The sequence below is a fragment of the Sprattus sprattus genome, assembly GCF_963457725.1.
Source record: "Sprattus sprattus genome assembly, chromosome: 1".
Taxonomy (NCBI): Eukaryota; Metazoa; Chordata; class Actinopteri; order Clupeiformes; family Clupeidae; genus Sprattus; species Sprattus sprattus.
In genome coordinates, this window is record NC_137920.1 from 2,797,733 (window position 1) to 2,862,732 (window position 65,000).

The 65,000-nt window shown below is 43.5% G+C and overlaps 2 protein-coding genes across 2 annotated transcripts; one reads left to right on the forward strand and one right to left on the reverse strand.

The window, feature by feature from the left end:
* Positions 1-1,998: 1,998 nt before the first annotated feature.
* Positions 1,999-16,542, forward strand: LOC308363071 (uncharacterized protein). The gene is made up of 15 exons (XM_080835845.1): positions 1,999-2,233; positions 2,984-3,088; positions 3,595-3,774; positions 3,959-4,020; positions 5,112-5,166; positions 6,179-6,353; positions 7,000-7,070; positions 8,026-8,257; positions 9,951-9,977; positions 10,103-10,141; positions 10,586-10,814; positions 11,698-11,888; positions 12,554-12,677; positions 13,221-13,350; positions 16,258-16,542. The coding sequence occupies exons 1-15, from the start codon at positions 2,123-2,125 to the stop codon at positions 16,495-16,497; spliced, it is 1,971 nt and encodes a 656-aa protein (XP_080691971.1). The 5' UTR covers positions 1,999-2,122; the 3' UTR covers positions 16,498-16,542.
* A 14,106-nt stretch (positions 16,543-30,648) lies between these two features.
* LOC308369788 (stonustoxin subunit beta-like) lies at positions 30,649-59,116 on the reverse strand (the record flags this gene model as incomplete). Its single annotated transcript, XM_080844323.1, has 4 exons — positions 30,649-31,187; positions 33,647-35,068; positions 35,390-35,482; positions 58,939-59,116. The coding sequence occupies 4 exons, from the start codon at positions 59,114-59,116 to the stop codon at positions 30,649-30,651; spliced, it is 2,232 nt and encodes a 743-aa protein (XP_080700449.1).
* Positions 59,117-65,000: the final 5,884 nt, after the last annotated feature.

A 65,000-nucleotide genomic window follows, 5' to 3' on the forward strand; every position in this document is an offset into this window, starting at 1 on the left:
ACACACACACACACACACACACACACACATGGTTGACTTGTGACAGTGAGTTGTCATTTTCCTTAGTCACACAGTCACAGACACAGATACACACACACACACAGGGTTGACTTGTGTCAGTGAGTTGTCATTTTCACACAGGCACACACACACACACACGAGCAGACACACACACACACACACACACACCTGGGTGGCTTGTGACAGTGAGTTGTCTTTTTCCTCCAGGTGTTTATGTAGTTCATCGTTCTTCAACTTCAGCTGTTGGTTTGACTCCGCCTGCTCTGTCAGACTCCGCCCAGTCTCCGCCTCCCTCTCTTCTAGGCGACGAATCAACACGCAGAGCTCCTGGTTCCTACCTACTTCATGCTAATAAATACACACATAAATCAGTCACACACACATACACACACACACAGCTCTGACCGTCTGTGTGTGTGTGTACCTGCATATTACAGATAATACTCTGACTAACTGTGTGTGTGTGAGTGTGTGTGTACCTGCATATTACCTGTAATACTTGTGTGATGAATTGAGTGGCCTTCTCCAGGTCGAGGCAGGCTTGCTTGTGACCCATCAAGTCAATATGCTGAGTAATTTCATCCATCTACACACACATATAAAAACACACATCAACACACACACACACACACACATCAACACACACACACACACAATGACTGCACTGTTCTGTCAGGCTACCATAGAGTTACATAGATACATAATCAACTTGCTTTAATTCCCGTCTTGCTTGTTGTCTTCGCTCATTCACTCATTATCCAACTGCAAACTCTGCATTAGTTTGCTCAAGTAATATTCATGCATGGATAACGGTGTATGGGATTTGGATTATTACAACAGCGGTTCTTTATGCAATAATCTTTTCCAGGTGTAATACAAAGCGACGGGCTAACCACAAACAAACGCTGTTATAAAGCAGTCGTTTAGCTAACCACAAACAAAAAGATGTTATAACGACGTCGTTTCACATCACAATCACCTACACACATGTTCGCCAACATCACCTCCAGATGTATCGCTAGCGACTAAACCTCTGTCGAATATGAGTGTGATCAAAAACTAGTCGATGACTTTGCTAAAAGTCAATCATCACGCAAGCGCTACAACACAAGACATAGCAAGCCAGCTAATTAAAACATATTTACTAGTCCAACAGCAACAAGGCCAGCTCGGCATGAGTCTTTTACCTTTCGAGTAAAAGCCGGTCCGAGATTAACACTTGTTGTGCGGTCACTTGCTCAATCACTTTATTTTTACTTCTGCCCTACTCGTTTGCTCAGTATCGGAGCTTTGGCTCAGTCAGTGTCCGGGTGAGAAAGTGTTAACTCCCCCTGATTAGTATGCAAAAGGTCGCAATGTGATTCGTTGTACAGGCACTAGTTTCGTGTTTCCGTTTCCCTTGGGCTATTTAAAAATCGCGGGAAAAAGAAAGAACAGATGTAACTTTATCAGTTCACTTTTTGCGATGTTATGAAGCCGTGGTTATAAAACAATATATTGTTCATTTTGGACAGGAAAGAATACCTCAATCTGTTTTCCAATGTCCCTAAAACAATACAAAATAATTGGATTTGGCAAAAAAAAATGGTTGGAAGAATAATTGTATCAACAACACATCTGATGCAGTAAACAATAACACATCTGATGTAAGTGAACAGAAAGATTTTAAAATGACTGAGTCTTGGACTCTTGACATATCATTGAGTTCATTTCATATACCGTTGCAACTACAGAAGAGTAATTTTGACGTCTCATCCTGTACGCCAGAGGGCGGTAGGATTGTAGGCTCGACTAAATCTTCCGAAAGCATCAGACAGTGAGGAAGACTCCACTTTTCGACTGAAGAACAGCAAAACAAACCACATTCGTGATACTCTGTCTTACAACTACAAAGCGAAATTAAAACGTACCAAACCAGCTTGCTATAGTTGATGGTAGTTGACGCTGAGATATTTAGAAAGGAATGTTTAGGTAGATACAAAGGTTTATTTGTGTTATACTCGACGAGGTTGACGCGACTCGGTAACATTATGCGGCGCACTTGTGGTGGCGTGTTTCATTTTTGAAGGTAGTATTTGAAATCCATAGGCATTGGAACACAATGCAGAAACGGACAGACTACATGTTAAAGAGCTTTACCTCGCGCCTTGAACGCTTCCCGCCGCAACACACCAGCTGCCAGAGGCTACAGAGGGGAGTCGACACGGAGAAGGTAGGTCGGTGCCCGTATTTCCCGGAGTGTCAATTGTTTGAATGAGAGACGTACATTATCTGCTTGGTCCTTTCAATGAGTTGGTCAATTGAAAACGATCAAACTGAGGTGAAATCAGTGAACATTCTTCTACCACGAGACAGAAAGACCTTTCTTTTGGCATCGTAGTGCATTTTGAGCTTCCAGGGCCGTTTCTACGGTGGAGGCAGTCGCTTGACGGAGCATACCTCCCCATTCCCAAATCCCCCAGACACCTACAACATGCATTGTAGATATCAGTGAGTAGTGACTGACTTAACTGCCACGAACCTTAACACAGACGAGACGAATGAAAAGTGTATCGTTCATGTTGTGATGTATCGAAATCACGTGGGTGCATGGGATGTGCTCAGAGTGAGGAAGTCAGATGAGCGGCAAGGAAAGGGAAAAGGGAGTGAGAAGATGTGCACTTAGGAAGGAGGAAATGGGAAAGGAGTCGAGATGATGTGCACTTAGGAAGGAGGAAATGGGAAAGGGAATGAGATGATGTGCACTAAAGGAGCTTACATTTGGGAGAGGAAAGAGCATTTTTACTGTTTTATTATTATTTGTGTGATTTAATGATGATGCATCACTGTCCTGAGTCCCCTTATAAGACTGTCTGTGTGAGTCTAACCTCACAACACTGTCTGCCCTTTGAAATGCTTTGAGTTTCGTGTGTGTGTGTGTGTGTGTGTGTGTGTGTGTGTGTGTGTGTGTGTGTGTCTGTAGATGGACCTGGACTTGGACGAGTTTGCTCAACATATGGATGTGAGTCACAGGCAAGCCTGCATCGACCTGGAGAAGGCCACTCAATTCATCACACAAGTGTTACAGGTAAGACAAACACACACTGTAGTGAAGGGAGAGCATGGTCATCCCACGCGGACTCAAAACCCGTGTCTACAGGGTGCCAAACATGCACGCTGACGGCAACGCCAAAGAGCCAGGCTCGATGGCATGGCATTCAGAGCACAAACTCATATTTATATTTAGTCAGTTAGCAGACGCTTTTGTCCAAAGCGACGTACAAGGGAGAGAACAGTCAAGCTACGAGCAATAGTAAATACTACCTTACATTAGACCTATAAAAAATAAATAAAAAAAAAGAAATGCGGGAATTTCGCAAGTTAAGCACTAGTCGAAGTGCCAGTTAGGACGGGAGGTGCTCTCTGAAGACTTGGGTCTTCCAAAGCTTCTTTAAGGTAGAGAGGGACGCCCCTGCTCTAGTAGTGCTAGGCAATTCGTTCCACCAACGTGGAACTACAAATGAGAATGTTCATACGTTTGGTGTGTTTTGTCTATGGCAACATGTGTTGTGTGTGTGTGTGTGTGTTTGTCAGCAAGAAGTAGGTAGGAACCGTGAGCTCTGTGTGTTGATTCGCCGCCTAGAAGATAGGGTGGTGGAGACTGGGCGGAGTCTGTCAGAGCAGGCGGAGTCAAACAGACAGCTGAAGCTGAAGAACGATGAACTACAGAAACACCTGGAGGAAAAAGACAACTCGCTGTCAAAAGCCACCCAGGTGAGTGTGTGTGTGTGTGTGTGTGTGTGTGTGTGTGTGTGTGTGTGTGTGTGTGTGTGTGTGCATGTGTGTGTGTTGATGTATTACTTTGTAATGGCCACTGGAGTTTACTGGCATATTAGTGTTTGTCTGTTGTCTGAGTGCAGCTCTGTGTGTGTGTGTATTTGTGTGTGTGTTTTTCCAGACTATGGCTCTCCTAAGGAATGAACTGAGGGACTTGCGTCAGCAGTGCCAGAGTAAAAATAGGTATGTGTGCACACACACTCACACACTCACACTCTCACACAAACTCGCATGCACACATACACACACACTTTCAGTATGCTTGCACACACACACACTCAATATGCGCACACACACACACTCACACTCAATATGTTTTGTGTAAGGCTGGGTGAGATATCGCTATATAAGGTAATCTATTACATTATTATAAATATATATATTTTTCAGAGAAGACATAGGAAGAGATAATACTGTTTGTGTGTTACGTAACCCGTTTCACACACACACACACACACACACACACACACACACACACACACACACACACACACACACACACACACACACACACCCACACCCACACCCACACCTTACCCCTACTGACTCAGCTTCACACACACGCACACAGCTTGCCATTGCTGTTCTGACACTGCGCTTCTTTGTGTACATGGCTTTGAGGGACTGCCGTTTAGGGACGAGGGCTGACTGGAGTTGGTGTTGAAAAATCATTAATGTATTCATAAGCCCGCCACCAAGATCACCAATGCAACCAAAACCACAATATTGACACCCCTATTACACCCACTAAACACATATTGGTAACATAGATACATAACACACTTCACCTCAACCACCCTCAATGTCAACCCTACATTAGGAAAGCAATATGGCACTGGTGGGAGAGCTCTGATTTCACACACACACACACACACACACACACACACACACACACACACACACACACACACACACACACACACACACACACACACACACACACAGACCTCTGATGCCAACCCTACATTAGGAAAGCAATATGGCACAGGTGAAAGACATCTGATGTCACACACACACACACACACACACACACACAAACACACACACACAGACCTCTGATGCCAACCCTACATTAGGAAAGCAGTATGGCACAGGTGGAAGACCTCTGATGAGACACACACACACACACACACACACACACACACACACACACACACACACACACACACACAGACCTCTGATGTCAATCCTACATTAGGAAAGCAATATGGCACAGGTGTAAGACTTCTTCTTTGCCCATTTGAACTTGACTTTGCAACTTCTGACCCCTATAGGACGTTTCAGGAAGTGAATGAGTGGCAGGGTGGAGAGAACCAGCTCAAGGTTGAGGTACACACACACACACACAAACACACACACACACACAAACACAAACACACAAACACACACACATCTGCACACACACACACACATCTGCACACACACACACACACACACACACACACACACACACACACACACACATACATATCTGCACACACACACACACACACACACACACACACACATATCTGCACACACACACACACACACACACACACACACACATATACATATCTGCACACACACACACACACACACACACACACACACATATCTGCACACACACACACACACATACACACACACACACATAAATCTGCTCACACACACACATGTGCTTACACACACACACATCTGCACACACACACACACACACACACACACATCTGCTCATACACACAAACACATCTGTTCACACACATACACACACACACACACACATTTGCTCACATACACACACATCTGCTCTGTTACGGTAGACCCTGAGAACAAAAGGTCCCGTAACATAAAAGGCCAGACTCTGGTTTGCGGATCAACAGTTTAGTTTTGTTACAATAAACACAGTGGTGGTTGCAGTAAAAGAGGAAGAGAGGGAAAACAAAATGCCAACAAAAAGCCTTCGTAAACTAAATGGTTGCAGCAGCTTACCTAGCTCCCTTCAAAATGAAAAAGGAGGTGAGTCTTCCGCAGACTTCCTTACCTGCACTAGCTACCTCTAAACTAAAAGGTGCAGACAAAACACAAACAACCACCAAAAACAACCAAGAGCGGCACATCTACTCACACACACTCAAACAGATAAACACACACATACATACGTACACACATACATAATTATATACATACACATATACTCTACATCCACACACACACACACACACACACACACACACACACACACATCTCCACACACACACACATATACTGTACATACACACTCACACACTCACACACTCACACACACACACACAAATGTACTCACACACATGTTTAATGGAGTTTGATGGTCTTGTTTCAGCCGGTCTCGTTTGCTGCCCAGAGTTCGTCCACCTCATCTCACACGAAGGTCTCATCTCACACGAAGGTCTCGTCTCACACATCAGATGATCAGAAGCTGCTGGAGGCTCCCCTCTCTTGGATTAAAGAAGAAGAAGAAGATGATGATGATGGATATGGAGAGTACAGTCAGCCTGGTAAGGAGTGCTGGGTTGAAAAGAGCTACACACACTCACACACCCACCAAGTTTGATATCTAAGAACACACACACACACCCTCACATAATCACCCTCACACACACACACACTGAGACACTGAGTATGATATCCAAGAAGCACACAATGATAAATCTATATTGGGGTTATTTTTATATTTTTTTTATATATTTGTATAACAGTGGAGGATGACGAGACTCAAAACAAACATGCACTGTCACTTGTACTTAGTTAGTGACTACAGTCCAAAGTACTCTGACTCATCCCAGTACTGTGATGGAAGCCCCCTGGTGGTTCCTTCTGGTACTACTGTAGTGAGATGGATTCGTCGATTCATGTCTCACGTCACAGTACTCATTAAACCCACCTGATCCACAAGTTCTTAATGAGTGGGAACTGCTTGGGTGTGGGTGCTATAAAGGCCTGCAAGGTGGTCGCCTGTTTACAGCAGTAAGCAGAACTGAAATACAGCTGGAAGCACCTTCAGATATAAGCACTGACCAGAGGGTGTCTGCTGAAAGAGTGAATGTATCTGAAAGAGTGAGTGTAACTATGAGAGTGAGTCTATCTGTAGCACTGACCAGTCGAAAGAGTGAGTGTAACTGTAAGTGTCTTTTAATCCCCCAGAAGAGAGAGCTGACCCCGGAACAGCCCAGACCCTCTCTTCAGCCGCAGACATCAAAACTGAACGGATCCAGGTACAGTGTTTGAAGGCTATGCAAAATATAGCAATACAACTGCTTAAAGGTGTTTTCACATAGGCTAATGCTAATATAACTGCAATTCCATATCAGACTAGCAAATGCTAGAATACCTGTAAAACCACATCATCAGACAAGCCCATGCTAATGCTAATGCTAATAAAACTCTAAAACTACATCAGATAAGCTAATGCTAAGAACAAGGCCAACCCATTTCATCAGACAAGCTAACGCTAATGCTTATACAACTATACAACCACATCAAGACAAGCTAATGCTAATGCTAATAAAACTATAAAACTAAATCAAACAAGCTAATGCTAATAAAACTACACCAGACAAGCTAATGATAATGCTAATAAAACTCTAAAAACCACCCTAACCCTGATGCTAATAAAGGTGTAAAACCACATCATCAGACAAGCCCATGCTAATGCTAATACAACTCTAAAACTACATCAGACAAGCTAATGCAAAGAACAAGGCAAACCATTTTCATCAGACAAGCTAATGCTAATGCTAATACAACTATAAAACTAAATCAAACAAGCTAATGCTAATAAAACTACATCAGACAAGCTAATGATAATGCTAGCATTGGAAATTAGCCTATGGCTACAAATGCTATGATGCCTTTCTGTTAGGCTGCTTACCCTATCAAATAATAAACCTCTAAAACTACATCAGACAAGCTAATGATAATGCTAATACAACTCTAAAAACTACATCAGACAAGCTAATGCGAATAAAGGTGTAAAACTACATCAGACAAGCTAAAGCTAAAACAAGGCACACCCTTTTCATCAGACAAGCTAGTGCTAATGCTAACCAAATTGGAGCCCACATTATCAGACACAACAGTTAGGCACTGCGTGCCAGAGAACACGTTCCCATGACAACATTTTGCTCATTGCCAGTGTTTGCATCCCTCCCTTTTGTATGTGTGTTTCAGGAAGAGGAGGACCGGTCCAACATAGGTCCAGTCCTGGGCTCCAAGATGGACCCCCTGGTTCTGGAAGAGGAGGACCGGTCCAACATGGATCCAGTCCTGGGCTCCAAGATGGACCCCCTGGTTCTGGCCGAGCTCCTGGGCGTGACCGTGGAGTTGGTGGACTGCTGCAGAACACACGGACAGCTAGGGACGGATGAAGAGAACAACACAGATGGAGTTCAGCCCGAGACCCGTAAGGAATCACCCACTGACTCACACGCACACACACACTCACACACTCACACACTCACACACTCACACTCTCACACACACTCACACTCACACACTCACACACACACACACACACACTCACACACACTCACACACACTCACACACACTCACACACACTCACACACTCACACACAAACACACATTGTTAGAGCTATTGGTATTCAGCAAAAATGCACCACACACATCCCACCAGAGGCATAACCTCACACACACACACACAAACACTCACACAAACACACACACACACACACACACACACTTGAGGTTGGATACCTGACCCAGGCCCTTCGGAATCCGACAGAACCCAACGGGGCCGAGCTTGGCTAAATATTTAGAAATTATACTCTGGCTCGGGTCAAGCTGGGACACATCAGCGTTTAATGGTGTTTTGAGTCCAAAAACGGCTGCCTGGAAGGTGGCTGGAAGGTGGTCCCGCCCCCAAAATCTGATCCAATCAATGCGCTACCCACTTGGAGCGCATATGCAAACTTTCTGTTTAGCGCTCTCATTCCACCTCTCAACCAACTGTGAAAGCTCCAAATTTTCAAAGGTACGTAGCTAATATATTTATATTTTAAACACAAAATAGCTAATAGTGTTTGCTTTAGGGCTGTACATGTAAGATGGGCTGGCTAATGTTATCTTTACCATGCAATATGTTAACCATATTTAAAGATAGATTATGCTAATTTTAGCTGTGGTAATGTTATTTAAACCTGCTAGCTAAATCTGGTTAAAACATTAGGAAAAGTAAGCCTACAAAGTAAGATTAATTACTGTAGATTAATCACTGTATTTTAGTGATTGTGAATGGTTAGTGGTTATCTTTCAAATGACGTTAAGACTGGTTGACTTCCAGGCTGCTTTGGAATAAGGACAACTCTGAGGCAGCCACCTTCCTTTGGATAACTCTGAGGCATTTTGAGTAGTGTTGACTGCCAGGCTGCCTAGTCGTTGGCATACAGGTTAACACACAGGCATCCAGTTGGTTTTAGATACCTGTAAGGCATCTAGACAGACATTAAGAGGGGCTGACTCCCAGGCTGCTTACTAACACTGGTTAACTCTCAGGCAGCCAATTGGCTTTGGATGCCTTTGAGGCATCTAAATTTACAGATTAATAGATTGAAAGGCCAGGGCTATCTCTGAGACAGCCACCTGAAAGCTGTAAAGGGCATGTCCGGGAATATTGTCTTCCAGGCTGCTTACATACATCTAGCAGGTTTTATATAGCCTACCTGCCTAGTCATTGATCGAATCTAAATCCCCTCTCAGCTGATGCTCAGAGAAAGGCCTACCGTACTGTAGACTATGTTGCCATTTATATATTTCAGTCAGGTAGAATACAATAGGGGAGGGGATGACCACACCCTATAAGTGAGAGGAAGGTGGAGACAGTGCGTTGGGGGCAGGGGTTTGATAGCAGGAAGGAGGCTATCTGAGGGGGGGGGGGGGGGGGGTTACGTAACTCTGTGAATGCTATATAGTGATGGCCAATATTGTTCATGATATCCCTTAGTGATAGTTAAATTGTTGTCATGCCTCCTCATACAGATAGGCCTACTGAGTAAATCTGCCAGATTATTTGTTACATTGCATATGCCTAACATTATGCGATAATACTAATCACACTCATATTGCCTTTCTCTTTCAGTTTATGAAGAAATGGCGCCCATGAAGGGTAAGGTTCAACCTAGACCTACTTTAATGACTGAAAAAAGCTCTCTCTCACACACTGACATTTAACAATGACTACAATAATTCCCCAAAAAATACTTATTAGTACCTTGCAATGTCTTTATACAGTAGGACGGAAGCGTAAGGCCCTGCAGGTGGCAAAAGGTGGTAAGTTATTCTTTATCTTGCCATGTACTGGCGTAACAGCAATCCATGCCCTCTTTTGGGGAAGTCATGTATCAACCCACTTCCTTTGTCCATCTATTAATTTGCAAAAACTATTAATTTATTCACTGACTTAAGGCAAAGTCTTTGTATAACACCATGGGATGTCATTTTCAAATAATGCCCATCAACATATCCTATGTTTTTTTTTATGATTTAAATAGATTTTTAATGATGGATAATTGGATATATTTGTTAACTTGAATATAAATCAAATTTGTTGGTCTCGAGGACTCAAGTCAAGACCAAGTCTTTGAAGGTTCCAGTCAGAGACGATTCAGAGAAAGCAGAAAATGGTCTCTAGACTGGACTCGAGTACTACAACACTAGTTCATCTACGTCCATCTACTCATATAGCAAATTTGGTTACTTCCTGTGACTTTATAGGGCCATCTGCAAAGTTATCAACTTTCCACCAGTCACCACTGGCTGGTGGAGCCACTGACCCAGCCCCAACCCCATCTAGCCCTGCTGCCCCATCCAGCCCTGCTGCTCCACCCAGCCCTGCTGCCCCATCAACCCCTCCTGCCCCACCAAGCCCTCCTGCCCCATCCAAGCCGGCATTTCAGTATGTCAACAGCCTGTTGAGGACATGCTCGGGGCATCGAAGCAAAAGGTGAAGTGCACAGCTAGGCATAGGTTTCTTCAAGACAGGTATACATTTTTAGTGGTAGTGTGGTAGTAACAATGCTGAGACCATTTGTGATGGGATCTGGGGAAACCAGTCACATGGTGAAACTTGACCTTTTGGAAGCTGATTTCAAGCTTGTTTCAAATATTTTTTCATTATTTGTCTGTTTCAAATGTTATGATTGTTGTAATTTAAGTCAGATTTTGACAAAAACAACTTCAAAGAGAGGGGTTCTAAATAGACACATTCAATTAAAGAATAACAAGTAGATATGTTTAGGGATGATAGACAACATGTTGAAGAATAATAATTGAATGAAAACTCGAATTTCACCAAAATACTGAGTTTCGACCTACAGTATTTTCACTTTAATCCCAAAAATGTCCCTTTTCACCATGTGACTGGTGTCCCCAGAGCCCATCACAGTTTTGGGTTATAGGAACATCTGTTGGGATGGCAGCAAAGACAGAAGGGCTATGTACAGACATTACATGTGTACAATACCGTTCTGTCAACACGTTCTCATTCCCAACTCGTCAGAATTTGCAGCTTGGTCAGAGAACTAGAGAACTTGACAGCTTCGGTGTAATAGGAATCAATGAAACACCCTTGCAAGTCGAAAAATGACACCTGATAGGACGAAATGAAATAACATAGCACGTCGAAAATCGACGCTAGAAGGCAGATATTGCGTCGGTTTATGACGCTTTTCCGACTGACAAAGCTGCAAATTCTGACGAGTTGGGAATGAGAACGTGTTGGTTCTGTATGTAAAGAAAATGAAATCCTAATATTATTGTTACGAATAATAATGTTGAAACATTGAAACCTTCTTTGAGTGTGACTCTCAGAAATTGTATTTACAAAGATACCAGATAACGGTGGAGGAGATCAGGAGGAGGACTGCTCCTCCGGAGGGCATGTCCATAAACACCCTCACTGCTCTCCTGAGAACCAACAAAAATTTGAAGAGGGACCTCAGGCAGCAGCTGCAGGAGGTCGGGGTGACTCCGGGCACAGTGACCAAAGTCACCTCACTTTGCTCCAAGCTGTCAGAGGGTACAGTTCAATTCTACACACACTATTCTTGTAACGGCACTTTTTACATGAATTGATATCAAGAAAGAACTTCAGAAAGCCAGCTCCAAACTATTACACCCCAGTATCAATAAGTGTTTCATTGTCACATATGTGCATCAAATCTGAATTTAATACTGTGTTCGTGTCATGATATGTTGTGGTCAAAATTACTTACAGACAACTGGAGTGGTACTGCAGATTTATTCACGATTCACGACGGGAGCATTGTTACAAGCATTACACATTCATGAAATGTTCAACAACAATGCCCGCACATCTCTGGGCAAACTCATCTCTTATACCTAAAACCCCTCCCTCGGACAATTACATTGTGGTCACCTTGCCTCCCCAGAGATAAGAATATTTACATGGATCCCCTTACCCCCAAAGCCCTGGGTGACACTCTGAGTCATATAGACCTTACACAACAGGTCAAACAGAATACATGGCCACACTTAGTTACCAATTCAATTCATGTTATACTCTGGAATACTATACTAACCTAATTAATTAAATGAGAAACATATACATTTTATCCTACTTTCCCATTTTTGTTAAGGCAAAGTTGTCACATTCGTATGTGCATCAAATCTGAATTTAATACTGTGTTCGTGTCATGATATGTCTTTCCCATTTGTGTTAAGGCGAAGCCAAGGACCTGTGCTCCTCGGTCGGTGGCCTTGCTGCCAGGACCATTGAATTTAATGCAGTGACCATGCTGCCGGCATCAGACCGCACTCTGGCTTCAGCGAGAGCCACGGAATTTAAGTAAGCTGCGATATCCCACGTCCTATATCTGGGCTCCGACAGGTATAATAGACATTATAAAACAATTGGGTTCTATTGCGTTATTTAGCTGTTTCTGATTGGACGAGAGACGTTCCATGAATTGGATTATCCCAGAACAACCCAACTCAGACTTTTCACAGCTAATAATAAATCACTTTGCGATGAAACACCTATAGCGTGTTGATGATAACCGTTAATTCAAAGTTCTTATAATTCCAAACCAAGATGTTGACAATGGAACTTTTTTTTGTTGCGGAGAAACAATGGCGAAATAAAACATTTTTAAACAATAACTTCGTGTTGAAATGTTAATTGGTTGACTTTAGAATTGTTAATGGGAGTGGGGTAGGTAAGGGATATTCCCACAGGTGTTGTTGCCTATGCCACTCGGCCTCCGGCCTCGGTGGCTACGGCCGAACACCAGCCATGGGAATATCCCTTACCTACCCCACTCGCACGAGTACTATATTGCTTAATTAACTAATATTTATCCTGAATTTCTGTTTTTATCGTTTCCTCCAGACAACAGCTCCAGCACCTCTTCAACCAAGTGAGGTCAAATGAGCAATTTGGTCTCCTAACTCACACCTTGGGGCCAGGGATGGTAGAAGTGGTGGTGGAGGTTTTAAAGAAGTGTGTTGACACACACATTGTAAATATTAACAATTAACTTTTTTTTTCTCTGTTGTTTGTTGTGTTAATTCATTAAATAACTTGATGTTCTTCATCACAGTGTATGTGTATTGAATTGGAAGTTTTTGAACTTGGCATCTTGATTTAACTATGAGGAGAGAAAAAGAGGCACAGTACCACACACACACACACACACACACACACACACACACACACACACACACACACACACACACGGCTGGCACAAGGGCTGAAAAGAAGATCTAGAATACTCAATTGATTAACAATGTAGAAAAACAAAGAAGTTATCCCTAAGCCGTCTGGAGCACAACGTTAATCCACCATGCCTAGATTCCTCTCCACTAGCGGTCACAAAGTCACCTGTAGTCTATTATAAAACCTATAAGCCTGTTAGGAATGAAGTTATTTTCAACAAAAGTTCTTATCCTCACCATCTACATCTAAGATAGATACTGGACAATAATGTTAACACAACCGGCTGTCTGTGTTAACCAGTGTTAGAAAGCAGCCTGACAGTGAGATACCTTACAGGCATCCAAAGCCAACTGGCTGCCTAAGATTTAAACCATTTTAGGGAGCAGCCTTACAGTCAACCGCTCTTAATCTGTCCGTCTAGATGCCAGGTATCTTAAACCAACTGGATGCCTGTGAGTTAACTTGTATACCAACGACTAGGCAGCCTGGCAGTCAACACTACTCAAGATGCCTCAGAGCTATCCAAAGACAGGTGGCTGCCTCAGAGCTATCCAAAGACAGGTGGCTGCCTCAGAGCTATCCAAAGACTAGTGGCTGCCTTAATGTACTTGGCAGCCTGGCAGTTAACCTCCCTTACTCTGCACATTAAGATGCTTTACAGGTAGCTGTAAGCCATTAGATGCCTGAGAAATAATTAATATTTATTAATATTCATCTTTATCTTTTTCAACAGATTTGTAAAGAGGTTCGCGATCAACATTTTGCAGTACAATAGGCTACCTTGGTTAAAAATCTAATTACCGGTAGATTCATGGTAGCATGCGCTTAATAATAATACACCTAACATTAATTAGTGGTGTTTACATAAAGTCAGTTATTGTATATGGCAATATACTGGTGGCTGCCTCAGAGTTAAACTTATTCCAAAACAGCAATGGCTGGGATAATGGCTAGGTGCTTTATAGTGAACTAAAGACAACTGGATGCCTGTGAGGTAACTTGAGTCACTATGCAGCCTGGCAATCAATCTCTCTTAGTCTACATCTAGATGCCTTACAGGTAGCCTTCCTAAAATACTAAATGCCTGTGAGTAAGTCAGTCTGCCAATGACATATATATACACATATATAGTAATTTAGCAGACGCTTTATCCAAAGCGACTTACAAGGAATTTTTGCATTTTATACATCAGGAGCAGTTAGGGGTTCGGTAGCTTGCTCGAGGACACTTAGACATTTGATAAGGAGGAGTGGGGAATCGAACTAGCAACCTTCCAACCTCCAGATTACTAAACAACTCCTCTACCTCCTGTACCACTGTCTCCCTAAGCGACTAAGCAACATGGTAGTTAACGACACCCAAAATGCCTCAGAGTTAATCAAAGACAAAGACTGTCTGCCCCAGAGTTATGTTTATTAAAAAACAGCTCAAATCAACTGAAAGCCTGAGGAATAAATAACAACAGAAATGAAGCAGCTTAAGCTAGGGTGACCAGATTTGAGTATATTGGGGCAACAGTGGTACAGGAGGTAGAGGAGTCGTTTAGTAATCTGGAGGTTGGAAGGTTGCAAGGGGGTAGTGTATACTGGATACTGGATCTGGCCCGCGGGGCATGCTGATGACCCCGTTCCCTCCCCCTTGACGAAGTCTTGACATGCAGATGTCATGTGCTCTTGAGAATGCAACTACTGGAAGCGTGTCTCTGTGTTGCCAGATTGGAAATGGCGTATCCTACCAAATTGTCAAAATAATCGTATTTGGAGGATAATTATCATTCATCTGGCAGCACTGAGAGGGCGGTCGACCAATGACAGTTCTCTCTACAGTCAGAGCTCGCGCAAGAAGGTGGAGTGTGAGTGTGTTGTGAGTGTGTTGTGAGTGTGTTGTGAGTGTGTTGTGAGTGTGTTGTGAGTGTGTGAGTGTGTGAGTGTGTGTGTGTGTGTGTGATTGAGTGAGTGAGTGAGTGAGTGAGAGGAAAGTGGCGTGTAACTCATCCTCAGCTGCCTCCTTATGTATGAACCTATTTCATAGCGAAGACCATTAGCAGCTTAGCAGTTTAGCTTATGTGTGAAATTATTTCATAGCCAATACCATTAGCAGTTTAGCTCATGTGTGAACCTATTTCATAGCCAATACCATTAGCAGTTAAGCTCATGTGTGATCTTATTTCATAGCCAAGACCATTAGCAGCTTAGCAGCTTAGCAGTTCAGCTTATGTGTGATTCTATTTCATAGCCAAATCCATTATCAGTTTAGCTTATGTGTGATCTTATTTCATAGCCAAGACCATTAGCAGTTTAGCTTATGTGTGAACCTATTTCATAGCAAAGACCATTAGCAGTTTAGCTTACGGATGAACCTATTTCATAGCCAAGACCATTAGCAGTTTAGCTTACGGATGAACCTATTTCATAGGTAAGACCATAAGCAGTTTAGTTTACGGATGAACCTATTTCATATCAAAGACCATAAGCAGTTTAGTTTACGGATGAACCTATTTCATATCAAAGACCATTAGCGGTTTAGCTTATGTGTGAACTATTTTCATAGCCAAGACCTTTCATGGTAAGCTTGTAGCGAATGTGTGCAACATAAATTTAGCCTTTATTCCCTGTAACCAAATGCCCATTGAATTACACTGAATGAAGGTTACACCAATGGCACTAACATTCATACATGTGTGTGTGTGTGTGTGTGTGTGTGTTCCCAGTGGAATGGAAGGAGCCTTGTACCTCATCCTCAGCTGCCTCCTCTGGGACCCCCACATCCAGCTGCACCCAGCAGACTGCTGACTCCTCTGGGACCCCCACATCCAGCTGCACCCAGCAGACTGTTGACTCCTCTGGGACTCCCGCATCCAGCTGCACCCAGCAGACTGCTGCCTCCTCTGGGGCCCCCACATCCAGCTGGACGTACAAATGCACTCAGTGCGGCAAGAGTTTTACTCTAGAGGTGGATCTCAAGAAACACCAGCGCACTCACAAAAGAGAGAGGCCGTACCCATGCACTCAGTGTGGCAATAGCTTTGATTATGTGGGAAATCTCATAAAACACCAGCTCATTCACACAGGAGAGAGGCCGTACCAGTGCACTCATTGTGGCAAGAGTTTTAATCGAGAGGATAGTCTGAAACGACACATGCGTTTCCACACCGGGGAGAGGCCGTATCAGTGCTCTCAGTGTGACAAGAGGTACACTCAGCTGAGCAGCCTGCGGACTCACCAGACCATTCACACAGGAGAACGGCACCACCATTACGTTCAGTGTGGCAAGAGCTTCACTCGCTTAGGAAGTTTACAACTACACGAACGAGACCGTCTCATTCACACTGGAGAGAGGCCGTACCACTGTACTCAGTGTGACAAGACATTTACTCAAAAGGGAAATCTAAAACAACACCAGCGCATTCACACAGGAGAGAGGCCGTACCACTGCACTCAGTGTGGCAAGAGGTTTACTCAAGAGGGAAGTCTCAAACTACACCATCTCATTCACACAGGAGAGAGGCCGTACCAGTGCACTCAGTGTGGCAAAAGCTTCACTCATGAGCGAAATCTGAAAGCACATTACCTCATTCACACAGGAGAGAAGCCGTTTCACTGTACCATGTGTGGCAAGAGCTTCTCTTCAAAGGCGTATTTGAAAAAACATCAACTTAAGCACAGTGGGGACGATCTGTAGACACACACACACACACATACACACACACACACACACACACACACACAAACTATCTGTAGTCACACACACACCCACACCCATACCCACATACACAGGCACGCAGACACACACACACACAAACAAAATCTGTAGACCGGTCCTGCGTGGTATTCATTTAATTCATTTCAAGAGTGTAAATCATTCCAGTGGGTTGTCAGACTATCAATGTAGTTATACAGATTATTGATTTTTCATTCACATGTTTCCCACCACACCATTTACCATTATTGTTCTATTTATTGTTGATTTTCTTCACACACAGATTATTGAGTTTTCATGTTTACCAAACACTGTCCTGACTGTCAAAGGTCAGAGGTCATTGAGATATTATGAGTTCTGTATCTGTGTGGACCTCTTGCGTTCATACCAAAAGTCAGAGGTCATTGTAATATTATCACCCCTTGAGTTCATACCAATGTCTGCACACAATTTCATGTGAATAGCTGCATTGGAACTACATTGTTGACGTACTTACTTTCTCCACGCGTTTTGCTGGTCAAAGGCAAAATATGGGAGACTCTTCATCAGCTAAAGACTAAAGCGTCCAGCTTAAGTAATGCCTGAACAGGCCCCTACTATTGGCAAAAGACAAATGCTATGAAATTGTGATGTATGATTTATAATAAACGAATCACTTGAGACAAGACATTGTAACGTGGTTATTTTAACAGAAAAAATGGGTGATGGTTGTGGTGGGAGTGAGGGGAGGAGTGGGTGTAAGATAGACTAGCATGACACAAAAACAAAAAAAAAGGTCCATATTTACATATCATTTTGCAGATGCTTTTATTCAAAGCCACTTACAAGGATGTTTACACATTTTACATGTTTTACACTGATGGCACAATGCACATCAGGAGCAATTAGCGGTTCAGTGTCAGACTGATAAAGATAAATAGATGGATATTTTATTATTAGCGGTTCAGTGTCTTGCTCAAGGACGCTTTCACAGGGAATCTAGCTAGCAACCTTCTGATTACTAAATTACTTCTCTACCTCCTGTACCACTGTCACCCCATATTTCAATCAAAATGACAGGGGTCATAATTCAATCAAATATTACAATAATTTTTGACACAGAGTACATTTTATTTACCACTAACACAATAGGAGATTAAAGACTTAATGAACACAATTGGAGAATAAAGACTTAATGAACACAATTGGAGAATAAAGACTTAATGAACACAATAGGAGAATAAAGACTTAATAAACACAATATGAGAGACTAGACCTTATAAACACAATATGAGAGACTAGACCTTATAAACACAATATGAGAGACTAGACCTTATAAACACAATATGAGAGACTAGACCTTATAAACACAATATGAGAGACTAGACCTTATAAACACAATAGGAGAGACTAGACTTAATAAACACAATATGAGAGTAAAGGTCATCAGTTGACCAACAGTTTACTTACTCCTGGTTCTGTGTACGTACTGTGCTAATGGAAATATTCCTACACCTGAGCACGTTCCCAGTATCTGGTTCTGTGTACGTACTGTGCTAACGGAGACATTCCTTATCTCTGGGCACATTCCCAGTATCTTAGCCAGCATATTCAATGACAAGCAGATGAGGGACAATCTATTCTTTTGTGATATTCCAGTCAACATTCCAGAACAGTCGAATTCTACTAAAATTATCTTTCTCATACAAAGAAACATTTTCAATTAACTTTTATTTTACGTAACAGGTTTGCAAATAACTGTTTATGTATATCCAGACATAGTTAGATTCAATGTAGGCAATTTTATTCAAGCAAGGTCAACTCAAGCAAACTGAACTCGAATAAATGTTTGGAGCTATTTGACCACTTAAAACTAGACTTATTCATGTTGTTTCTATTTAAATGTATTTTCTTGAAAACAAAGTGATTACATATACGTATACATTTTAAAACTCAAAGAGTTAAGGATAAAAGTGGCAAGATGATATATTAAGGTGACATTATGTAGTAATTGTACTTCGTCTGCCGAACTTGTAAGTAGCTTATTTGCCGTCTTGGTTTGTCTTGTGTTGCACTTGCTTGATGTTTGACTGCGTTAGGACAGTTGTTGATTAACTAGTTTGTCATAGTGTCAAAGTAAGCAAGAGGTTTCGCTAGTTTAAGCTGCTAGCATCTCGTTAGCGATTAGCAATTGCTCTGTTATGCTGCTTTATTTTCAAATGCATTCACACAAAATTGTACAAAAATATACCAGAACAAAAAAAGCAAGTCTCTGCACCTACTGCCTGGTATCAGTCCTGACTCAAACCAGGTTTATCAAGTCTAAGTGTGTGTGTGTGTGTGTGTGTTTGTGTGTGTGTGTGTGTATGTGTGTGTGTGTGTGTGTGTATGTGTGTGTGTGTGTGTGTGTGTGTCAGTCTTGACTCAGCTCAGGCTTATCAAGTCCAAGTGTGTGTGTGTGTGTGTGTGTGTGTGTGTGTGTGTGTGTGATTTTGTGTGTGTTTGTGTATCAGTGCTGACTCAGCCCAGGCTTATCAAGTCCAAGTGTGTGTGTGTGTGTGTGTGTGTGATCAGTCCTGACTCAGCCCAGGCTTATCAAGCCCATAGAGGTCGAATAGAGAGGAAGATAAGAAGAGAGGTAGATAAAGAGAGAGAAAGAGGTAGAGGGAGAGATAGAGTGAGGTAAAACTATACACACGCTTGTCCCCAGACAAGGTTATGAGGGGATAAACAGACATTGTGCAAGAGCAAATACCTGTATTAAGACTGGCTGTGTGTGTGTGTGTGTGTGTGTGTGTGAGTGTGGAGTATTTAAGCTGCCACTCTCTGCTGCTCTCCTCACTTTCCTCTGAGCTGAGAGAGACCACTGCTCGTCATCATGAAGCTGATTGGTCTGCTGGTGCTGCTGGGTCTCATCTCATTGGTGGAGGGGGAGGTCGTTAACTCCTTTGCTTCCTCTTGCCCTCAATTCTTCATTAACAATAATCCCACTGTACTGAACGACCAGAACAGGTACAAGCAGATCTGCCAGAGGTACAAGAACAAGTACAGGTACGCCACTCTCTATGACACTCTCAACAAGATCTCTATGTACTCTGCCTACCTGTACACTAGAGTGTGTGTGTGTTTGTGTACAGGTACGCCACTCTCTATGACACTCTCAACAGGATCCCTATGTACTCTGCCTACCTGTACACTAGAGTGTGTGTGTGTTTGTGTGTGTGTGTGTGTGTACAGGTACGCCACTCTCTATGACGCTCTCAACAGGATCCCTATGTACTCTGCCTACCTGTACACTAGAGTGTGTGTGTGTTTGTGTGTGTGTGTGTGTGTGTGTGTGTGTACAGGTACGCCTCTCTCTATGACACTCTCAACAGGATCCCTATGTACTCTGCCTACCTGTACACTAGAGTGTGTGTGTGTTTGTGTGTGTGTGTGTGTGTGTGTGTGTACAGGTACGCCACTCTCTATGACACTCTCAACAGGATCCCTATGTACTCTGCCTACCTGTACACTAGAGTGTGTGTGTGTTTGTGTGTGTGTGTGTGTGTGTGTACAGGTACGCCACTCTCTACGACACTCTCAACAGGATCCCTGTGTACTCTGCCTACGAGTTCTCTGGATACTCACCGTTGGATAGAAAAACCAGCTGGATGATTGAGCCTGAGGTGGGTTAACTTTGCATTCAGTCACTTATTTAGGATATAAATGTGTGTGTGTGTGTGTTCTGTTGATTATTTAGAATATGAATGTGTGTGTGTGTGTGTGTGTGTGTGTTTTGTCAATTATTTAGAATATGAATGTGTGTTTGTGAGTTTGTGTCTGTGCGTGCGTTTTCTGTCAGTTATTTAGAATATAATGCACGAGTGTGTTTATATTACAGTCAACAGTGTAATGGGGTCTTGGTGGTTGTATATTTAATGTATATATTAGTGCTGTCAAACGATTACAATATTTAATCACCATTAATCGCATTTATGTTGTAGTGAACTCACAATTAACCGCGATTTATCGCAAACTTTATCTTTTCAAAAAAAAAAACACTTTATAAATTATAAAGTGCACATTTCAGTTAAATAAGGTCTCAGCCTATAGTGCAGTTAAACCATGGCTTAATATTTTTTTCAAGTTTGCTCGGAACATAGCAGTTAGGCCTCTTATTTCAGAAACAATGAACAGTAACATTTATTTAAGGTTACCAATAAAAGGTAAACCTACTACTTCCTTGCTTTCAACTAGCTGCCTGCTGACATTTTAAAGAGTTAAATATCCATTCAAGCTTTTTAATACTTTGTATCATCCATTTCGCCGTATCACGCTCACCATTCACTCAAAGCGTAACATTAGCCTACTACACAGTTTGCGAACATTGTGGATTTGTTTTTTGAATGAAAAATATATGAATTGCGAAAAAAAAATGTACAGCATTAAAATGGGTTTGCGTTAACGCCGTTAATAACGCGTTTAACTGACAACACTAGTATATATATATTTCAGTCGACTGTGTCAAAGGGTTTGTGTGGTGACCAGTGTTGGGCAAGTTACTTCAAAACTGGAATGCATTATTTATTACTTGTTACTGTCATTTTAAAGTAATTCGTTACATTACAATAAGGTAAGGCATTACACTACTATTGTAAGTAAGTAAGGCATTACACTACTATTGTATTACTTGTAAGTTACTCGCACCAAAATCACTGGAAGTATGGATTTGGCAATCTTACTGTAATGAAGCTCAAGACGCTCAATTAGTGAATCACACATCCAGTGGAAGGTGATGTGGTATCTGTACTTATGGTAAACAGTAGAACATAATAGCCACAGTGATGGCTCATGGCACAATACAAAGAACAATCATCGCAAGAACAGACAAAAGTGATAGAAATACTGTAACTTTAGGCCTATTCATATTAACAATAATTGGACTGTATTGTAATGTCTAAAAATATGACAGGATACAAAATTAGCATTTCTATGCCTTTATTATTTCCAACTTCACAGCATTAAGCATAGTTTATGCGTCATAAAAAAATAAAATTTGTTTGCAACTGGATGAGTGGGGCTGTACACCTATGGTGGGGAGGCAGTACACATAGCACCTGGGCATCCAAGTCCTTTGTGAAGGTTTTTCAGCTTTGAAGTACATGCTGAAAATATAAGAAAATAGCCAGATTTAAAATTCAAGAGTCTAAGATATAAACACTACATATTAGCTAAGGGGCCTTACAATGTACAACCCAAATGAAACCAACTATTTTTGTAAGGTATGGCTGTGCTGAACATGAAGATTGAAATATTTGGGTGCATTAGGCTACCTGCCCCATGAGAACATTTACATTGAAAAATGAGTGTGTTTCAAAATATTGTTTTATATGGGACAGGTAGCACAGGCTAGTGCACCCCAATGTTTCAATGTTCATGTTCAGCTCGCCCTTACAAAAATGCTCCACATTATATTTCAAATGTATAAAACGCGTATGTATAGGCCCTAGGCTAGATCTAAAAAATAAAATAAAAATCCATATGGGACAGAAACAGGCAGTCACACATTTTCAATATTAACCTTCAAATTCAAGTTCATCTTATGGTTTATTGTATTAAACATACTTCTTGTAGACTACGTTTCATCTTAATACATTGACGTGGTTCACAATGACGTTATGTATCTGTTCTGATCTAGAACTATGTAGGTTAAACCAGATACATAGAAGGATTCTAGAAAGATAGAAAGATTCTATGGCTCTGGGCTAAACTAGTGTTTAATGATTTGTAGGTAAAGTGCACTTTAACAGAAAGACGCTTTATCCTACATGTACACTGTATGGTAAAAGAGCTACGTTAGTTACGTTACCTAGTATTTTCAGCTAACAAGCTACGGGTTATTCAGTGAAGAGGTGGGCTTTTAGGCGTATTTTTGATATGAAACAAAATCCCTGTGTTCAGTTAGATGTGTAGCGGAACTAGAGACTGTCAATACATTTGTTTGCTTTGATAAGAGTCTTAAGTCAAACGATACAGCCACAGTTGCGGGTGAAATAACATCACATAGCCTAGCCTAGGAGGGAGAACCTTGGTGCTAAATTAGGCTAACGTTAATTCTCTGAACTTGTCTGATCATGTTGATGGCCACATATTTAATCGTTTGTGATTCCTTTTTTAAGCTATATTCTGAGAATGGAAAAGTACATTTTCATTCATGTCTGTTAGAACCAATGAATTTGTGGCTCCAAACCACATTTAATTGAATTGTGACATGGCTTCAGAAGGAAAGTTACCTTAGTCCAGTAAGAAAAAAAACATGTTGACGCAATGGTAGTGTGGGTATCATATCTGATACCATATCTGAACGTTTTAGCCTTACCTTGTCATCATTGCTGTGCAGGGATCTTGCTGCCAATTTTTCGGAAAGCTGGCGATTCCACCGTTGAAAGCGGCATCGATTAGCCTAAAGGAAAAGGAAGTGAAACATTTTGCGCTGACGTTTCACCTCTGCTGATCTCGCGGTGATTTTGGCGAATTTGGATGAAGGAAAATAAAACACTTCATTCCAGGTTAAAAATGCATTGTAACGCGCGTTACTGACATTTGTACCGAGGTAAATATTACCAAATTTTTTTCTGTAATGCCTTACATTACCGCGTTACCGCAAAAAGCAATGCATTACAGTAATTCGTTACTTTTGTAACGCATTACTCCCAACACTGGTGGTGACATTGGAGTATGTGTGCAAAGCCGGCTGTTTGCTTCAGCGTTGGGTTTAATTGTTGCGCAAAATTTACTCAGTGCAGTTCATGCTCCCAAAGGTTGCGCGTGTTGTCATGAGCCTGCCATTTGCTTGGCAGATAGAAAGCTGTTTCCCTAACAGAAAGTCTGAAGCTTGAAGTTCTTTTCAAACCTTTGCTTGGGTAGCACTGTTAAACTGAGCAGACATGCAGACTACATTTTAGTAATATCATCACGTAACATTCGTTTTCTAAAAACAATCACATAGTATTGCATGTTTTACTGTGGTAGAAAATACGTTAGCTTAATGCTAACATATATGGGGAATCCTATAGAGACCGCGCTAGGTATTAGCATCAATTAATTCACGTTAATGTTTTTGTATGAGCCTGACATTTGCTCTGCAGATAGATAACAGGTTCCCTAACAGAAAGTCTGAAGCTTGAAGTTCTTTTCAAACCTTTACTTGAGAAGCACTGTAAAACTAAGTAGACATGCAGAATATTTTAGTAACCTCATCTCGTAACATTCGTTGATAGAATGCAAGCTGTGAGGCTTGCATAAGACCTTACGTAAAAAATGGGGCTTGCGCGGCCTATTGCGCTTGCACTTACGCTTACGTCTCTGAGCATAAATCAGCCTTTAGAAAGAGTGATACACATGAAATGTCTGACTCTCTGCTGCCCTCTTGTGTCCTCAATCTGAATTGCAGCTTGATGGCCTCAATGAGAAAGATATGACCACGGCAAAGGCAGGTTGGCAAGTGGGCAAACATCAGGCTGTGAATGAGGACTACTCTTACTCAGGCTACCAGAAGGGACACCTGTACCCCCACTGCCACAACTGTGATAAGGACCAATCGGACTCCACCTTCACCCTAACCAACGCCGCTCCACAGAAAGGACTTGATAACACACAGTGGTTCCATCAGGTGGAGAATGTAGTTAATAAGGACATTAGTGAAAAGTGTAGCCCGAACTCAGCCCATGTAGTGACTGGGGTCATTCAAGGGAAGACCTATATGAAAAGGAGAATAAATAACGTTGATGTGGATAGAGTAAACATCCCCAGTTACTTCTGGTCAGCGTTCTGCTGTAGATACAAGAAGAACCAGAATAGTTTGATATCAGAGGGCTTTGTGTTGAGGATGACGGGGAAAGGGGATCAAAAGGCCAGCAGGATGAGCCTAGCTCTGCTTAACAAGGGGATTGAATCCTTTTATAAAACAGCATTTCAGGTGTTTGGCAACGTTGCAGGCTGCTCTTAAAAAAACAAACAACTATGAGGTGTTTGATGGAGATCATTTCGAAACACTGTTAATGACTTCAGAATATATTAATCAAGTGCCTTGTATTAATAATCACCTTGTATGAATCATGTGCTTAAGTGAGGAGGAACATGGCTTTTCTGTGTCTCTCTGTGTGCGTAATTTAGATTATTAGGTGCCACTTTGTCTGCAAACTGTATTTGGAAGGAGCATGTTTGTGTAACCGAGGTGATCTTGCCCTCGCGGTTTCACTCTTGTTGTGTAGTTTGAAAGGAAGACACAGCCACTGGCCTGGTATTCACACGTTTATTGCTCTGATACATGCAAATGACGAAAATAAAATCAGTTGTACAGAAGTTAGCTAGACACTCAGCTCCTCTGTCTCAGACATCCAAGGAAATAGCTAACATTCGCACGTTTATTGCTCTGATACATGCTGTGGGACAATGCAAATGACGAAAATAAAATCAGTTGTAAAGAAGTTAGCAAGACGCTCAGCTCTTGTCAACACAAATCAGACAAGCCCATTTAAACAATATGCACAAAACAAGCACCACCATATCATCACATGTAGGCTAGCTAACTCCCTAGGGTGTGTCTGCAGGATGTGTATCTACCTTTGTCTCAGACATCCAAGGAAAGAGACAGAGGAAAGGGAGAACACAGAGACAACCTCTCAATCACACCCACTTCAAAACATTGTATCCAAATAATACTGGGGAAACCAATAATCTGCACCTTGACCGTGCTAGAGAATTAACCCATGAAGGGAGGGAAATTCAGGGAAGCATAATAAACCCTATTACACTTGGACCAGAGGTGATAAGAAGGGTTGAACCGTGTTTCTTTCGACCTGGTGTAAAACTGACCTCCTTGCAAGACAGGTAGCATAGTAAGATGAACTTGGACATCAGAGACCAACCACGTAGTTATCCCTGCTGACAAATTGTTTTAGGCTGAATCCTATTTCACCCCTTAGCCCTTCGCCTTTCCCCTTCCCCTCCGTTTTGCGCGTTCACGTGGAGGGGTAGGGCTGTCCCAATTCACAATAAGACAGAAAGGAAGGGGAAGGGGAAGGGCTTTCCACCCCTCCAAGGGCACACTTCAAACGAAGGGGTGAGACCGATTTCCCCCAATGCATTGCGAACCCGTGATCATTAAAGAAGGAACATCGCGCGAGTCCCTTTAAAAATGTCGGAAACAGCAGGAAAAGCATCACACAAATGAAAGTATTTTCTTTGTAATTCATGGTTTTAAAACTTGTTTGATTAAATGTTGCATTGTGTTAATAACAGCTGCAGGCGCCATGTTTGTTTATGTCTGGTGAGTGACAGCTGTCGCTCTCCGGTAACGTAACAGCTGACGCAGCGTACTGATGACGTACGTAAGTGTTGAAGAGCTATCCCAATTCGTAGGGCTAGAGTTTAAACCCCTTCGACTACCCCTACGTTATGGCTCCGTTTGAAAAGACGAGGGCCAAGGGGTAGGGGTAAGGGTAGGGGTGGAGATTAGAAATGGGATTGGGCCTTGGTGTCAGAGAACGCTTACATCTTATATCTATATAAACCTTGTGTGATGTGTTTAATTTGGCTTCTCTCTCGTCTGCTACAGTCTGAGAGTGAGCCTGGACACAGGTTCGATTCCTGAGTGCTGCAACTTTGCTTTGGATAAAAGCCCCTGTTAAGTATCTTTACTGTCGTCTGTATAATATTGGAACAGAGGCTGGTTAAAAGTGCTTTAGGATAACTGGTCAGTACTTTTGTAAATAATCTAAATCTCCAACAACTGCTTACTCTCCAAACACTTACAACAAACCCACAAGTACGACATGGGAATTGGGACATCTTATATTCAAAGCGTACCACCAAAAATTAACGAACTAGCCACTTTTCGAAGCACTTGTCTCAAACATAATTTCGCTGGAAAAATACAAGCCTTGATACGAAGCTCTATCTGGAAGTGTTTCACGTTTTCGATACAAGCTAAAATCACAAGTTTGTCAAGACCCGGCCCCATATGTTGACGAAGTGATTATGACCCCCATACCCAAAGATCTCTCTGCCAAGTTTGAGATACCCGACCAACAGGAAGTTATAGCCATCTATGTACCGAGGTTCAATCAAGGGCAGGTCTGAACCCCTTATACCTCCCTTGAGCATCAGGGAACTTTCTGCATATCTGGAAAACCACGCAGGAGGGCAGGACCACCCTGAGTATCCGGCCCAGAAAGCCCAACACAGAAAGCTTCTGAACGCCAAATACCTGTAACGGCTGACCAAAGTTGACATTGTTTTTAGAGAATAAATGGTGACACACATCTATAGGGTGTTCCTTTGTTTCCAGTATGGCTACTTTTGGTACAGAGTGTAATTTTGTAATGGATGTTTTTTTAATCTATTACCCATGTACCAGCCAGTACATTTAATAACTATGTTAAAAAAGCTCTGTGATATTATGTGAACGCTTACTTCTATCTGTATAAACCTTGTTGGATGTGTTTGTGTGCTTCTCTCTCATCTGCTGCAGTCTGGGAGTGGGCCTAGGCACAGGTTCGATTCCCGAGCGCTGCAACTTTGCTTTGGATAAAAGCCCCTGTTAATTATCTTTATGGTCGTCTGTATAATATTGGAACAGAGGATAGTTAAAAGGGCTTTAGGGTTAGGGTTAGGGTTAGGGTAACCTCTGTGGCTACGGCCAAACACCACCCGTGGGATTATCCCTTACCTACCCCACTCCCACTCGTGCTATATTGCTTAATCAACTTAAATGCTTCATTTGGACTATACAAAGGATCACAAAGTCATATGTAGTCAGGGGCGGCCTATCCTACAGGTGGTTTAGGCGGCCGCCTAGAGCGCCATCTAGAGGGGGAGCGCCAAATACTGCGCCCGGAAAAAAAAAAAACACAATTATAATTTTTTTTTCCCGGGCGCATATTTTGGCACCCCTTCTATATCTCCAACTAATATTTTGACATTAAAAAATAAATCTAACATTAGGGTAAAATGAGCCAAAAATCGAAAACGGAAGGGGTACTACCTCCTTGGTTTCGTCGGAACATGCTAGTACAGTAAGGCGTTTGGTTAGAGTGTGTGTGTGTTCAAGAATCAATAATCAAGAACGTAATAATGAAGAGGCAAAAGCCATCTGGGGCGCAATTTAAGACGAAAAGAAAGGAAGAAGAAGAGAAACGTGCCAATGAGAAAGGTAAATCCTTATATCCTGTTCTTAGCCTAGAATGAAATCCAGATGAGAAAACGTCCATGAATGAGTGAATTGTCCCAGGTACTTTAGTGGAGTTTAGAAGAAAAGATGTAGCCTACATTATCATTGAAAGTTTTCCTACTCCCTGTCACATAGTTCTTTAAGGTCCATGTATTCTACATTATACAAAATAGAAATTATTAAAATAGGGGCGGACATATAAAGCCAATAGCCAGTGCAACAACACTACAAATATCTTACTCGTTGCATAGCACACCCATTAAGGAAGACAAACACGGCAACTTGTCAACAAGTGAGGAATACTGGTCAAAATCCAAGTTTTGTAAGGCTAGCCAGCCAGTGACTTGTGATGTTACTTGTTATTGCCATTCAGTCTAAACATCAGTTCAAGGTCAGCTGTAGGCTACCGCAATTTGTGTCATTTTCGATGTGTCATGAAATACAACTTTAAGTAATAATAACAACGTTAGTTTCGGTGGAGCGAGCTAGCCAGTTTATTAGACATGATTGAACTAATCAAGAGCTATGCATGTTGGGATAGAAAAAGTATGTCAGGCTGTCCAAATACACCAAAATGCTTAATAACTACATAACAGCTACATAAATAATTGTAATACATACCGTAACGTGACGACATAGTCGCCCAATAATGCCGTGCGGCGCCCAGATACTTTTCAATGTGTGATACACTAACGATGTTCCCGTGTTCCTTACTGTTCTTATTGCATGTCGTTGTTCTGTGTTGGGACTGAGTTTAAACGGCTGTGCAACGGTAACACAGTCTATTTGCTGCGATCGTTGTTGTGTTTATGTTAAAGAAATGCAGTCTTACAAGGCAAAATAGCGTTTGAAAGTTGAATATTATTATTTGGGGGGGGCGCCAGGACTGAAGCTCGCCTAGAGCGCCAAATGTGCTAGGGCCGCCCCTGTATGTAGTCACTTAAAATGTTTTCATTTGGACTATAAAAAGGATCACAAACTCATACATAGTCACTTTAAATGCTTTATTTTTCACACAGACCACAGCACATAACCATTACATGACTAAAGTATTGTTGAGTCAGGACACATGAATGAGTGACAAGACTAAAATATTGTTGAGTCAGGACACACGAATGAGTGACAAGACTAAGATTGTGTTGTCATGACACATGAATGATTGACAGGACTAAGATTGTGTAGAGTCATGACACATGAATGATTGACAGATCTAAGATATATTCAGTAATTGATTATAACCAACTGCACCTCTAATCCCAAAGTCAAACCCTACGTCCTCGCCGTGGGAGGTGGTAACGGGTCGTGGGGTCGTGGGAGGTGGTAACGGGTCATGGGGTCGTGGGAGGTGGTAATGGGTCATGGGGTCTTAGGAGGTGGTTACGGGTCATGGGGTCGTGGGAGATGGTAACGGGTCATGAGGTCATGGGAGGTGGTAACGGGTCATGGGGTCATGGGGTCGTGGGGTCATGGGAGGTGGTAACGGGTCATGGAGTCATGGGGTCATGAGGTCGTGGGAGGTGGTAACGGGTCATGGGGTCATGGGGTCGTGGGAGGTGGTAACGGGTCATGGGGTCATGGGGTCGTGGGAGGTGGGAACGGGTCATGGGGTCATGGGGTCGTGGGAGGTAGTAACGGGTCATGAGGTCGTGGGAGGTGGTAACGGGTCATGCCGGCGAGAGAACTATGGTAATGTGCGTGGGAAACCCCTAGAACCCTAGAAACCCAGAAACCAACACAAAGACAACCATACGGTGGAAGTCCATAGTGTGTGTGTGTGTGTGTGTGTGTGTGTGTGTGTGTGTGTGTGTGTGTGTGTGTGTGTGTGTGTGTGTGTGTGTTTGTGTGTGTGATGGATGATGATAATGTACCTTTAATAAATGGAAGCCACAAATATGGAATAAATGAAGGAAACAAAACTAAATTATCAATTAGACTGATCAGCATGGTGTTGATTCTGGTAAATGTGTGTGTGTGTGTGTGTGTGTGTGTGTGTGTGTGAAAGAGGGTGAGTATATGTGTGAAAGAAGATAAGTGTGCTGTGGGTGTGTGTGTGTGTGTGTGTGTATGTGTATGTGTGTGTGTGTGTGTGTGTGTGTGTGTGTGTGTGTGTGTGTGTGTGTGTGTGTGTGTTTGTGTGAAAGAAGATGATTGTGTGTATGTGTGTGTGAAAGAAGATGAGTGTCTGTATCTCCTGGGAGGTCATGTGATCTAGCGCAAAGATATCGATGATTTAGGATGACCATGAAGTTGAAAGCCTGCATAGAGGGGCTCATCAGTGAATGTGGTGTAGAACGTGTACATGTGTGTGAGTGTGCCAGAGTAGACGCTGTAGAAGGAAAGAGTGCCGCCCTTACGGTCCAGAAACACTCCAAGTCTCCTGGAGCTTAAGGGGGGGGTGTGGGCGGTTTTCCAAATCCTTTGGTGGAAGGAGGAGTAACCAGACGTAAAGAAACGCTCCAGACACCAGGACTTTTCATTCGCGCCAATAGAGCTAGAATAATACCTTCCCTTCCTCGTCATGCTTTTATAGACCACGCCCATTTTACCACCCGCCTCTCCAAGCTCAAACTCCCAGTAACAGCGTCCAATCAGAGGCTCTCTGCTCAGCACCTGATAATGTCTATCAAATCTGTCTAGGTGGTCCGGATATGGCTGCAGTTCATCCACCCATGTCGCCGTCCTGTTCCCCTCAGACAGAAGGACATGTTTGTTTGCTGTGTTTGGGTCCAGTGTGAGCTTACAGTCCCCTGCAAACACACACACACACAGCAGACAACACACACCTTATTGTGACAGTATAAACACAAACCATACACACACACACACACACACCCACACGCACACACACACAAACACCAGTCTACTGGGAAACTATGTGTTAATTAAGTTCACTAGTTCGCCTGTGGATAAGGAGAATAAGTGTGAGCTTAGTGCTACTAGTGAAAGGAGGAGAATGAGGAGGAGGTGGGATACTTTGCTTCTCTGGAGTGGTGACGTGATGGACAGGTAAGGAGGGTTTAACTCTCAAAGAAAGTGGAAGAGGGGTAAATTGCTGTAAATTACTGTCAATCAACCCTATTGGCTCTCCTCACAAACTTCATGTCATTGATCATTAACATAATTAATTTGCGTTTGCAATGTCCACATTAAGTATGGTCGGTTTCTTGCTGTGTTATAATCATGTGCCAATCATTTTCACTGTGTGATTTATTGAGAAACCATCATAGCCATTGTGCTTTCAGAATGACTCTCAAACGTCAGTTGTTTAGGCTATGGCTAACCCTATGGGAATCAGATATGTAGGCTATGGCTAACCCTATGGGAATCAGATATGTAGGCTATGGCTAGCCCTATGGGAATCAGATATGTAGGCTATGGCTAACCCTATGGGAATCAGATATGTAGGCTATGGCTAACCCTATGGGACGTCAGTTGTGTAGGCTATGGCTAACCCTATGGGAATCAGATATGTAGGCTATGGCTAACCCTATGGGAATCATATATGTAGGCTATGGCTAACCCTATGGGAATCAGATACGTAGGCTATGGCTCATCCTATGGGAATCAGATATGTAGGCTATGGCTAACCCTATGGGAATCAGATATGTAGGCTATGGCTCATCCTATGGGAATCAGATATGTAGGCTATGGCTCATCCTATGGGAATCAGATATGTAGGCTATGGCTCATCCTATGGGAATCAGATATGTAGGCTATGGCTCATCCTATGGGAATCAGATATGTAGGCTATGGCTAATCCTATGGGAATCAGATATGTAGGCTATGGCTAATCCTATGGGAATCAGATATGTAGGCTATGGCTCATCCTATGGGAATCAGATATGTAGGCTATGGCTAATCCTATGGGAATCAGATATGTAGGCTATGGCTCATCCTATGGGAATCAGATATGTAGGCTATGGCTCATCCTATGGGAATCAGATATGTAGGCTATGGCTCATCCTATGGGAATCAGATATGTAGGCTATGGCTAATCCTATGGGAATCAGATGATGGAACTGCAAAATAGCTATTCAACTGTTAATTTGTATCACTACTATCTGCAACATATTTTGATGTTTCCTGCTCTGATTGGCTGTTGCCTGGATGTTATTGTGTGAGCATATATATGCTCATATAGGGGACTGATTGAACTGGAAACATTGCTATTCTGTTGTAGTAAGACATTATCTCCTTATTTTGTATCTGCAACTCACTTTGGATGTGTACTCTGTCTGTCTCTCCCTTAGCAAATGACATGTGTCCCCCTTCCCCCTCTTCCTGCTAAAATCCTTTTCATCCTGGTATCACCCCCCCCCCCCCCCCCCCCACCTTCCCTCCATAGGTTAACCCCTCACTGTCTCCCCCCTTCCGCTCACCTAAAGGGTGTGGCCCTCCCATCTCCTTTTGTACTGTAACCTGACTGAAATGTATAAATGCCTACACATTCTGCTATCAGGTAGGCCTTTCTCGAAGCAGCAGCTGAGAGGGGGTCTCCACGCTGAATTAAACCTACAGAAACATGACTTTGTCCTCCGGTCCCTTATTCATCTTTAGCGTGCTTCTTAATATTCTGTCACAGATATGTAGGCTATGGCTAATCCTATGGAAATCAGATTTGTAGGCTATGGCTAACCCTATGGGAATCAGATATGTAGGCTATGGCTAACCCTATGGGAATCAGATATGTAGGCTATGGCTAATCCTATGGGAATCAGATATGTAGGCTATGGCTAATCCTATGGGAATTAGATGGAGAAGTATAGTATTCTATTTGTGTCCTTTATTGGTCGCACACACTTACATACACATCCTGCAAAGCCTGAGTAGTGTGTTTGTGAGTGTGTGGATATGAATAAATGTGTTCCTTCCTGTTAAAGTGTGTGTGTGTGTGTGTATGTGTGTGTCTCTCTGTTTGTGCATGCGTGTTAGTATGAGTAAATGTTTTACTTACTGTTAAAGAATGTGCGTGTCTGAGAGTGTCTCTGTGTTTATCCATGCGTGTATATTAAAGAGTGTCATGTGCGTGTGTCATGTTTGGGGTTAGGTTAAGGAAATCAATCATGTTAGCTTGAAGTGCCCTAATCTGACATGAAAATATTTATTGGATATGACTTCTAGAATGACTCAGAAAACATAAACCTAAGACATACATCTTGAATATTATAGAAGAATAGAACAGAAGAGTATTATGACTGAAACTTACATAGTTGTAGTCGGTGTTTCAAATGTGGATTATTCAGGGCTGCGTTTCGATACCCACGGACTGAAGCTCCCGGGTGCTCTGGGTCTGAAATGAAACTGATCACTTTGTTGTTGACAGGTACATTGATAAAGATCCTGATTGAGTGGTGCAGGGTCTCCCAGACGTCTGGTCTCTTGTACCACGGAACTTCTTCTCCCGGGTCCTGCTCAGGTGTGCTAATGTTGTGACCACTCTTGAAGTTCTCAACTGCCTTTGATATCTTTTTCAGGTACGGCTCCTCGTTACTCAGAGAGGTGAAGCTGAACACAACGGCATCTTTGACATCTAGGTCAATGAGGAAAGAGTCAAGGTCAGGTCCTTGAGGTTTAATCTTGTAAGATCCTAATTTGTTAATGCTCATTGTGACAACGTTGATCTCAGTCTCCTTTCCATCCAGCCACTGCTCCATTTCTTCCCCACTGAAGCCAGATGCATCCTGGGACTTCAGGAGGTCTCTCAGGGCTGTTTCCTCCAGGTCACCTCCTCTGATTGCCGGTATCAGGTCTGACAATTTACGTAGGAACTCAGTGGTGAAAATCCTTAGCCTGCTTTGGAACTCCTCCAGTTTATGGAAAATGTCTTCAGCCTTGATCACTGCGCTACTCTTCAGCAGGTCGTTGGTTCTCACCTCAGCCAGGTGGAAATCATCCATCACCTTCTCCACTGCTGACACAAGTGTCTCTGAGATCATTCTCTTCAGCTTGGACTCAGTGTTAGTAAGCTTGCTCAGAGGATACAACCAGACCTTCACCGGCACAGCCTTCTCTCCTTTCTCCCCCAGAAGACTGGGAAGCATTGTGTACACATCTACAGCCTCCTCAAATGTAGAAGGGAGTTCTTGTAGTTGAATGTCACCATAGAAGTGGCACCTGAAGTTCTGCACCATTTTCCTGTCTTCATTATTCATTTTTAGGCTTCCTTCCCCTTTGATTGAAAATGATGGGATCCTATTGATCATCAAATCTAGGTTTCCCTCGACTTCCTCCCTCTTTGAATTATCTCTGGCTGTTTCTTGGAATTCCATGAGTGCATCAGCCCCATAGAGCACCCCACTCACTACATGTGTAGCGTCTGTCTTGTCAAAGACCTCAGGATTTGGAGTTCCTAGTTCGGATATCATGAGCTCTTTGAACTCAGTGGTTACATGGTATTTCAATGTGACACTGCACTGACGACTGGAGGAGGTCTTCTGGTTGAGATAACTCGCAGAACCTCCCACAGTCACCAGCCCACCGAAGAAACTGGCCTTCAATGAGGCACTCACGTCCAACAGACTGGTCTTCTCACTGAGGGACTTGGACGCTCCCACCTGGAACCTTGTGGTGGGCCGTGGACTGACATGTGTTTTGCTCTTGAAGTCCTCAGTCTTCCAGAGGCTGATACCTGAAATGAGAGGTAGGAGACCTGTGAGATTACCAACACTGGCATGGCCATGACACTAACACAGTACTGACACTGGCATGGCCATAGCACTAATACTAATACATTGAATTAATAGTAAAGATAAAGACACAAGTGAGTGAGTGAGATAAAGAGATGAGTGAGATAAAGATATGAGTGAGATGTATAGATAAGTGAGTTCGATATATAGATGAATAAGATAGAGATGAGTGAATAAGTGGGATAGATATATGAGTGAAATAAAGAGATGAGTGAGTGAGATAGACATAAGTTCTGTTCACACATTGCTTTACTCTGCTGTACCTGGTATGAGTCGGTCGTTCCGTGCGTCGTAGAGCGTGCCCAGATCCAGGGGTCTGCTGAGGGCGCTGACCACCAGCATGGAGTCTCTTTCAACTGGAACAGTAAGAGAAAAGAAACCATTTAGATACCAATGAAAAACCCACTACTACTGAATAAACTTGAATGAACGACTCCTACTGCTGAATCAACAACAACGAATGATTCCTGCTGCTGAATCAACATCATAAATGATGGACTCCTAGTGGTGATTGGATATACATGTATAATTATTGCTACTGAATCAACACAGCAACACTGTACTTAAATTCAATATTCACATAACAGTATAAACACATTAATAAAGTCTTCAAAAGGTACTTGAGGCAGTACTGTATCGTCAATAATGTACTAGGCAAACCCTTGAACAAGGGTGTTGTTAGTACATTATTGACGAGACTGGTTGCCAGCAACATTATAAATAGTTAGTAAATAGTAAGTTGCCTTTCAGCACAAAATGGTTGTGGCCACCAAACGTTGTGTATCGCATTCCAGTAGCCTAGAGAAAATAGTTCCCGTTTGTATGGCTGTTGCTATGCCACAGACAAACAGCATGACATTTGTTAGCCTAGCACCAAAAGTTTGTTGATGATTAGGTACAAGATCGACATTGACGTCCACTTGAATGACTATGGATCCATGATGTTTTGTTTTGTCACCTGAATTATCCGCTTTGGCTAAACGAAAGTCGTTCCCCCCAAAATATCAATGTTTACACGAAACATCTTTGGTAACTGTCAAGCTTGATATGACAACTAATGGTTGTGCTAAAACTACGATAATTTTGAGTATGCACTGATATGGAACGCTCAGGTAAATGTTAGCAAGTGTACAGTACATTATGGCTCAATACAGTACACCCCGTGATTCATTCTCCATCAATCAGAATGCTAAATTGCATCTACCCGTATTATAATGCCTCATAATGATTGACATGAGTCTCTATAATTTTTGTATCCTACAGCTCGAAATGCAAATACCTCTTAATTGGGCATTGTTGACATATTAGCCTGAGGTTCAATGTTGTTTATTCAGCTAATGCGCTTTAATAATAACAGTATTACTAAATTACTAATTACTTATAGAATGCTGGACTTAATATAATTCAATATCATAAGTGCGGCTCTGTGTATTTAAGGGAATGGTAAATCAGTGATAGCTATTGGGTCATAATGTGGCATTAAAACCTGTGGGGGTAGAGGGCCACACAGACATTCCAGGGCCATTACGCAATGGCCATTGTCTCTGACCGAGGTGTCCCAGGTGTGTTTACACCTAACTCATCAATATGCATTTGTAGGGACACTAGTTTTGGAGAGGGACAGCCCTGTAAGCAAAATTACGTCCCCTCGACGTCCTGTAATGGTCTCTCTGAACGTTCTAAAAACGTAAATGTGTATGGTTCCCTTGACAACTCAAGGACGTTTTGCACAACGTTCCAAGACCGTCCCGAGGACGTTGCGGTCACAACTGGGAAACGTTTTCTATAGGTCCTGGGGACGTTATGCAGGACGTTGCAAGCACGTCCCGAGGATGTTGCGGTGACAATTGGGAAACGTTTGCTATAGGTCCTGGGGACGTTATGCAGGACGTTGCAAGCATGTCCCGAGGGCATTGTGGTTAAGTCTGGGGAACGTGTTTCTATAGGTCCTGGGGACGTTCTGCAGGAAGTTGCAAGAACGTCCTGAGGGCATTGTGGTGACTTCTGGGAAACGTGTTTTAGACGTCCTGGGGACGTTAGTCAAGGACGCACCGCGGACGTAGCAGGCACAACCATTTTTGCTAAGCTAAATTAATAAAATAAAATAATAATAGATCGCGGAGCCGTCATTTTGCTTACAGGGCGCACACAGTTCAAGTTCATTTTTATTACACATTTCATATGATAGACATAGACACACACACAGACACACACGCGCTTACAAACTTGATTGCGAGGCATGGGAATTGAACTGTAAACCTTCCTATTACTAAACCACCTCGCTACTGTACTAACACTGTCTGATTACTATTTTGTCACTTTAACACGTTTATCACAGTGTGAGACAGCCAACAAACTTAGTCATTTTTTCCGAGGGTTTGAGGAAAAGCATATTGTAGCGATCTCAGTCACTACGCATTGAGGGTTTTCCGTAATGATTCCTTTTTTAATTAACATCCATGGCACGTCACGGACGTGCGGGCAGGGAGGCAGAATAACTAGCCAAACTAAGAATGATGAAATCAAATAAATATGAATGCTTCTCTACTGATCTGTGCTATAAATGTAATGTCTGCATGATTCCAATACAATGCATACATAGGAAGGTCTATCAAGTGTCTAGCTTTAACATTGAGCTTTCCACAGGCCTTAAAAGATGCTTCAACAGAACGTAGAGCTCACCGGTCAAATTGTCTGATTGGAATTTCTTAAAAATCCCGTCTCGCAAACACAATCTGGATTTGACAACAATCCTAATATTTAGGCCTATAAAGCAAACGTGCACTGCCCTTATTATGTTTTAAAGGAACAGGCTAATCTGCCGTTAGAAAGTTATTTAACAACACGCATATGCTGCATTTTAAATACAGCGCAAACCCTCGGTTTCAAACGAGGAGCGAATTGAGTAAGAAGGATTCAACATGGCCAAGCACAATAGCCTTAAAAGCTTTTTTTCAGAGGCCGAACACAACTGATGAGGGTAAACCGTCTGACGAGGATGAACCTGTAATACCTGCAGTGTTGCGTCTGAACGCGTCTCATTTTATTATACTGTCTATGCCCGTGCGTGAGCGCGCCGAAGTTGCGTAGGAGCCGAGAGGGTATTGGAGACAGAGATTTTGAAAAATTATAGCTCGCACTCGCAGCATATTGAAAATTGGAGCTGTGAACTTAGTTCAAAATTTTGAATTATGAACAATGAACTGAGTCGTTCATGTAGAAAGTGAACTTTCCAAACACTGAATACCTGAAGCCCTAGATGTTCGAACAGCATCACGAGAGAAAAAGCCTAAATGTCGGGCGTTTATGTCGTTATGGAGTGACAAGTTCTCTTGGCTAAGGTGCGAGGTAATTGATAGTCACAGTAAAATGTTCTGTTAGCACTGCGAAAAGGCGACGCAAAGGATTCACAAGAGGGTCGAATAATTTAAGAATCTCTGCTCTCATTGAACAGAGCAATGACCATTTTAACGCCACAGCAGGTTGCGATTAAAGGCCAATTATTGACACACATCAGACATTAATGTTTTTGTTTCCCATTGTAAACTTAGGAAAATAAACATGTTGCCTTCTAAACTACCTGATTATGTTATTATTTAAGCTACGCAGGCCGTCAGTTTTCTTCAATAGGCTAATTTAGAAGCAGAAATAGGCTAGATATTTGGTCGGCTTATCATTAAAATGTCGGGCAAATGAAAAACATTTTTCTCTAGCAGAACCTCTGGTTCAGAGAGGACCATCAGAGGACGTCAAGGGGACGTTTTGGAAGGACCGAATGCGAATGTCCCGCAGAGGACCTAAAGGTTACGGGGACGTTTTTAAAGGACGTCCTGGGGACATATGCGGACATATGCTGCTAAGAACGTTCCCTTAAAGTCCGTTTTAAGGCTCATGCAAATGTCCCGCAGTGGACCACAGGTAAAGGTAACGGGGACGTTTTTGAAGGATGTCCTGGGGACGTATGCTGAGAGACCAAATAAGAACGTTCCCTAAAAGTCCGTTTTAAGGCTCATGCGAACGTCCCGCAGTGGACCACAGGTAAAGGTAACGGGGACGTTTTTGAAGGACGTCCTGGGGACGTATGCTGAGAGACCAAATAAGAATGTTCCCTAAAAGTCCGTTATACGGCTCATGCGAACGTCACACAGAGGATCTGCAGGTAAAGGTTATGGGGACGTTTTTAAAGGACGTCCTGGGGACTTGAGCTAACAGACCAAATTATAAGGTTCCCTAATAGTCCGTTTTAAGGCTCATGCGAACGTCACGCAGAGGACCTGCAGGTAAAGGTTACGGGGACGTTTTTAAAGGACGTCCTAGGGACGTGTGCTGACAGACCAAATTATAAGGTTCCCTAAAAGTCCGTTTTAAGGCTCATGCGAACGTCACGCATGAGGACCACAGGTAAAGGTAACGGGGACGTTTTTGAAGGACGTCCTGGGGACGTGTGCTGAGAGACCAAATTATAATGTTCCCTAAAAGTCTGATTTAAGACTCATGCGAACGTCACAGAAGGACCAAACGTAGACTTGCTACGAACGTCAAAAACGTTCTGGTAACGTCCTCTAGCGAAAGTTGTGGCGGGGACCAATTGGGGACGATTGGGGACCTTGCAAATGTCCTGTTAACGTCCTGGGGACGTTCCCTGTTTGCGGGGAGGTCACTCTGAAATCATAAATATGTAGTAGTGAAACCACACACACTTTCTGAATGCTTAAAGCAGCACAACGGATCAATAGCTATTCACTAAAGGTATGCTAGCAGCTAAAACTAACTCTTGAAATGTGCTGACTTTGACATTATGACAAACTAGTTACTCAACGACTGTCCTTACACAGTCAAACATCAAGCAAGTGCAACACAAGACAAAGCAAGACAGCAAATAAGCTACTTACTAGATCGGCAGAAAGTAAACAAGTCAGGCCAGCGGGCTGTGGCAGGCAAAACTACAGAACACAGTTATATGCCTATGGACCCTCGTATGGCAATGGCACAGAGGCGATTCTCCATATTAAAAGTCATTGTAGCGCCCCAATTTTTTTAAAGCTGTTATTTTAAGGTTAAACTGCTTATCCTAACCCTAATCCTGAAGTATAATTGTTGCATAATGGGGCTTTAACTCACATATGTAAAGCTAACACGTGTATAGCTAACATGTTGTTTACAAGGTTCAGAGTTCAAAAGCCCATTTCCTTCTGTGAAGTGCAATGTGTTACCTTCCGGTGTTACCACCCCATATAAATAAAGTTTGATTTCAGTCACCTTGGCCATATGACACTGTGAAAGCCATACTGGAGAGGAGCAGGCAGAAGTGCAGAGAGAGGAAGATGCGTTGCGGGCAGCGGCTCCAGGAGACACTGAAGGCCCAGGCTGGTCCCATGGCAGCTGTTGCTGAGCAGGAACTTGAGCTCACCCCAATCGGCAGGAACCCTCGTTAGATGAGCCACCTGGTGGATAGAGTAGTGGTGTCACCAACAATGATCTTTGGATGGAACTTGAACTTGGAACTCAGCTGCAGAAGGCAGTATTATTTTGTCCTTTTTCACATTAGTGGCGACTTGCTCATGAAGCTACTGAGTAATGCTGGGCAGAGGAGACATGAAAGACCCACTCTGGGCCTCTGCAAAGAATACATTAAAGTGCTGACTAATGCTAAGCGAAGAGTCTGTAATTGAAACCTTAAAGTGCTGACTGATGCTAAGTGTGGAGACTCTTATTGAAACCTTAAAGTGCTGACTAATGCTAAGTGTGGAGACTCTTATTGAAACCTTAAAGTGCTGACTAATGCTACATGTGGAGACTCTTATTGAAACCTTAAAGTGCTGACTAATGCTAAGTGTGGAGACTCTTATTGAAACCTTAAAGTGCTGACTAATGCTAAGTGTGGAGACTCTTATTGAAACCTTAAAGTGCTGACTAATGCTACATGTGGAGACTCTTATTGAAACCTTAAAGTGCTGACTAATGCTAAGTGTGGAGACTCTTATTGAAACCTTAAAGTGCTGACTAATGCTAAGTGTGGAGACTCTTATTGAAACCTTAAAGTGCTGACTAATGCTAAGTGTGGAGACTCTTATTGAAACCTTAAAGTGCTGACTAATGCTAAATGTGGAGACTCTTATTGAAACCTTAAAGTGCTGACTAATGCTAAGTGTGGAGACTCTTATTGAAACCTTAAAGTGCTGACTAATGCTAAGTGTGGAGACTCTTATTGAAACCTTAAAGTGCTGACTAATGCTAAATGTGGAGACTCTTATTGAAACCTTAAAGTGCTGACTAATGCTAAGTGTGGAGACTCTTATTGAAACCTTAAAGTGCTGACTAATGCTACATGTGGAGACTCTTATTGAAACCTTAAAGTGCTGACTGATGCTAAGTGTGGAGACTCTTATTGAAACCTTAAAGTGCTGACTAATGCTAAGTGTGGAGACTCTTATTGAAACCTTAAAGTGCTGACTAATGCTAAGTGTGGAGACTCTTATTGAAACCTTAAAGTGCTGACTAATGCTAAGTGTGGAGACTCTTATTGAAACCTTAAAGTGCTGACTAATGCTAAATGTGGAGACTCTTATTGAAACCTTAAAGTGCTGACTAATGCTACATGTGGAGACTCTTATTGAAACCTTAAAGTGCTGACTAATGCTAAGTGTGGAGACTCTTATTGAAACCTTAAAGTGCTGACTAATGCTAAGTGTGGAGACTCTTATTGAAACCTTAAAGTGCTGACTAATGCTAAGTGTGGAGACTCTTATTGAAACCTTAAAGTGCTGACTAATGCTAAGTGTGGAGACTCTTATTGAAACCTTAAAGTGCTGACTAATGCTAAGTGTGGAGACTCTTATTGAAACCTTAAAGTGCTGACTAATGCTAAGTGTGGAGACTCTTATTGAAACCTTAAAGTGCTGACTAATGCTAAATGTGGAGACTCTTATTGAAACCTTAAAGTGCTGACTAATGCTAAGTGTGGAGACTCTTATTGAAACCTTAAAGTGCTGACTAATGCTAAATGTGGAGACTCTTATTGAAACCTTAAAGTGCTGACTAATGCTAAGTGTGGAGACTCTTATTGAAACCTTAAAGTGCTGACTAATGCTAAATGAGGAGACTCTTATTGAAACCTTAAAGTGCTGACTAATGCTAAATGTAGAGACTCTTATTGAAACCTTAAAGTGCTGACTAATGCTAAATGTGGAGACTCTTATTGAAATCTTAAAGTGCTGACTAATGCTAAGTGTGGAGACTCTTATTGAAACCTTAAAGTGCTGACTAATGCTAAATGTGGAGACTCTTATTGAAACCTTAAAGTGCTGACTAATGCTAAGTGTGGAGACTCTTATTGAAACCTTAAAGTGCTGACTAATGCTACATGTGGAGACTCTTATTGAAACCTTAAAGTGCTGACTAATGCTAAGCATAGAGACTCTTATTGAAACCTTAAAGTGCTGACTAATGCTAAATGTGGAGACTCTTATTGAAATCTTAAAGTGCTGACTAATGCTAAGTGTGGAGACTCTTATTGAAACCTTAAAGTGCTGACTAATGCTAAATGTGGAGACTCTTATTGAAATCTTAAAGTGCTGACTAATGCTAAGTGTGGAGACTCTTATTGAAACCTTAAAGTGCTGACTAATGCTAAATGTGGAGACTCTTATTGAAACCTTAAAGTGCTGACTAATGCTAAGTGTGGAGACTCTTATTGAAACCTTAAAGTGCTGACTAATGCTACATGTGGAGACTCTTATTGAAACCTTAAAGTGCTGACTAATGCCAATACTAAAAAGGATTCATCTCTCAAGGGAATGTGCTTTCTTCTAAAAAAACCTGACACTCCACTCAGCCAAGGCAGGTTTCTGACAAACACATAAAGCCACAGAGAGGGTGTTTGTGCCCACAATGTTTAAACAATTCACTCCAAATACACACACACCCCACACACACGCGCCTCACACACACGGCCCGCACACACGCCTCACACACACACACACGCACACAGACACACACACACACACACACTCATGCACACACACGCACACACACACACACACACACACAAACACACACACACACACACACACACACACACACACACACACACACACACACACACACACACACACACACACACACACACACACACACACACACACACACACACACACACACACACACTCAAACCATACCTGCTAACTCTCCCATTTTTCCCGGGTATTCTGATCAATCTCCTTGTCATTTCTCCCGGTAATATCTCGCTTTTTTACAAGGTCCAAATGTATTTTTATTAATAATCAAATCAAAATTTGTGTTCTCACTTTGTGCTCTCTCTTGACTTGCAAAACACACTATATTAAGCCTCCTTTATAGTGCACCCCATCTAAGAAAACACCTAGGGCAGCCAAGTCAGCAACAGTATTATACTGTATATCCTGAGACTTGTGCAAGGCTTACATTAACTGTTTCTGTGATTTTGTTAAAAGTGTCATCAATACATACTGATTTATTGCAATAGTTAGTTGTTTTAATAATATTAAATAAGCGACTGTGAATACATGTATTGTGAATACATATATAATAATAAATAAATACATTTGTTTTGATAATAAATACAGTACATACTAAATCTTATTTATATACTGAAGACTACATAATGCATAATAAATACATTGTCTATAAATACTTATATGCACAACATCCCTCAAAACCAGCATTTGAACACCTCATTCATCCATGCCCTCAAAACTCCACAACCATCACCGCTGAAATCTCCCGGATTTTGCTACCTAAATGTCAGCAGCTATGGATCAAACCATCTCTAAAAAACGTACCTTGATCCAACTAACCTGGCTAATTACAGGCTTATATCCAACCTCCCTTTCCTCTCAAAAATACTTGGAAAAAACAACTCGCCTCTACATAAAAACATTATCAAAGGAGATGTGCTGTTAATACAAGTATAACAGACTGCTGTAAGGTGCAAATACACGTAGCACTCAACAATGTCAGATATTCAGTGGGCCTTCATCACTGCAACTGAGGCGTACATGGCTGGTTGGCCGTGCGAATGTAAAAATATAATGGGTGTTAAATTTGATTAATGAAATTCCTCCCCCACCGCCAATTTAAACAACGTGGAGTTAGAGAAACAGTGTAAATATTCCACTTAAGTTTTTCACCAAAGGACTTTGCATTTTGCTTCAATTTAGAAGAGTAACTTACTTGCAGTACTTTGTATTAAGTCATGCAGTCACAGAGGGAATTCGAAATAAACGCCTGCTACCTTCTGCAGCTGAGTTAAATAAACGCCTGCTACCTTCTGCAGCTGAGTTAAATAGACGCCTGTTACCTTCTGCAGCTGAGGTAAATAAAGGCCTGTTACCTTCTGCAGCTGAGTTAAATAGACGCCTGTTACCTTCTGCAGCTGAGTTAAATAGACGCCTGTTACCTTCTGCAGCTGAGGTAAATAAAGGCCTGCTACCTTCTGCAGCTGAGTTAAATAGACGCCTGTTACCTTCTGCAGCTGAGTTAAATAGACGCCTGTTACCTTCTGCAGCTGAGTTAAATAGACGCCTGTTACCTTCTGCAGCTGAGGTAAATAAAGGCCTGCTACCTTCTGCAGCTGAGTTAAATAGACGCCTGTTACCTTCTGCAGCTGAGTTAAATAAACGCCTGTTACCTTCTGCAGCTGAGTTAAATAGACGCCTGTTACCTTCTGCAGCTGAGTTAAATAGACGCCTGTTACCTTCTGCAGCTGAGTTAAATAAAGGCCTGTTACCTTCTGCTGTCCAGGAATGAATTCCCCATTTTAAGTAATCACATTTTTTTGTAATTATTGTCGTCTAGAACATGCAAAATATTTTAAAATATGTACTGTTGGGTTTAAGATTGTTGTTTTGAACATGTAACAACAACATCAACAGAAGTACAATGTAAAGCTGCAAGAAACCTCTGAATTCTGACTGCGAGGATAGTGCCTGATATGTTCGTGATGTGCATGACCATGAACCATCAAATTACAATCTAATGCAAGACTATCGACGTGCAAAAGCCATCAACCCGAAAAGCAGAACAAACCTGCATACCATTGCCTTAAAATACTCACCAGGTACTCGTTCCTTGTCAGGTCTGTTGTGTGCGTTTGCGCGTCTAGCAGTCGTTCTCTTGCCAAAGTCCGACGATTCAATATACTGTGGAGCGCAGATACTTATATACACACACCAGAGGGCGGATCAGATACTTACGTATATACACCAGAGGGCGGTTTGGAATAGCAAGCATTCCAAAGTCCTGTGTGTGTGTGTGTGTGTGTGTGTGTGTGTGTGTGTGTGTGTGTGTGTGTGAGTGTGTGTGTGTGTGTGTGTGTGTGAGTGTGTGTGTGTGTGTGTGTGTGTGTGTGTGTGTGTGTGTGTGTGTGTGTGTGTGTGTGTGTGTGTGTGTGTGTGTGTGTATGTGTGTATGTGCTATGCTAATAAAGACATTCCTTACATCTGGGGATTTTTAATTTCAGTTTGTTTCCCAGTTTGTTTCCTGGTTCTGTGTAAGTGCCAAACTAATAAATGCATTCCTTACACCTGGGAATTTTTAATTTCAGTTTGTTTCCCGGTTCTGTGCACATGTTATGCAAATGTAGACATTCCTTACATCTGGGCATGTTGCCAGTATCTTACCCAGCATATTCAATAACAAGTACATATGCAGATTAGGGACAATCTATTCTTTTGTGATATTCCAGTCAAATGCTACAAAAAATTACTCATAATCTAGTCTAGTTCAGTGTAGTGGTGTAATGTGGCCTTCTTATAGTCTAGTCTAGTTCAGTGTAGTGGTGTGATGAGGCCTTCTTATAGCCTAGTCTAGTTCAGTGTAGTGGTGTAATGTGGCCTTCTTATAGTCTAGTTCAGTGTAGTGGAGTGATGAGGCCTTCTTATAGTCTAGTTCAGTGTAGTGGTGTGATGAGGCCTTCTTATAGTCTAGTTCAGTGTAGTGGTGTGATGAGACCTTCTTATAGTCTAGTCTATGTGTTGTGAGATTCATGTGTCACTTAGGGGAGCAGGTACATAAGAACAGCTCATGTTCATAAACTAGTTAAACCTGATTCAGAAAAAAAACATTCAGAGTTTAGCTCCAAAGGCACGAACGCCACAGGCTGCTGGCTCACCAGCCTGCTCATCACGTGCTCTGAAAGCTGGTGCTAACGAATGCACTAACACCACTGTACCCCGAGAGGAAAGGGCACTAATGTAGCTGAGACCGGTCCGTTTAATGAACCATTGCCAACCGTAATTGAATGACGTCAACAGACACTGAATAAAGAGAGAGTAGACTTTATAAACACAATATGAGAGAAGAGACTTAATAAACACAATAGGAGAGTAAAGACCCTAGACACACAAAGGCCCCACATACACGCCCTACACACATCCCACACAAGCCCCACACACACACACACACACACAGGCCCCACACACAAGCCTCACCCACAAGCACAACGACCTCACACACAAGCCTCACACCCACAAAGGCCCCACACACACCCCACAAACAGGCCCCACACACACAGTGACACAGGCCCCAGACACAAACACACACAGGACCCAAACACACGCCCCACACACAAACACACAGGACCCACACACACGCCACACACACACAGGCCTCACACAGACACCATGAACGGGCCTCACACACACAAACACACACAGGCCCCACACACACAAACACACACAGGCCCCACACACACAAACACAAAAAGGCCCCACACACAAACCTCACACACACACACACACAGGCCCCACACACAAGCCTCACACACACACACACACAGGCCCCACACACATGCCTCACACACACACACAGGCCCCACACACAAGCCTCACACACACACACAAAGGCCCCAAATACACGCCCTAAACACATCCCACACAAGCCCCCCACACACACACACAAAGGCCCCAAATACACGCCCTAAACACAACACACACAAGCCCCCCACACACAAACACACACAGGCCTCACACACAAGCCTCAAACACAAGCCTCACACACACAAAGGCCCCACACACACCCCACAAACAGGCCCCACACACACAGAGACACAGGCCCCACACACAAACACACACAGGACCCACACACAAACACACACAAACACACACAGGACCCACACACACGCCCCACACACAAGCCTCACACACACACACACACAGGCCCCACACACAAGCCTCACACACACACACACAGGCCCCACACATAAGCCTCACACACACACACAAGGCCCCACACACAAGCCTCACACACACACACACATAGGCCCCACACACAAGCCTCACACACACACACACACACACACACACAGGCCCAACACACAAGCCTCACACACACACAGGCCCCACACAAAAGCCTCACACACACACACACACACACACACACACACACACACAAAGGCCCCACATACACGCCCTACACACATCCCACACAAGCCCCACACACACACACACAGGCCCCACACACAAGCATCACCCACACACACACACACACACACACACACACACAAAGGCCCCACATACACGCCCTACACACATCCCACACAAGCCCCACACACACACAAACAGGCCCCACACACACAGAGACACAGGTAGCTGAGGTCCGTTTAATGAACCATCGCCAACCGTAATTGAATGACAACAACAAACATTTAATAAGGGGAGACTAGACTAAATACATAGACTATGAGGGTAGAGACTTAATAAACACAATAGGAGTGACTAGACTTAATAAACACTATATGAGAGACTAGACTTTATAAACACAATAGAAGATCAAATAATGTATAAACATAATAGGAGACTTAAAACGTAATAAACATAGTACGAGATTAAAGTTCATCAGTTGACCAGCAGTTTGTTTCCTGGTTCTGTGTACGTGCCATGCTAATGGAGACATTCCTTACACCTGTGGATTTGTGTGTGTGTGTGTGTGTGTGTGTATGTGTGTGTGTGTGTGTGTGTGTGTGCGCGTGTGTGTGAGTGTGTGTTTGTGTGTGTGTGTGTGTTTGTGCGCAAATGAAGACATTCCTTGAATCTGGGGATAATCAATTTCATTTTGTTTCCTGGTTCTGTGCACTTGCTATGCAAATGAAGACATTCCTTACACCTTGGGTTTTTTCATTTTATTTTATTTCCCGGTTCTGTGCACTTGCTATGCAAATGAAGACACTCCTTACACCTTGGGTTTTTTCATTTCATTTTATTTCCCGGTTCTGTGTATGTGCCATACTAATGAAACATTCCTTACTGGGCACGGTCCGTGTATCTTATCTAGCTTATTCAACAACAAGTATATGTGCAGATTGGGGACATGCTATTCTTTTGTGACATTCAAGGCAACATTCCAGAAAAGTCAAATGCTACTAAAAATAACTTTTTCGTAGTCTAGGCTAGGTCAGTGTAGTGGTGTGATGAGGCCTTCTTATAGTCTAGTCTAGTTCAGTGTAGTGGTGTGATGAGGCCTTCTTATAGCCTAGCCTTATTCAATGTAGTGGTGTGATGAGGCCTTCTTATAGTCTAGTCTAGTTCAGTGTATTGGAGTGATGAGGCCTTCTTATAGTCTAGTCTAGTTCAGTGTAGTGGTGTGATGAGGCCTTCTTATAGCCTAGCCTTAATCAATGTAGTGGTGTGATGAGGCCTTCTTATAGTCTAGTTCAGTGTAGTGGTGTGATGAGGCCTTCTTATAGTCTAACCTAGTTCAGTGTGGTGGAGTGATGTGGCCTTCTTATAGTCTAGTCTAGTTCAGTGTAGTGGAGTGATGAGGCCTTCTTATAGTCTAGTTCAGTGTAGTGGTGTGATGAGGCCTTCTTATAGTCTAGTCTAGTTCAGTGTATTGGAGTGATGAGGCCTTCTTATAGTCTAGTCTAGTTCAGTGTAGTGGTGTGATGAGGCCTTCTTATAGTCTAGTCTAGTTCAGTGTAGTGGTGTGATGAGGCCTTCTTATAGTTTAGTTCAGTGTAGTGGAGTGATGAGGCCTTCTTATAGCCTAGCCTTATTCAATGTAGTGGTGTGATGAGGCCTTCTTATAGTCTAGTTCAGTGTAGTGGAGTGATGAGGCCTTCTTATAGTCTAGTTCAGTGTAGTGGAGTGATGAGGCCTTCTTATAGTCTAGTTCAGTGTAGTGGAGTGATGAGGCCATCTTATAGCCTAGTCTAGATCAGTGTAGTGGAGTGATGAGGCCTTCTTATAGTCTAGTTCAGTGTAGTGGAGTGATGAGGCCTTCTTATAGTCTAGTCTAGTTCAGTGTAGTGGAGTGATGAGGCCTTCTTATAGTCTAGTTCAGTGTAGTGGAGTGATGAGGCCTTCTTATAGTCTAGTTCAGTGTAGTGGAGTGATGAGGCCTTCTTATAGTCTAGTCTAGTTCAGTGTAGTGGAGTGATGAGGCCTTCTTATAGTCTAGTTCAGTGTAGTGGAGTGATGAGGCCTTCTTATAGTCTAGTCTAGTTCAGTGTAGTGGAGTGATGAGGCCTTCTTATAGTCTAGTCTAGTTCAGTGTAGTGGTGTGATGAGGCCTTCTTATAGTCTAGTTCAGTGTAGTGGAGTGATGAGGCCTTCTTATAGTCTAGTCTAGTTCAGTGTAGTGGAGTGATGAGGCCTTCTTATAGTCTAGTCTAGTTCAGTGTAGTGGAGTGATGAGGCCTTCTTATAGTCTAGTCTAGTTCAGTGTAGTGGTGTGATGTATCCTTCTTATAGCATTAGAGTTTAGAGGTGATATGCTATGTCATCTTATCTTTTTTTTTCACATTTTCACATTCTTCACACTCACCTCACACACACGCTCCACACACAGGCCCCACACACATCCCACACAATTCTCACACACACACACACACAGGCCCCACACACAAGCCTCACACACACACACAGGCCCCACACACACACACACACACAAGCCTCACACACACACACAGGCTTCACACACAAGCCTCACACACACACACAAAGGCCCCACATACACACCCTACACACATCCCACACAAGCCCCACACACACACACACAGGCCCCACACACAAGCCTCACCCACACACACACAGGCCTCACACACAAGCCTCACACACACAAAGGCCCCACACACACCCCACACACAGGCCCCACACACACAGAGACACAGGCCCCACACACAAACACACACAGGACCCAAACACACGCCCCACACACAAACACACACAGGACCCACACACACGCTACACACACACAGGCCTCAAACAGACACCATGAACGGGCCTCACACACAAAAACACACACAGGCCCCACACACAGAGGCCCCACACACATCCCACACAAGCCTCACACACACACTCACACACAGGCCCCACACACAAGCCTCACACACACACAGGCCCCACACACAAGCCTCACACACACGCACACACACAGGCCTCACACACACACACACACACAAGCCTCACACACACACACACAGGCTTCACACACAAGCCTCACACACACACACACACAAAGGCCCCACATACACACCCTACACACATCCCACACAAGCCTAACACACACACACACAGGCCCCACACACAAGCCTCACACACACACACACACACACAGGCCCCACACACAAGCCTCACACACACACACACACAAGCCCCCCCCCCACACACACACACAGGCCCTACACACAAACCTCACCCACACACACACAGGCCCCACCCACAAGCCTCACACACACACACACACAGGCCCCACACACAAGCCTCACCCACACACACAAAGGCCCCACATACAGGCCCTACACACATCCCACACAAGCCTCACCCACACACACACCGGCCCCACACACACAGGCCCCACACATACACACACACAGGCCCCACACACACACACACACACAGGCCCCACACACACAGGCCCCACACACACACACACACAGGCCCAACACACACAGGCCCCACACACACACACACACAGGCCCAACACACACAGGCCCCACACACACACACACACAGGCCCCACACATACACACACACAGGCCCCACATGCACACCTCACATACACGCATCACACACAGGCCTCACACACACACCTCACACACACATACACGCCACACACACAAACCTCACACACACACCTCACACACACGGCCCACAAACACGCCTCACACGCACACACAAGCCTCAGACACACGCCTCACACACAGGCCTCACACACACACCCCACACACACTCCTCACACACACACTCCTCACACACACACCTCCTACACACAGGCCCCACACACACACCCCACACACACACTCCTCACACACACACCCCACACACACACCTCACACACACTCCTTACACACACACAGGCCCCACACACACAACTCACACACACTCCTCACACACACACAGGCCCCACACACACACCCCACACACACACCTCACACACACTCCTTACACACACAGGCCTCACACACACTCCTCACACACACTCCTAACACACACACACCTCACACACACACAGGCCTTACACACACACCTCACACACACACAGGCCCCACACACACTCCTTACACACACAGGCCACACACACATCCTACACACAGGCCCCACACACACACTCCTACACACACACAGGCCTCACACACACACACACACCTCACACACACACAGGCCCCACACACACTCCTTACACACACAGGCCACACACACATCCTACACACAGGCCACACACACACTCCTCACACACACAGGCCCCTCACACTCTCTCCTCACACACACACCTCACACACACTCCTCACACACACAAAGGCCCCACAAACCTCACACACACACCTCACACACACACAGGCCCCACACACCTCACACACATGCCCCACACACACACCTCACACACTCACTACACACACACACACAATCCTCACACACACGCCTCACACACACACGACCCACACACTCCACACACACAAAGAGCCCCCCCCCCCCCACACACACACACACACACAGAGCCCGCACACACAGGCCCCAAACACACTCCTCACACACACACCTCACAGACACACTCCTCACACACACTCCTCACACACACACTCCTCACACACACACTCCTCACACACACACCTCACACACACACTCCTCACACACACTCCTCACACACACACTCCTCACACACACACTCCTCACACACACACCTCACACACAGGCCTCACACACACAGGCCCCAAACACACACGCTACACACACACAGGTCTCACACACACTCCTCACACACACATCTCACACACAGGCCACACACACACACACACACACACTCCACACACACACACACAGACACACACACACAAACACACACACACACACACTCCTCACACACACACTCCTCACACACACAGGCCCCACACACACACCTCACACACACACCTCACACACACTCCTCACACAAACTCCTCACACACACTCCTCACACACACTCCACTCACACACACTCCTCACACACACACTCCTCACACACACACACCTCACACACACACTCCTCACACAAACACTCCACACACACACACTCCTCACACACACACACACCTCACACACACTCCTCACACACACACACACACCTCACACACACACTCCTCACACACACTCCTCACACACACTCCTCACACACACACTCCTCACACACACACTCCTCACACACACACTCCTCACACACACACACCTCACACACACTCCTCACACACACACACACCTCACACACACACTCCTCACACACACACTCCTCACACACACACTCCTCACACACACACACCTCACACACACACTCCTCACACACACACTCCACACACACACACTCCTCACACACACACACCTCACACACACTCCTCACACACACACACTCCTCACACACACACTCCTCACACACACACACCTCACACACACACTCCTCACACACACACTCCACACACACACACTCCTCACACACACACACCTCACACACACTCCTCACACACACACACACCTCACACACACACTCCTCACACACACTCCTCACACACACTCCTCACACACACTTTCCTCACACACACACTCCTCACACACACACACTCCTCACACACACTCCTCACACACACACTCCTCACACACACACTCCTCACACACACACTCCCCACACACACTCCTCACACACACTCCTCACACACACTCCTCACACACACACTCCTCACACACACACTCCTCACACACACACTCCCCACACACACTCCTCACACACACTCCTCACACACACACCTCACACACAGGCCCCTTACACACACTCCTCACACACACTCCTCACACACACACAGGCCACACACACACAGGCCCCACACACACACCTCACACTAAGGGCCCACACACACACTCCTCACACACACACTCCTCACACACACACACTCCTCACACACACACACGCCTCACACACACACAGGCCCCACACACGACCCACACACTCCACACACACAAAGAGCCCCCCCCCCCCCCCACACACACACACACACACAGAGCCCACACACACAGGCCCCAAACACACTCCTCACACACACACCTCACACACACACTCCTCACACACACTCCTCACACACACTCCTCACACACACACTCCACACACACACACACTCCTCACACACACAGGCCCCAAACACACTCCTCACACACACACTCCTCACACACACACTCCTCACACACACTCCTCACACACACACTCCTCACACACACACTCCTCACACACACACTCCACACACACACACTCCTCACACACACACTCCACACACACACACACCTCACACACACTCCTCACACACACACACACCTCACACACACACTCCTCACACACACTACTCACACACACTCCTCACACACACTTTCCTCACACACACACTCCTCACACACACACACTCCTCACACACACTCCTCACACACACACTCCTCACACACACACTCCTCACACACACACTCCCCACACACACTCCTCACACACACTCCTCACACACACTCCTCACACACACACTCCTCACACACACACTCCTCACACACACACTCCCCACACACACTCCTCACACACACTCCTCACACACACACCTCACACACACTCCTCACACACAGGCCCCTTACACACACTCCTCACACACACACACACACACACACAGGCCACACACACACACTCCTCACACACACACTCCTCACACACACACACCTCACACACACACTCCTCACACACACACTCCACACACACACACTCCTCACACACACACACCTCACACACACTCCTCACACACACACACACCTCACACACACACTCCTCACACACACTCCTCACACACACTCCTCACACACACTTTCCTCACACACACACTCCTCACACACACACACTCCTCACACACACTCCTCACACACACACTCCTCACACACACACTCCTCACACACACACTCCCCACACACACTCCTCACACACACTCCTCACACACACTCCTCACACACACACTCCTCACACACACACTCCCCACACACACTCCTCACACACACTCCTCACACACACACCTCACACACACTCCTCACACACAGGCCCCTTACACACACTCCTTACACACACTCCTCACACACACACAGGCCACACACACACAGGCCCCACACACACACCTCACACTAAGGGCCCACACACACACTCCTCACACACACACTCCTCACACACACACACTCCTCACACACACACACGCCTCACACACACACAGGCCCCACACACGACCCACACACTCCACACACACAAAGAGCCCCCCCCCCCACACACACACACACACACACAGAGCCCACACACACAGGCCCCAAACACACTCCTCACACACACACCTCACACACACACTCCTCACACACACTCCTCACACACACTCCTCACACACACACTCCACACACACACACACTCCTCACACACACAGGCCCCAAACACACTCCTCACACACACACTCCTCACACACACACTCCTCACACACACTCCTCACACACACACTCCTCACACACACACTCCTCACACACACACTCCCCACACACACACTCCTCACACACACACTCCACACACACTCCTCACACACACACTCCTCACACACACTCCACACACACACACTCCTCACACACACACACTCCTCACACACACAGGCCCCAAACACACTCCACACACACACACTCCTCACACACACACTCCACACACACTCCTCACACACACACTCCTCACACACACTCCACACAAACACACCTCACACACACACAGAGCCCACACACACAGGCCCCAAACACACTCCTCACACACACACACACACACAGGCCCCAATCACACTCCTCACACACACACACACACACAGAGCCCACACACACAGGCCCCAAACACACTCCACACACACACACCTCACACACAGGCCTCACACACCTAACACTTAGGGCCCACACACACCACCACACTCCTCACACACACAGGCCTCACACACACACACTCCTCACACACACACCTCACACACACACCTCACACACACACCTCACACACACATTCCACACACACACTCCTCACACACACACCACACACACACTCCTCACACACACAGGCCCCACACACACTCCTTACACACACTCCTCACACACACATCTCACACACAGGCCACACACACGACCCACACACTCCACACACACAAAGAGCCCCCCCCCCCCCACACACACACACACACAGAGCCCACACACACAGTCCACACACACACACACACACACACACACTCCACACATACACACACACACACACACACTCCTCACACACACACTCCTCACACACACACTCCTCACACACACACACCTCACACACACACTCCTCACACACACACTCCACACACACACACTCCTCACACACACACACCTCACACACTCCTCACACACACACACTCCTCACACACACACTTCTCACACACACAGGCCACACACACACTCCTCACACACACAGTCCTAACACACACAGGCCACACACACACACACTTCTCTCACACACAGGCCACACACACACCCTACACACAGGCCCCACACACACACACACTCCTCACACACACAGGCCTCACACACACAGGCCCCTTACACACTCTCCTCACACACACAGGCCTCACACACACACACTCCTCACACACACAGGCCCCTCACACACTCTCCTCACACACACAGGCCACACACACATCCTACACACAGGCCCCACACACACACTCCTACACACAGGCCTCACACACACACACTCCTCACACACACAGGCCACACACACATCCTACACACAGGCCCCACACACACACTCCTACACACACACAGGCCACACACACATCCTACACACAGGCCCCACACACACACTCCTACACACAGGCAACACACACACACTCCTCACACACACACCTCACACACACACCCCACACAAACAGGCCACACACACACAGGCCCCACACACACCCTACACACAGGTCCCACACACACACTCCTCACATACAGGCAACACACACACACTCCTCACACACACAGGCCCCACACACACTTCTCACACACAGGCCCCACACACACACAGGCCTCACACACACAGGCCACACACACACAGGCCACACACACACAGGCCCCTTACACACACTCCTTACCCACACAGGCCCCACACACACACCCCACACTTACTCAGTCACTCATTCTCCTGTTATAGGGCAGGTAGGCCTGTTACAGGTGTGTCTCACCTGAAATTAGAGACAACAATAGAGGCACACGTCGACCAGTAGGGGTCGCCAAAACACAACCTCAGTATTTTTGAACTGCTCAGACACACACGCACGCTCAGACACACAAACACACTCAAACAGGCAGGAGTAATGGCTACATTCACCACACTCTCCCTCCATTTCATCCCAACCCTCCAGATTGATATCTTCTTGCTCTCTGTGGGTTCCTCCACAAGTCTGTGTTGTTTTGCTTTCTTCAGGGAGAATCGTAATTAAAGAGTCCTTAGATAACAACATTGGAACTGTTTAACCCAATTCACTAATCTAAAGTTCCATAGTGTGATGGTCTATGATGTCATACTGTTACCCGTTTTTGTAAGCGTTCAGACTTAATAATGTGATGGTCTATGACAGCATACTGTTGCCTGTGTTTGTGAGCGTTCAGACTGAATAATGTGATGGTCTATGACAGCATACTGTTACCCGTGTTTGTGAGCGTTCAGACTGAATAATGTGATGGTCTATGAGAGCATACTGTTACCTGTGTTTGTGAATGAATAATGTGATGGTCTATGACAGCATACTATTACCTGTGTTTGTGAGTGAATAATGTGATGGTATATGACAGCATACTATTACCTGTGTTTGTGACTGAATAAAGTGATGGCCTGTGATGTCTTTTTTTTAGATGAGATTTAACTTTATTGTTATTGCACAAAGTACAAGTACTGAGACAACGAAATGCAGTACAAAATGTCATACTGTTACTCGTGTATGTGAGCGTTTAGACTGTTTATATGCTTCTCATTTGACATGCCTTGCATCTTCTCATCATGACACAGCAACCAGGCAGTTTGTAATGCAATACTATTCCAAAATGCCTTACAATGGTATTATACACATATTTGATTTGATTACATCACTAAAGTTTTACTTATGACATCACTAAAGTTTTACTGATATACTCAATGCAAAACTACTTGAGTGTACAGTGTTATATGTTCCTGGTGATTCAAGGCCAGGCAAGGCAAATTTATATTTACAGTATATATTCATATTAATAAGTGTGTGTGTGTGTGTGAGTGTGTGTATGTGTGTTATATTTATATATTCAAAGTGCTTTCCATATAATATCACTTAGGCCTGCTGGGGTGTGTAACGTTAGACACACACAAAAGACTTCTGGGCTGGTGGGGTATGTAACGTTCAACACACATATAATACTTCCGGTCTGGTTGGTGGGGTATGTAACGTTCAAAACGGACGTAAGACGGACATCAGTGCCATTTCAGGGCCAAATCAGTGCCATTCCAGGGCCAAATCAGTGCCATTTCAGGGCTAAATCAGTGCCATTTCAGGGTCAAATCAGTGTCATTTCAGGGCCAAATCAGTGCCATTTCAGGGCTAAATCAGTGCCATTTCAGGGTCAAATCAGTGTCATTTCAGGGCCAAATCAGTGCCATTTCAGGGTCAAATCAGTGTCATTTCATGGCCAAATCAGTGCCATTTCAGGGCCAAATCATTGCCCGAGTGTGATTCAGTTTGGAACGTGAGGGAGGGTGCAGTGGTGTCTCATACAGGTCAACCAGCCAACCACATCCATGAGACGAGCAGAGAGAGCCCAATCAGACGTGCAGAGAGAGCCAAACAGTGCATCGCTCCAGAGCTCACAGCCGCTTCTAAGAGAAGAGAAAAACACAAACAGGAATATTTATTTATATTATTATTTATTGTTTATTTATGTCAACGGCATGAGCAGAGATGTCTACACAACAAACTTAGACGACAGACAGGAGAATATAGCACCATGTTACATGTACAATCACTTTATGTTTGTTAATGCTGAAGTTAATGCTGCAGATATCTACTACAGGGTAGGACCCAGTCTATGTGTGTGTGAGTGTGTGAGACACACATAATATGCTAATCCTGTGTGAAACAAGCATGCTATGTATGTGTGTGTGTGTGTGTGTGTGTGTGTGTGTGTGTGTGTGTGTGTGTGTGTGTGTGTGTGTGTGTGTGTGTGTGTGTGTGTGTGTGTGTCTGTGTGTGTCTGTGTGTGTGTTTGTGGTATAATGTGTGTGTAGATTAGAGTACATTACTCCTGACCTGTGATGTTGATGGAGTCTATATCCACTGTGAAGCCTAAGCTGGGGTTGGCTGCAGCTCTCTTCAGCGTGTCCAAGATGTCAGAGGTCCGGGGGAAAGCTAGAGAGGAGGACGAGGAGGACGGGGAGGAAGTGGAGGCGGAGTCAAACTCCTCTTGTAGCTCCACCTCCGTCTCCATGACGTTTCTTTTAGTCCTCCTGCTTGTCGCCCTCGGCCTGCAACGGTGGTCAAACATGGTGACATCTTAATTCCTTTTCAGTAAAATATTCTACCATATGTCGAATATAACATTCCTTCTACTGTAGAAGAAAATGTAGAATACATTCTTTTTCAGTAAAATATTTCACTAAACGTATGTAGAATATAGCACTTATTCTACTGTAGAAGTGAATTAAGAATATACTCTATCTCAGTAAAATATTCTACTATATGGGGTTAAAAGAAATAACTAAATCATATCGATGTCCTTTTTTAGCATGTAAGATACGACTACATCGATGCGTGAAGTCCAGTATCGGTATTATAATCACATTAAAAGGTTGTTGCCCCGATTTAGAAGTCAAGAATCTTGTTCACAAGCGAATGTCTCTCCGTTAGGTTGCTAGAACACTAACTCGCTGACCTGGTGAATTTAATCTCAGTCAGAACAATGACAGCCAGTCATTGACCAAAGCCCACATAGCGTAAGCCATTCAGGCTGTATTCTCACAAATACATCCTGAGGTATATGTAGGAATTTTATAGACCTGGAGAGAATGGCAATTTTTCAACTCCCATTCATTTCAATGGCCAATGCTATGCTAGCTACGCCATTCATTTCAGTGGCAAATGCTATGCTAGCTACTTCAGCCAAGGAAGAGAAATCTTTGTTGATTGCATTCACATCAATTCTAACGTCATCCTTGGATTTAAAATAATTATAATGAAAATAAATAGGAGAAAATTTGTATCTTTAACAATTATGTTTAACATTTATAGTCAAGATTCCGAGACTGTTCCGGCACACACACACACAAGCACACAAACAGACCCACACACACACACACACAGGTACACAAACAGGCCCACACACACACACACACACACACACACACACAGGCACAAACACAGAAGCACACACACACACAAACACACAAACACACACAGAAGCACAGACACACAGGCACACACACAGGCATCCACACACACAGGCACACACAAAATCACACAAACACACACACACTCAAACACACAAACACATGCACAATAGGTGCTCACATTTTGAGTGTTGTCTGTGCTTTGTCCTCTAGTTGAATTTGCACAGGTATTCTTAATTACAGGCAATTATACATTAATAAAAACATACTTATGAATACTTTATTCTAACTAAAATTGTGATGACTTTCAAGGAGGTTGAATACTTGCTAGCCACTGTATCTACGTCCTAATGAAACCACTGTATCTACGTCCTAATGAAACCACTGTATCTATGTCCTAATGAAACCACTATATCTACGTCTTAATGAAACCACTGTATCTACGTCCTAATGAAACCACTTTATCTACGTCCTAATGAAACCACTGTATCTACGTCCTAATGAAACCACTTTATCTACGTCCTAATGAAACCACTGTATCTACGTCCTAATGAAACCACTTTATCTACGTCCTAATGAAACCACTGTATCTACGTCCTAATGAAACCACTTTATCTACGTCCTAATGAAACCACTGTATCTACGTCCTAATGAAACCACTGTATCTACGTCCTAATAAAATCACTGTATATACAGTACATCCTTATAGAACCACTCTATCTACGTTCTTATAAAACCACTGTATCTACGTCCTAATGAAACCACTGAATCTACGTCCTAATAAAACCACTGTATCTACATCCTTATAGAACCACTCTATCTACGTCCTAATAAAACCACTGCATCTACCTCCTAATGAAGCCTACCCACATTGCCATAGGGAAAGGTCATGTAAAAAGGCATACTTAGCTTACCTGAAACCAATAACAATTGTTCTTTTATAGACTGCTCCATATTTGGTCTTGGAGATTTCATCAATCTGAAAAATAGAGATGTACCTTTCATGAAAGTAAATACTAATCTGGTCCTTTTGTTAACATTAGCAACCTGAAACATAGAGGCAGTAATTACTAGATACGACCTCTGTACCTTTAATTAATCTACATGCTAGCTCTGTCTTTGGTTAACATAAATATCAAATACAACCATCATAAAACTCACCACTCTTGTAATCTGTCTTTCCAGCTTTCTGAACTCTTCACTGGTACGGTCGTTGAGCGCATCCTCAAACTGGATGTTGGTTTGGAAGGTCACCACAACACCGAGACTATCTGAAGGTGACATTGATGGGATGACAACAGCAAACATCAGAGTTGAAAAATCTTGTGGAAACATACTGGATGGGTCTGCTTCACTCACTGCAGTAGACCTGGATTGACCTTTATCAGTGGTGGACAGTAACGAAGTAAATGTAATTCGTTCCTGTACTTAAGTAACATATCTATGTATCTGTACTTTACTCAAGTATTTCTATTTGGTGAGACTTTATACTTTCACTCCACTACATTTCAAAGTGAAAATTCATACTTTTTACTCCATTACATTTAGTAAAGCCCCTCGTTCCTTTTTACCAAAGCGAATCAAATAATGAGAGGTCAAAGTGAGTTCACAATCACACCAATCAGGGATTAGCGCTATTTGCTCTGAAGTCCTTTCGGTTTTGTCAGTTTCTTTCGTTCGTTGAGCGTGAGCTACGTTGAATTCTGCAGCATTTTGAGGCTGTTTTATGCTCAAGCTTAGCCTACGCAACGCTACATAAATGATGGAAGAAACATACACAATCAACGGAGTTTCTGCTCAGGCTCACATTTAAAAATGCTTGCCTTTTATAAGGGCACAAGATGTCGCAAACTTTTATCATGCAGTTCTTGACAAACTCCCTCGGTAAAGGTATCACTACATACTTCTTTACAGTCTTCGGTGCAGACTGGTATGCTCTGCAGTTTTGTGCAATTTATGCAAAGACTAGTTCCTCTAATGAGATTTTTTTTTCTTCACGTTTTATCTGAGGTCAAGTGTTTTGTTTTTGTACCTAGGGTTGTGTAGGGAATATCACTGCTAACACTAGTCTTCAGCACAAACTAGTATAACTAGGTAAAGTGTTGTTGTTAAGTTGTGTAGGGAATATCACTGCTATTACTAGTATTCAGCACAAACTATTACAACACCACATGCATTCTCTGATTTTGTGGAACTAGTTCCTGTAATGGTATTTATTATTCAAACATAAATCAGGAATTATGAGTTTAAGGGTAACATAGACAGACAGATGTGATATAGTAATAGTAAAGGAGCTTATGTTTAACTCCACATTGTTTATAACTAAATGTGCAACTAGGTTACAAATAAATGTAAAATTAAATAATTGTTCTCTTGTATTTCACAACCACTTTGTCTTACCTAATGGCAATAGATAGCTTTCAATGTTTTGTGCTTATACACTTTTAAATAGACAAATGTAAGACACTATTTAAAGATTGGCATTAGTATTTTCATCTTATATCAGTTGATTGAGCCCGAGCTTTGATGTGAAAATGATAAAAGGCCTTTAAAACCATAATTCATTAAGGTACTTTTACTTTTAATACTTAAGTATATTTGAAGGCAAATACTTTTATACTTCTACTTAAGTGGAAATTCAAAGTGCATACTTCTACTTTTACTGGAGTAATATTTTACACCAGGTATCTATACTTTCACTTAAGTACGTAGTTAGTGTACTTCGTCCACCACTGACCTTTATATTGTTCCTAATCCAGATCTGCATCTGATCAATAAGTGTTCCTGATGCAGATATACATCATTTAATCAGTGGTGCAGTGTGTCTGTATATTATTGTGTATGTGTATAAGTGTACGTGTGTATATTAGTGTATGTGTGTGTCTGTATATTAGGGTGTGTGTGTGTGTGTGTGTAAGTGTATATTTTTGTCTGTGTGTGTGTGTGTGTGTGTGTAAGCGTGTGTCTGTATATTAGTGTGTGTTTGTCTGTGTTTGTGTGTGTGTTTGTGTGTATTAGTGTGTTTGTGTGTGTGTGTGTGTATAATAGTGTGTGTGTGTGTCTGTGTGTGTGTCTGTGTTTGTGTCTGTGTATGTGTGTCTTTGGGCACCTGTGACACTGATGATCAAAACCGGGCCAAACTGAGGGGTGAGTGCGTCTCTTATGCATTCCCTAACAATGTGGTTGCCTGGGAAACAGAGGTCAGACCCCTCCGCAGGCACCTTGAACCATTGCTGTACCTCCACCTCCATCTTGCTCTCAGAAGCTCTTACACTGTTGTTGCTGTGAGAGAGAAATCATAGGTTTAGTCTTCCAGCCAATCAGAGGACTACAACTCAGTGATGTCATTCCTGGGTTCTAGGTTCCTCCAGTTGTCCTTATGTTCTCCAGGCCTATGTCCCCTAGATCTCCATGGTTCCAGCATCTTATGTTTCCTTTTTTTCTGTTTCTCATATTTGTGTTTTTCAGTAAGACATAGAAAACATCCTTGAACTGGGGAACTTAGAACCATGTAAATAAAGCACCATGGGCTGCGGAATTTAGAAGCTTGGAAGGATAGAACACTGGGGGCATAGAACCCTGGGAACAGAGATACACTCCAAGCTCAGTGTCTGTAATGGATGAGGTGGTGATCCACTGGGTCTTACTAAAAACACTGGATCCCACTGTTTCTCTTCTAGCTTAGCTAGGAGCTCAGAAAACTGTATCTGTGAGCTGTACACCACCTACCTCTGAGAAATTTTAAGACACATTGTTTTCAAATAGGACAGGGCAGTATAACTTTCTTCCGAGGGTTTGTCGATCTAGGTAAAAAAAAGAACAGTGCAGAGTTTTGATGTCTCTTTACAAAGGGTGCAGTATCTTTCTCTGTTGTTGTTGTAATTGTTACCCATAATGTATACCTCTCAAACTAGCAAATAATGCTAAGATTGATTTTGATTAGCCCCAATCCCCCTTTTCATGGAAGTGTATTTTCTTATACTCCAACCAGCCAATGATGCTTAGATTAACCCTAAACTTTTGAATGGTAGTGTATACAGTATACCTCTCAAACTAGCCAATGATGCTAAGATTAACCCCACACTTTTGAATGGTAGTGTATACAGTATACCTCTCAAACTAGCCAATGAGGCTAAGATTAACCCCACACTTTTGAATGGTAGTGTATACAGTAGCCTAGACCTCTCAAACTAGCCAATGAGGCTAAGATTAACCCCAAACTTTTGCATGGTAGTGTATACATTATACCTCTCAAACTAGCCAATGGTGCTAAGCTAATGTATACACCTCTCAAACTAGCTCTCAAACTAGCAAATGGAGCTAATGTATACACCTCTCAAACTAGCTAATGATGCTAAGCTAATGTTCATTCCTCTCAAACTACCCAATGATGCTAAGCTAATGTTTACAACTCTCAAACTAGCTAACGAAGCTAATGTATACACCTCTCAAACCGGCTAATGATGCTAAGCTAATGTTTATTCCTCTCAAACTACCCAATGATGCTAAGCTAATGTATACACCTCTCAAACTAACTAATGATGCTAAGCTAATACACCACACAAACTAGCTAATAAGGCTTAGCTAATGTATACACCTCTCAAACTAGCTAATGATGCTGAGCTAATACACCTCACAAACTAGCTAATAAGGCTTAGCTTAAGTATGCACCTCTCAAACTAGCTAATGATGCTAAGCTAATGCATATAAGAATACCTTAACATCGGCAAAAAATGCTGTAGTTGCACAGCGTTTTGCTGGTAGTGAAAATTGACTGAGACAGGAATCCATGAATTTCGGAAGAATTGGTCATTTATTGCATTTGTATCTAAGCAAAGGTTCATCATTGGTTCACATAGTCTACTGGGATGCTTGATGGAAAAAACTATAATGTCAGTGCTCTATATCGACACATGTAACATTAATGTCAGTGCTGTATATGACACATGTAACATTAATGTCAGCGCTCTATAGCGACACATGTAA

Coding starts and splice junctions, on each gene's coding strand:
- LOC308363071 (XM_080835845.1), top strand. CDS start 2,123: ATGCAGAAACGGACAGACTACATGTTAAAGAGCTTTACCTCGCGCCTT. Junction 11,889..12,553: donor TTGCTCCAAGCTGTCAGAGG/GTACAGTTCAAT, acceptor ATTTGTGTTAAG/GCGAAGCCAAGGACCTGTGC. Junction 13,351..16,257: donor AGTGTGTTGACACACACATT/GTAAATATTAAC, acceptor GTGTGTTCCCAG/TGGAATGGAAGGAGCCTTGT.